We start from the raw sequence: 72089 nt of genomic DNA, 5'->3' as shown, positions 1-72089 counted from the left end.
CTTTGTGTCTTTGACTGCAGCTAGAGGGACATTCGGCTGCTCCAGAGTCGTTATATAAAAAGAATGAAGGGTTTTTCACAAGGTTGATGTTTACAGTTTCAGAATGTTGCTAATGGAAATGGCAGGCAAGAGGCAAAACTTAAATGCCTTTATGGATCACTATAGCCAAGTTTACTTCCCTTCATGGTATTAGGATTTATGATTCAAAATGTATTTTTATATAATTGATATGTGATGTTTTTTTGAATTTTGTTATATACATTTGGGTTTCATCTTATTTTCATTTAGATAACATTTTAATGTATATATGATCTGCTGATTATTTTGTGGGCTAAATAGCCATTGGGCTGAGATATGTTTCATGAGCCAAGCCCATATTCGTGTGGCCCACGCGAGTTTGCCTCTGCCCAGCTTGGTTGCTTGCTGCTATATAAGGGCAGCTTCATGCCCTAATTGCCACAAATATGCTATTCCTCTCATTCTCTGAAACCCTATGTTCGGTGCATGAAGTGAGACTCTCTCTCGCTCGTAAATCCTTCTCTTGTTCGATTGACTTTGGTTTTGTGGTAATATCACTTGGTAAGGCTGTATTGTTTTAATCTTTGTTGTTGAATCGCCTGAGGCGTGAGAGATTTGATGTAATTGATAGATCAGATTCTTGACATGATCTTGAGATCAATAGAACATATCCTATACTTGTTCTTGTATTTTCTTTCTTGTTTTTAGTTTATGTATTTGCAATACATTTTGGTCTTGTTGTGATCTTGTAATCCAGTTGTAATAAAAAACTATTAGTGGATTAAATAAGAGGCAGAGCCTCTGACGTGAATATAATCTTTTGATCCGAACACGTAACTCACTGTGTTGTCATTTCTGTTTCTATTTTACTGCACTTGCTCTCAGTCGGTTTGGCTTATTGAACAGGGTTGCAATATATCAACACATAGGCATATAACTAGTTAAATAAAGGGAATGGGATAGAAATGGGGATGCCAGTGAGGAGGATGAATTGCTAGTGAAAAAGATGATGTTGGTGGCTCTGTGGTGCATTCAAATGAAACCCGATGATCGCCCATCAATGAGCAAGGTCTTGGAGATGCTCCAGGGGAGTGTTACACTCTTGCCTATGCCTCCTAAGCCCTCTGTTTGTCTATAAGAAATGTGAGATAAATAGATTGGAATCAATACAAATCTTACAAGGGCAAGCATTGATATATATTTTCATTTACTATGAACATAAGTGGAAGTAAATTTGATATTTCATGTCAAAAATAATGTGCATATATAGCTAGAGAGAGCGTGCAACCATGCATATCATTGAAAAAGTCAAGCCACATGTGTTTGATTGTTTGGCAGTGGGTTTTGTCTTGTTAGGCAAAGAAGGCTGCTTTGACATGTTAGGGAGTTAGGGAGTTAGGTATCCTTGTTTTGTTAGGCAAGGTGGGCTAACCATTGTTGACTTGCTTGCCTTCCATTCTCCTATAAATAGCCATGCTCTATTCTTGTATTTATCATCCCTAGTCAAGAGGATCCATTCCCAGTTTAAGAGGAATCCCTAGTTGAGAGGATATATCCCATGTAAGAGGATCATCATTGTATTCCCAAGTAAAGATGATAGATCTCAGTTTGAGAGGATCTGAGAGGATCCAGAGAATGTGAGGGATCTGTTTGAGAGTTTTTGTTACAAAGAGATTCTAGTTGTAATTTCTTCTATAAAATTTATTCAGTGAGTAATAGATTTATTTTCTCTCATTTTTCTCTTCTATCATTGTTATTGATTCTCTAAATTTCTCATCAATCATCTCAATCTTATTCCAACATATAATAAGGCACATTTGCTTCAACTTTGTATACCATATTTACTTATAAGATGTTATTAAATTAATGTATCTTTATTTATGTTCTAATATAATTGCTTTGTACAATGGGCATTTTGATTTCTTTTCTATTTGCTTCGTTGACTTGCTTAACTCATTTGCAAGAAAGATGACAATTTGAGTGGGGCTCAAGGTGAATTTTAATGATTGTTGACATTGTTCAAGACAAATATTAAGAATTCTCCAATTTAATTTTGTTAGAATTGGGGTAAATATAATATTTATATGCCTTGGGTAAAGATGTAAAATAGGCTGACATATCTGGTTAGATAGTAACACCACACGCTTTGTAAGAAAGTGATGTGTTGTACCTCTAGCCCTAAGGTGGGGTTGGCACAATACAATCAATACTAGCTATATTGGGTTGCATTGTGAGTTAGGTGACTAGTCAAATTGGATTAATTTATTAGTTTTTTAATTCATAATTTTAAAAAGTAATACATTTTAATAATATACAAAATTATAAATAAAAAGGTAACATAAATGTATATACAAACACGTTGATGCCTAAAGGAGTTGTTGGCGTGATTGAAAGATTGACTAGGTTACACGGAAATAGAAATGAAAAACGTTTTTGATATAAAATAAAAATAAATAAATAATATTTTTTTAAAACAAATGAAAAATGAAAATGTAAAATAAAGTATGAATTAATAAAAATATATATATAAAAAAAAATTTGGAGGGGGGAACTAGAATTGAGTGCGACAGAACTAGAGGCGGCAATTGGAGATCTGGTGACCCATCGTCTTCCCCACTACAGGCAATCGCTAGAAACAACCACCACGGTGATCGCGACTTGAAGATCCGAAACCCTTTGTCTTCCCTGTTCCTAGCACCCAATGGCGACGAGAAGTAGAGTCGGCGAAGTGGTCGGGGACGGCAGAGGATGCAATTTGCAGATCTAGGAAAACCCTTCGTCTTCTCTAAAGCTGGATACATTCTTGGAAAACCCATAGTAGGATGTGTGCAACATCAGCATGAACCAAGTGGGGAAGATATCAGGCACCGTCGACGGACCTAAAACCCTCACAAGAACCTACTCCTGCCAATGATTGATCTGGCGATTCCACACGCAGAGTCCTTCGCCTCCACCATCGATTTGGAGCATTATCGCTTCGATCTGTGACTATGAGTAACGGCAGCTCCCCTTCATCTTTTCTGGAGCTTGACAGCGACAAGAAGCACAGGAGATAGAGTCAACAGCAAGATCCGCCGACGCCTTGAGCGTTCGAGGCTTAGTTTGGCTAGGCTTTTTTTTTAAGAGCTAAAAAGTTGGATAGTGTTAAAGTTGTGTAATAGCATCTAAACTGATAACGTATTTAGATAAATTTGCTTTTGAGCTATTAGTGTTAAGTTATGTGTTTAGTTTGTAAAAGCTGATAAGTTGTTAGAACCTGATAAAAAGATTAAAATAGACATGACACTAAATAATGCAAATAAAATTAAAAAAATAGAATTTTTTTAAAAAAAATTAAAATTGATGTCCAATTGCTAAAATACTTACAATATATTAATAAATTATAAAATAATTTTAAAAATATATATATTTTTTACTTTAGGAGTAAATTTAAATTCAATTCATGAAAATCTTCAATATATATGTTGAAATATTATATAAAATTATTTATTTTTAAATTTTATCAATACATATCAAGTATTTTTCATTTAAATAAATATTAATATTTAAATTTATATTTATATTTGTTTTTTTATATATATTGCAAAATTACAAGATTATACATGACACAATAGTTGATAATCAAATAAAAGCAGATCTAAAAGCAATGAAGGCAACAGCAATGCGATTAAAGAGGAGACCCAGGCGACGGCAACGATGACGGTAGATCTGGAAGAAGGAGGTGGCAATGGCAGCACTAGGCAGCGATGGGTAGTGATGGGCGACGACGACGACAACGGTTGTGGGAGGAGATCTGGCGATGGCACTAATGGAGAAGGCACAGATGCTGCGGGAGAAAGGGACTTCGTTGAAGGAGAAAATGAGGGTCGAGAATATATAAGGATAAGAAGTGTAAATATTGAAATTGATAAAGAACAAAATCATCATTTCATTGGTCAACTCCAAAAGCTCCCAGAAGCTTTTTTGCAAAAGCTACTACCCCATAGGTTCCCTTAGCGTTTAAGCTATGCAGCTTTGAAGCTGTAGGTAAATCCAAATAAGTAAGAACGCTAATGTATTAGCGGTCAAACTGCATTGCCAAATGAACCCGAAATTGATTCTGGCTATGGCTGCCTGCTCTATTGTAGATGGAAGCCAAGGAACAATCATTAAAAACGCGTTTCTCACATTTTTTTGTAATATGTAAAACGCCCTTGAAATGTTTTACAAATTACAAAAATGTTCCAAAAAAGTTTCGGGTTGTCTTTACTATTTTCATATATCAGAAGAGATTGGAAAGAAGATTCCATTCTCCTGTTGGTTTGGGGTCTTTTTTACAAAAAGATAAATTTCTTTTTTGTAAACAAGTTGGGGGTTTGGGGTCTAAAAATGGATCCTTGAGGATTGCTATCTACAAAAAATATAAAATTAGTCCAGGTGCTTGGTTTAGAAATGTTCAGTTTCCCAAAAGGTGAGAAACACACGCGCACACACACACACAAAAGACCATTTTCATAATTTTAAAAATATGTTTTCGATCATGACAACCATGTTAGAGACATAAAATATTTTCTCTAGTTAAGATTCAAGCTTAAAACCAAATCCTCTTCTTCTTTTTTTATTTTGGAAATATTTTATCGTTAGCTTCCTTTCTCTATCACCACATTCATCCTTTTGTCTTCTTATCTTTCTGTCACCATCGCCATCATTATGTCTTCTTATTAGCGACCCACAATCGTAACAACCACTATCAGAAGTAGAGGTGGGGGGCTTCAGCCATCCAATTTTTTTAAAAGGTAGATCTTAAACATTAAAAAATATTTTTTTTATTAGAAGCCCCCCAGCCCAACTCCCCCACCATTCTTCTTTTCTTTCCCAGATTCTGTTAAAATTCTAGTTTTGCCCTTGACTGCTGCTGTTGGAAAAAAAAAAAAACATTCTATTAGTGAAGCTCACGATTGAATTTTTTTTTTTAAAGCCCTCCAGATAGAAAATCCTAGCTCCACCCTTAACCACTATCTCCAAGTTTTTCGACGGGCGACTGCAATTCCATCCATCTTTTCTCATTTGATTGATAATCAATGACTATAAGAATAGCCATCTACAAATATATGTGTTACTGTGGATGTATATATATATAGTTGTGAATGTATATGTATAGCTATGAGTTTGTGAATGTATGTATATATACAACTATGAATATATGTATATAATTGTGAGTTTGTGATTGTGAATGTATGTATATACTAAGCTATAAATTTATGTATATAGTTGTGAGTCTATGATCGTGAATGTATGTATATATATAGCTATAAATGTATGTAGGCCAAATATATATTTTAGTTTCTTTATTTGTATTTTTTTATTTAAATACTCAAACTTTTTGTTCTTTTAAAAACACTCTTAAATTTATAATTTGGAGTCAATTACACTCGCTAAACTTTTTATTGTTTCAATTACACTCTCTAAACTTTTTATTGTTTCAATTATATCTCTGAACTATGCAATTTCGAGTCAATTGTACATCTCGAGTGTAATTGAAATAACAAAGAGATCAGGGGTGCAATTGACTTGAAATTACAAATTCGGAGATGTCTTGAAACAACAAAAAGTTTGAGTATTTAAATGAAAACAACATGTAAGTACAGGAATTAAAATATATATTTTACCAATGTATGTATATATATAATTGTAAATGTATGTTTATATATTGTTGTGTGTGAATATATTTGTGAATGTATGTATGTATTGTTGCGAAAAATACTACAAAATAGAAAAGGGTTAGTGCAAAACAAATCGAACTAGATATAACTGAACGTAAAGAACAGAATGTAAAGGAGATGAACACGAAGTAAAACTCCCTGTTTCGGCAACAATGGTAGTCACGAAGATTGCTTTAAGGCTCAGATCTGAAAGAACCGTTCACCACTTTGGTAATGCTAACGAATAGGAACCACAAGCCATAACGAAGCCCCAAACCATAAGCCCAGAAAACCCCAACAACTCTCATAACTCAACGAAACCTTCTCTCACCCAAACGATCTATAATACCCCATATTTTTTGTGAAGATGCCACGTATTTTAAGTGAGTTTAAAATATCAAAAATATGTTTGAATTGGCAATGAGTGACCGAATCAGTCGTAGGGAGTACCCTAGAGCTTAGATACCTAAGGTTAAAGGTATATTTTTGATGAGCATCTCGAGGCGAGATTTATGACGCTGAAAGAAATTAAATCAGAAATGGTTTTCGGTTAAGCTAAGTTGTAGCCTAAAAAGACCGAATGATGGTAAGAGGCTTCCGAAAAATCGTATATATTGAGTAATTTTGAGTTATTAATTTGGAAATTTTAAGTATCTCGATAAATTTGATGTTTGAGGGTGTAATTGTAATTAGAAAATTATCCAAACGAAATAAGGATAAAATTAAGAGCTTATGTGGTAAAATATTGAAGTTGAGGACTTGAAATAAGGGCCAAAGTGTTATTTGAAAGAAGTTTGGGGTTTTAGCATGGATTTCAAAAGTTGAATTCATTTTAGCTTTGGATTTCAAAAGCTATTCAATTATAAGTTTGAGTCTTTGGAGTCCATGGCTAAGATTTTGACAAGTGGCATAATGTGATTGGTTGGAGAAATCTATAAAAAGGCACCATGAGTTGTTCTCAAATCATTCCAAGGAAGCTTGAGAGTTGAAGCACTCTAAGAGGAGGAGCTTGCTCTAGAGAGATAGTAGGAAGTTCGGCAAGAAGGAAGGAAGGAATCGAAGGAGAAGCCGAGGAGAACAAGCCTCGTCGGAGTTGCGGGTCTTCGCCAGAGTTTGCCGAAATTAGTCAGCAAAAAAGTGAGGTAAGTTCAATTTTTTTTGATAATATTGTAGAGGGGGAAGAGAAGGTCACGTAGGTTCAAATGGGGGTCAAATCGGAGTTAAAACGAGGGAGATGTGGCCGAAATACAAAAATGAGGCGTTGCTGTTCGGAATCTGGTGCTTGCGCGTGAGTTACACGCGCCGGAAAATGGCTGCGCGTGAAGGCGCATGGCCGACCATCTTGGGGCGCGTGAGGGCGCGTGAGGGGTCTATTTTCTTTCAAAATTTTCAGTTATACCCTTAATTTAATACCTTTCAACCCTATATAAAAATATTTAAGGTTAGGTTTACCAAAACACATGTTTTCTGTAGAAACCTAGGCCGTTTGCTGTGAAATTATACTGTCGAAGAGATAAACCAACAAGGTGAGACTCCTATACTCCAAATCCTATTTTTTATTCTCTTATGAGAGACTTCTATTGCATGAGACGTATTTTGTGAAATTCTTGTACGTAGACTCTTGATATTCTCTTACGTGAAATCATGTTGCATATATGAATTGTATTTTTCTGAAAAATATATGCTGTTGGCTTTTTAACTGTTGCATTTATAAAATTCGTGTGACCATACTGTTGTACCTATTTGTTGTTGGCCGAGGGCAAAAGTCAGATATCCCCCGAGAGGCGCTATGCGTGCGCCATCGAGAAAGCTCTCGTGGGAAAGACCGTGAGTCTAAGGAACAACGGATGTGGTGCTTGCATGAGTTCTATGAGGTCGGGCTGAAGTGACATGGTTAGGGACCTCCAGAGAGGCGCTATGCATGCACCATTGAGAATGCTCTCGTTAGAGGAGGCTAATGTGTTCGCGAGGCACTTCGGAGTAGTTCTCCTTGTCTTCTCATACATTTTATACCTGATCATGTATCGATATAAACTGTTTTTTGGAGTTTCTCACTAGAAGATTCATCTTCTAATTGGACTATGTTCCTGGAATATTCAAACGTTCCAGGTTCGACGAGCGGCTCTAAGGGAAAGGAGGTAACTGAAGAATAAGTTTAATTAATTGCTGTTGTATGCTTATGTGCGAACCTATGTAAATTTGGATATGTTTAAGATGTTTAGTTATCATTTGCGAGAGATGATGTAATACATTTTATAGACGTCTTGAATAATTTTATGATAAATAAAGCATTATGGTTGTAAACCATATCAGGTTCAATCTAGCTTCCGCATTTGAAATTTTAACACCTATCTTAGCTATTTAATATTGGGTTTGTTAAGCTGAGAAGGTGAAAATTAGGGTTTTGGGGGGCATTTGTGTGATGTATGGTAGCAATTGTGGTATGAAAAATTTTTATATTCCCGAAATCCTAAATTATAACACGCTCAAGAAAATTGGGGTGTTACAGTTGGTATCAGAGCGAACCTAAGGAAAAGTTTGCACGTGGCTAGGTGAGTAAAGCCACCGTAAGTTTTGGGAATTAGGTTAGGATTTTTGAAATATTTAGTAGTATACTCTTGTTGTTTATTCAAATTGAATTGTGCCATGCCATGATGATTTAATAGATCGTCCTGTCTTCTTACTAGATGGTGAATACAAGAAGGAATAGGCGCGAGAGAGGCAATGGAGAAGAAAGCAACACCAACCCGCACCCAGGAGGTGGTGTAGAAGGTCAAAGAGATACACGAGCCGACCTCGGTAAAAGCCGGATTGATCGGATCAAGAGAATCCTATAAGCCATGGCTGGGCGAATTTTGGAGTTGCAGCCCGAGCAAAGAAGAGTAGATGCCTTGGAAAGGTATCTATGAGAAAATCCGCCAGTGTTTCGAGGAAAACCGAAAGATGACCCCGCAATCAGTGAATATTGGTTGGAGCAGACCGAGAAAATCCTACAAAAATTGAGAATCCTAAATGAGGATAAGGTCGAGTGTGCGACCTATATGCTGGAAGAGGAAGCTGTCCAATGGTGGAGGTCTATGCAGCGAGCAATACCTAACCGGACAGGATCTCAAGGGTAGGCGACAGACGTAGAATTGGGGGAGGCACTCTAGATGTCGTGGGAACGGTTTAAGGAACTATTCAACGGGAAATTCTTTCCCATTTGCTGGAAGTTGGCTAGAGCTCGAGAGTTTATGAGCTTACACTAAGGGCCAAATATGTCAGTGGCGCAATATGAGGCTGAATTTTTGCGGTTAATCAAGTATATGCCGCTATACGGGATGGACGATGTGGAGAAGGGACGAAAATTCTTGCAAGGCTTGCGAATCAAATTTCAACAACTAATGAGCCTGGTCCATGTGGAGTCTTATGCAGACATAGTTTTCAAAGCTATGACAGTCGAGGAGAATATGACACGAGTGGCAGAACTAAAGCATTTAAAGCATGCCTTACCCTATTCAAGCTGGAGGACAATAAGAGAAATCCCACTCGACTATGGGACCTCAGGATGGGAAGATCATAAAAAAGGGTAAGGCATGCTTTAAATGCAAGAAGAGGTACCCGGGCAAGAGGTGCGATGGCCAAAGCATTGTCTGTTATACCTGTGGACAGCCCGGGCATACTTCCAGAAATTGCTCGAAGGGAATGGTCCAAGAAGGTAAGGCCATAGCAGTAGCACCAGTGAATGTGATTTGTTACAATTGCAACCAGCACGGGCACATCTCGAGGAACTGCCCGAAGAAGAAAGAGTAGCCGCTATGGATTGAAGAGGGAAAAGGGACCAGACAAGGGCGAGTCTATAACTTGACAAAGGAAGACGTAGAGGCAAATCCTGCAGTTATCCAAGGTACTCTCTTCATTTTGGATACTCCTGTGCATGCATTGATAGATCCAGGATCTACTCATTCTTTTATATCACATGCTTTGGCTGGGAGTTTGAGAGTAGAAACCGAGTCTATGGGGTCTCTTATGATGATTTCAACACCTATGGGAAAAAGTATGAAGTCCTCAGAAATGGTGAGGGGATGCGAAATTAGCCTGAGTAATGTTCGTTTCCAGGCTGATCTGATTCTGTTAGAAGTATATGACTTCAATGTAATCTTAGGGATGGACTTCTTGTCCAAGTACGACACCAATATAGACTGTCGTAGGAAGATAATGACCATAAGAAAACTCGAGGGAGGGTGGATCAAATTTCGGGGATAAGGCAACCCCGAGGTCGTAAAGATGATTTCAACAATGAAGGCTGCAAAGTTGTTGAGCCAAGGAGCTCATGGATTCATAGCTTATGCTCAGTTAGAAGAAAGAGAGGTACCAAAATTCAATGAGGTGCGAGTAGTATGAGAATATGATGATGTGTTTCCAGAAGAATTACTGGGACTACCTCCACCTCGGGAAATCGAGTTCTCAATTGAGTTAGTGCTAGGAACCCAGCCTATATCAATTCCGCCATACCGAATGGCTCCGGCGGAGATGAAAGAATTGAAGAGTCAGCTACAGGAGTTGACTGATAAAGGGTTCATTAGACCAAGCACGTCGCCATGGGGCGCACCAGTACTATTGTAAAGAAGAAATACGGGAGTCTAAGGATGTACATTGACTACCATCAGTTAAATAAAGCCACTGTAAATAACAAGTATCCGCTTCCAAGGATAAACGAGTTGTTTGATCAACTACAAGGAGCGAAGGTGTTCTCGAAGATTGATTTGAGATCCGAATATTATCAATTGAGAATTAAACCTGATGATGTTCCAAAGACTGCTTCAGTCAAGGTATGGCCATTTTGAGTATTTTGTAATGCCATTCGGATTAACTAATGCTCCAGCAGCGTTTATGGATCTTATGAACAAAGTGTTCAAGCCCTACCTAGATCAGTTTGTGATTGTTTTCATAGATGATATATTGGTGTATTCTTCGAATGAGAGTGAGCACCAGAAGCACTTGAGGATAGTGCTAGGAACCCTCAGGAAACACCAATTGTATGCCAAGTTCTCGAAGTGCGAGTTTTGGCTATCCCAAGTTGCATTTCTTGGTCATGTAATCTCAGCCGAAGGAATCTCAGTGGATCCGGCTAAGATTGAGGCTATTCAAAGATGGAAGCAGCAAACATGTGTGACCGAAATGCAAAACTTTTTGGGATTAGCAGGCTATTATCGAAGATTCGTGGAAGGGTTTTCGAAAATAGCTGCACCTATGACGAAGCTCATACAGAAGGAGGTAAAGTTCGAATGGACTGCAAAGTGTGAGGAAAGCTTTCAAGAGCTTAAGGATAGACTGACCTTATCACCTGTGCTGGCAATGCCTAGTGGGCCCGGTGGATATGTTGTGTACACCGATGCCTCGAAGGTTGGTTTGGGCTGTGTATTGATGCAGCATGGTCGGGTGATCGCATATGGATCACGCTAATTGAAGAGACACAAAGTGAACTACCCAACGCATGACTTGGAGCTGACAGCGGTGGTATATGCTCTGAAGCTATGGAGACACTACCTATATGGAGAGACGTTCGATGTATTCACAGACCACAAAAGTCTAAGGTATGTGTTCTCGCAGAAAGAGTTGAACATGAGGCAACGACGATGGATGGAGTTCCTAAAGGACTACGACTGCACCATCTTATATCACCCGGGGCGTGCCAATGTGGTAGCTGATGCTTTCAGTAGGACTGTGCCTACTGTTATGGCTGGGTTGATGGCCCAGGAGTGGCTATTGATTGAGGCTTTTAGCCTGATGACGGTGAGTGTAGTGCCGAATGGATCTTCTGTCCTAGTAGCTAGCTTGGCGGTTCAGCTGGATCTAGAGACCGAGATACGTGAGGCTAGTGGAAGTGACCAACGTATACGTCTATGGGTAGACGAGCAAGGCCAGCCCAACAGTTCAGATTTTGAGATGCGAAATGGAATTCTCAGGTTTCGGGGTAGAGTGTACGTGCCAAACCTTCGGGAGTTGAGGCAGAAAATTTTGGATGAAGCCCACAAAGCTAAATACACCGTACACCCAGGAGCCACGAAGATGTATCAAGATCTTCGGGAAATCTATTGGTGGCCTGGGATGAAGGCCAACGTGGCTAGGAGGGTGGCACAATGTGATATATACCAAAGGGTAAAGATTGAGCACTAGAAACCCGCAGGGTTGATGAGACCTTTGGAAGTTCCCGAGTGAAAATGGGAACATATCACGATGGATTTCGTGACAGGATTTCCAAAGAGTCAAAGGGGCTATGATGCCATTTCGGTGGTGGTAGACAGGTTGACAAAGTCAGCGCATTTCCTACCTATGAGGATGGATCAACCGGTACGAAAATTCGCAGAGCAGTACGTGAAGGAAATCGTACGACTCCATGGTGCGCTGGTAAGTATAGTTTCAAATCGGGACTTGAGGTTCACCTCGAGATTTCGGGAGAGTTTACAAGAATGCATGGGGACTCAGCTGAAATTGAGTATGGCTTATCACCCCCAGACTGATGGGCAGTCGGAAAGGACTATTCAAACGCTTGAAGATATGTTGAGATCTTGTGCCCTCGATTTTGGAGGAAATTGGGAAGAGCATCTTTCATTGGTAGAATTCGCTTACAACAATAGTTACTACGGCAGCATCGGGATGGCTCCTTATGAGGCTTTGTATGGAAGAAAGTGTCGATCGCCCATCTGTTGGATCGAAGTAGGGGAACGACAGATGTTAGGGCCTGAACTTGTGCAGCAAACTACCGATAAGATTCGAATAATCCAAGAGAGAATTCGAGCTGCGCAAAGCCGATAAAAATCTTACGCAGATCAAAGAAGAAGGGATCTAGAGTTCGAGGTAGGGGATCTAGTGTATCTCAAGGTGTCACCCCAGCATTTGGTGACGCGTGGGAGCGGTAAAGGAAAGGTGAAGCCAAGGTATATAGGACCATATCCGATCGTGGAAAGAGTCGGACCTTTGGCTTATCGATTAGAGCTTCCGCCTAGCATGTCTGGGATTCATAATGTGTTCCACGTCTCCCAACTTCGAAGGCATGTGCCAGATCCAACTCTCGGAGTTCGGGTGGAGACAATTGAGTTAAGGAATGACTTGACCTACCTAGAGTCACCTGGAGCAATTTTAGATCGCTGAACTCAAGTGTTGCGAAATAAAGAGATACCATTAGTGAAGGTTCAGTGGGGAAAGCACTCGGATGACGAGGCAACGTGGGAACTTGAGGAAACAATTAGAAAGAAATATCCTCATTTATTCGAGGAAATGGAAATAGAGTAGGAAATTTTTATATTTTCTTCCAGAAATTGTATTTCTGAATGCAATAATTATTTAACATTCAATAATGTTGAGTATATTTCAAATTTCGAGGACGAAATTCTTTTAAGGAGGGGAGAATATAATACCCCATATTTTTTGTGAAGATGCCACATATTTTAAGTGAGTTTAAAATACCGAAAATATGTTTGAATTGGCAACGAGTGACCAAATCAATCGTAGGGAGTATCCTAGAGCTTAGATACCTAAGGTTAAAGGTATATTTTTGATGAGCGTCTCGAGGCAAGATTTATGACGTTGAAAGAAATCAAATCAGAAATGGTTTTCGGTTAAACTAAGTTGTAGCCTAAAAAGATCGAATGATGGTAAGGGGCTTCCGAAAAATCGTATATATTGAGTAATTTTGAGTTATTAATTTTGGAATCTTAAGTATCTCGATAAATTTGATGTTTGAGAGTGTAATTGTAATTAGAAAATTATCCAAATGAAATAAGGATAAAATTAAGAGCTTATGTGGTAAAATATTGAAGTTAAGGACTTGAAATAAGGGCCAAAGTGTTATTTGAAATAAGTTTGGGGTTTTAGCTTGGATTTCAAAAGTTGAATTCATTCTAGCTTTGGATTTCAAAAGCCATTCAATTATAGGTTTGAGTCTTTGGAGTCCATGGCTAAGATTTTGACAAGTGGCATAATGTAATTGGTTGGAGAAATCTATAAAAAGGCACCATGGGTTGTTCTCAAATCATTCCAAACAAGCTTGAGAGTTGAAGCACTCTAAGAGGAGGAGCTTGCTCTAGAGAGAGAGTAGGAAGTTTGGCAAGAAGGCGGGAAGGAATCGAAGGAGAAGCCGGGGAGAACGAGCCTCGTCGGAGTTGCAGGTTTTCGCCGGAGTTTGCCGAAATCAGTCAGCAAAAAAGTAAGGTAAGTCCAATTTTTTTTTTTTTGATAATCCCGTAGAGGGGGAAGAGAGGGTCACGTAGGTTCAAACGGGGGTCGAATCGAAGTTAAAACGAGGGACATATGGCCGAAATACGAAAACGAGGCGTTGCTGTTTGGAATCTGGTGTCTGCGCGTGAGTTACACGCGCCGGAAAATGGCTGAGCGTGAAGGCGCGTGGCCGACCTTCTTGGGGTGCGTGAGGGCACGTGAGGGGTCTATTTTCTTTCAAATTTTCCATTTATACCCCTAATTTAATACCCTTCAATCCTATATAAAAATGTTTAAGGTTAGGTTTATAAAAACACATGTTTTCTATAGAAACCTAGGCCATTTGCTGTGAAATTATACCGTCGAAGAGATAAACCAACAAGGTGAGACTCCTATACTCTAAATCCTATTTTTTATTCTCTTATGAGAGATTTCTATTGTATGAGACGTATTTTGTGAAATTCTTGTACGTAGACTCTTGATATTCTCTTACGTGAAATCATGTTGCATATATGAACTGTATTTTTCTGAAAAATATATGTTGTTGGCCAAGAAAGGGAAAACACCAAGAGAATGAGCCGCACAAAGGGCCTTTTATATGTGGGCTTATGGGCCTTTTGGGCTCAAAACAGTGGGCTTCTCCCACTTGAGCAAATAGGTTGAGGCCCATTTCTCCTCCAAAGTAGGAATAAGGCTTGTGGCACAACTTCTAAAATAGGCTTCCTAAAAGTGGTGACGGACTTGGTTTCTTCAATTCCAGGCCAAAGCCTATGAAGATAAAATCCACCCGAAAAATCGTCATCGCCTTGGACCTCATTAGGTAACACAAAACCCACATGTATGTATGTATATTAGTAATTTGTTGGGTGCTTCTCTCTTGTTGTATTATTGGGATTTAAATAAACTTTTTTTTGGCTTTTGGCATGATAAGTTTGATTGATTTTTGTGTATGTGCTATGGTTTGATTGCTATTATTAAAATACTTTTATTAAAAAAAATAGAGTCCATAGATCCTCAAGTTGATAAACTTTACTCTGATGTTAAATTGAAGTGTGTGCTTAGTTAAAGTGTTGATTAAATGATATTGACAATTGACTCTTAATTAAATGAGTTTGGACTTGGTTGATGTGTAGTCGAAATAATTTTGTTTTTTTTTTTTTTTTTTGGGATTAAAAGCTAAGGGTGGGTCTTTTTTTTTTTTTTTTACCTTACATAGGTCATATGTTGTCATGGCTCATTCAACTTCAAGTTTAGGCTCTAGCAACATTATCTAGTCAAAAATTAGGGATGGAGAAAATAGTTATTTGTGAAAATAGTTAACTAGAATTAAAAAAATGAGAAAAGGAAGGAGTAGTTGGGAGTGGTCATGCAACTTTTATGGCTTAAAAAAATATAGGCCATACACAATAATTAGGGCTCATTTATTAAAAATCAGTGAGAAAAAGATTGTTATTTGTAAAAAAATAAGAGTTGAAATTATGTCTAAAATTAAAATAAAAAAAAACTAAAGAAGTTCCCTAAAACGTTTAAAATTTACGAGCTAAGCAAGTTCCTTTGCCAACAAAAAGTACTTATTTGGGAGTTTCTTTTCCTTTCCATGAATCAAATGCTTTAGAAAATTTAAAGAAGAGAAATGCCAATAATTGACCTATTGTTAGAGTTTTTGACATTCAAACTAAAGCATATTAAGATGTTGAGATTACTAGATTGTTCTATACTATAAGTTTGACTTTTAATCTTGCAAGAAACTTGTATTATTTGATTCCTTATTCATTTGATGCTACTCATCTATCGGGTGGTTTACATTGTGAGGACCTCGCTCTTGAAATTCCCAAAACCAAGGAATCCAAGAAGGGGTGCCTAAAAGAATGGTACAAAGGAATACTCAAATACAAACAATCACAAGCATTCCTTGAATGACAGCGAAAGTCATAATTCTTTACTTGCAACACCATTCATCGAACATATACATTAAATTTTGATTCTTTCCATAAACTCTCAAATCCACAAATATTCAATAAATTGTAAATAAACGGGTTATTACAATTTTTTCCCTCCCTTCTAAAGAATTTGGTCCTCCAAATTCGTACTTGGTAAGTCTCATTTCTCACTTGGCAGGTACATCAATATGTCACTAATGAAAATAATAATGCATTTGTCTCATACGCCAATTTGCATTTCTTACTGCTCATATTATTTGTAGGTCCCACATGCTCCTTCAATCACCATAATTCACTGCTAAGAAATCCTACTTCAGGTTCATCACATGGCCACTACTATAATCGCTTACATCCCCTTCTCCCTTATTCGCAGTTAGTCAGTCGACACACCATCAAGTAACCCATAGCCTCAAGCAGTAAATCAATGACAAACTCACTAGATCCTTTGGAAACATATCTAAGTATTCCCTTACTATCTCCATATTTTCTACCATTTTCTATCCTCAAGGCTCAACATTCTTATATGTACAAAGACCCATCATAATTTATATCTTACTCTGATACCAAACTGTGAGGATCTTGTTCCCGCAATCCCCAAAACTAAGGAATCCAAAAGGGATTGCCTAAAACTGTAACATCCCACATCAATGTGATATGAAAGACCGAATCAACTTACCGTGATGGGCCTACGTGAACTTTCTAAAGGCCACTCATTCTTGAGCTACTCTACCTCAAGCACGCTTAACATGTGAGTTTTTTATCCACATTCAGCGCAAAAGGTATCCATTTTGTATTATTTCTTTCCTTACTAGTCTCGATATATATACTAGCTTCTCTAGAGTCCCTTCTTAGATTTGACCTTGGGCTCTCGAGGTATTACATTCCCCCCCTTGAGCACATGACGTCCTCATCATGTGACCTTACAACTGGTCCTAGATCTCCTCTTCTTTATGGGTTTCCATCCTAGAAGCTTCCAAGAGCCGCTCCTTGTTCAGGCTCTCGCGCCCCGGCGCCATTCCTTGCCCTCATCAACCGTCTTCTCCAAGAATCAGCTCTTATACCATCTGTAACATTCCGCATCGAGCGATAGGAATGACCAGATCAACTTACCTTGATGAGCCTACGCAAATTTCTCATGGGTCACCCATCCTTAATTAAGCTACCCTAGCTGAAGCACACTTAACCCGGGAGTTCTTTATCTACATTCAGTCCAAAAGGTATCCAGTTGATGTTATTTCCTTCTTTACTATCCTCGATATATATACTAACTTTTCTAGAGTCCCTTCTTAGACCTGACCTTGGGTACTCAGGGTATTACAAAAAGAATGGTACAAAGAAAAACTCAAACACAAACAATCACAAGCATTCCTCATGTGATAGAGGAAGCCATAATTCTTTACTTACAACACCATTCATCTAACATATACATTAAATTCTAATTCCTTCCATAAACTCTCAAATGCACAAATATTTAATAAATCGTAAATAAACGAGTCGTTACATGCATGCCTCTTAGGTTTCAATAAATTTAGCAAGAAAAGATAGATGTTGAAAGGTTGTTGAAATCTATTAAAGACACTTGGTTGGAAAATGGTGATAGTATTGCTTGATTAATTTTATAGTCGTTTCTTAAAATGGTCATATGTTTGTTAAAATTTTGAATTGTTAGTGAAGTAGAAAGATAAATAATTTATTGCTAATTTGATGAAAGTGGGAATAGATAAAATTGACCATCAAAAAGTTATACAAATGATTATTGATAATGCTGCTAGTTGTAAGGGAACTGGGGAAATCATTGAAATATGTTTGCACATATTTATTTGACTCATTTGTGTTATCCATACACTCAATTTTGCTTTGAAAAATATACATGCAAATAAAAATGTGAAAAGTAATTAAGAGACATGATGAGTGTCATTGGATCTTTGTAGGGCAAAGATACTTTGCCTATCAAGCATTTAATGATAAATAATTCAATAAGATTGGTCATGTTCAATCGATTTAGTTATTTGAAGTTGCTTACAGTTGTTGATACTCAATTTACTTCAATCCATTATTGTTATACTTAAAACGTTTAAGCTTATTAGACACTCACTTGAAGCAATGTTTATTAGTGACCAATGGACACAAAACTATGATAATGACGAAAGGAAAGCTAGATTTGTTCATGAATTGATGGAAAAAAGTTGATTACATTCTTTCTTTCACTGCACTCATTTATGACATTATTAGAGTTTGTGATACAAACAAATTATATCTTCATTTAGTTTATGAAATGTAGGATTTTATGATTGTCAAGGTGAAGAAAGTTATTTACAAACATGAAAAAAATCTATCAAGTGATTTTTCTTCGTTTTATCATGTGATCCATTGCATTCTTATTACTAGTCCACTACATTGTTTAGCTCATTCATTGAAACCAAGGTAATTTTTAAATTCAATCTCTTCTCTTTTCTAATTCAATATTTTATTTATTACTTATTTTTGTTCTTGAAATTTTGTTATCTTGTCTTTTGAAGGTTTTACAGTAAAAAATGGCTTCAAGAGAGATAAAGGTAGAGCTTCTCTATTGCCATCACAAAACAGGGGAGGGAAATTATTTACAACACTTAAATGCTACTACATATCACATAATTATTCTTCAATCCAATTCGGTAGTAATTTATTACATAAATAACTGATAGACAGCCTTATTGGGCACAAGGCTATGATACAATACGTGTTTATTTTCACTCCGATTCGGAAATGATTTCTAAATAACTAGTAGATGTCACCGTTGCACTAATTTTTTCTTTGGTGATGAAGGGATTAGTAGCAACATGTGGACCCGGGGGCACCCTCAATGTGCCTTCATCATCACCTTCTAGCATCCGCACCACATCTTTCATTGATGGCCTGTGCATTGGGTACCATTGCGTGCACCAAAGCCCCACAATAATTAGCTTCCTAGCAATCCTCGCATCTTCTTCTTGTTCCACTTGGATGCCTGGCACTGCCTCTACCCCCTGTTCCAAATGTCCATAAATCCATTCAGGGAAGTAAGCTTCGCTTTCTGAGCTGTCTTGTTTTGCAGCATTGTTTTGCCTCACTCCAACCATTTCTAGTAGGAGCATTCCAAAACTATATACGTCTGATTTGAACGACACATTCCCAAAGTTTCTAGAGAATACTTCTGGTGCAATATAGCCTATTGTGCCTCTAGCAACAGTCATTGAAACCACACTTTGTTCTTTGGAACACAGTTTCGCCAGACCGAAATGAGATATCTTTGGGTTGAATCTATGATCTAACAGGACATTGTTAGGTTTAATATCGAAATGAAGTATTTGTTGATCACAACCTTGGTGGAGATATTCAACTCCTCTGGCTACACCTAGAGCAATGTCTTGTAGCTTTTCCCACCCTAACGAGAGTCTCCTCTTATCGGATGAAATGAATTTTTCCAGTGAATAATTGGGCAAGAACTCATAAATAAGAGCCCTTCGAAAGCCATCAACGCAGAAGCCAACTAAACGGACAATGTTTATGTGGTGAATTCTTCCTATGGTTCCCACTTCATTGATGAACTCTTCTCCATTTCCCTTGACATCGTCGAGGATCTTGACTGCAACATGGACGTCATTAGAGAGCTTTCCTTTGTACACTGTTCCATAGCCTCCTTGGCCTATTTTGTGCTTGAATTTGTTGGTAATTTTCTTGACGTCGGCATAGGAATATCTTGCAGGCTTGCGACTTATATAGTGTTCCAAAAATTGCTTGATCTTTGCTTGATCATCTTTTTTTATTTTAATCCAGCTAAAGACACAGTACAATGCTAGAATTGTTATGGGGAGAAGAAATAAGCCTCGGAGCATATCTGCAATTTGAATCAATCAAATAAAATTAATGAGAAAAAATAAATCAGTCAGACCAAAAGTAAAAATGCATCGCATTTGAATACTATATATAGAATAATAATTTAAGCAATTGGTAAATTAATTAATCATTGTAATTACAAATTAAACCGTAATGGTTCGCAATAGACTAATTTAATTGTGAATATGGAAATTAATTACCTGCAGTTTTGCGTTGGCTATGGCTGATTTCTGGGTTACATAATAGAGTTTGGCAAGCGACTTGGGACCATTTGAATCTAAGCTCACGATGAGATGAATGGGAAATATCTGGAAATGAATAAATCTCGCATATCTTTTTGCAGGAAAACATGGGAAACTGCACGAAGGAAACGTAAGAAGCTATAGCATAAACTTTGCCACTGGGGTCAATAGGGTAAGCATACGAGTAGCTGTCCGGCTTTGTGGATGAACACTGGAAGAGGCTGAAGTTAGTTAAACTGTAATCTTCTGCGAATCGGAAGGGACAAGAAGACAGATTGATGATGTCTGGAAAGTGTTTGGTAAAGCAGTCGAGATCAGGATAAGAAGTGTGGATAACGTGTGATGCATAGTCGATATACTTGACAGGCAGTTTCAGAGAGGGGGAGAGATCTACCCAAGTTCGTTTCTGGGCGCAGGAAAGATAGTAACGGGGCAAGACACAGCTATGGCCTCCTGCTGCAGCAGCCTGATGATCGTCACTACGGGGTTTAAGACGGAACGGCGGCCGGATCACCAGACCGTCGACGCAGCAGCCACTGCACTTGCCTGGAGCTTGTGCTGCTGCTGCTGCAATTGCCTGGAGTTGTGGTAGAAAGAGGAATATTATAAGATTTAGTAGGAAGACGGCCATTTCCTCTCTAGATAGTCCTATTTGTCTTGTCTCGGCGATGGCATGAGGGAGCCAAAGGCGAGTTTGGGTTTCTGCAATTGCTTGGAGTTGTGGAGTTTGGGTTTGAGCAAAATTAATAAATAGTCACTTAACTTTAAAGTTGTAAGTATTTGCTCACTCAATTTTAAATTGTAACCACTTATTTATTGAAATTTACTCATCGTTAATCATCCATCACTCGTTATAACTCCGTTAAATATTATAAACGGAAAATACTAACAAAATCTGACGTGACAAAAGTAAATTTAACAAACACTCACTGAATTTTAAAAATGTAACTAATTACTCACTGAATTTTGCTCAACGTTAACCATCCATCACCCTATTACATCACCGTTTGATTTTGAAAAACAACCGTTACATCACCCTTTGATCTTGAAACATATTAAAAACTTTTTATATGCATTTAAAATCACTTATTTTTCAAATCAAAAGTCAAAAACTAAACTAATAATTTAAATTAAAAAAATTACTGATGCAAATCAAAAGTAAAAAAATGTATATATTTAAATTTTTTTACCTCCGGGTAAAATTAATAAATAGTCACTGAACTTTAAAGTTGTAATTATTTGCTCACTCAACTTTAAATTGTAACCACTTACTAATTGAATTTTACTAATCGTTAACCATCCATCACTCGTTATAACTCCGTTAATTATTATAAACAGAAAATACTAACGAAATCTAACGTGGCAAAAGTAAATTTAACAAACACTCACTGAATTTTAAAAATATAACTAATTACTCACTGAATTTTGTTCAACGTTAACCATCCATCACCCCATTACATCATCATTTGATCTTGAAAAACAACCGTTACATCACCATTTGATGTAACTGAAAATTATATTTTAAAATTATATTTTAAAAATTGTACGAAAAACAACCGTTAATTTTCGTAACTAATTACAAAAATTATATTTGTAAGAAAAGGATATCATATGTATTTTTTGTATAGAAGAAATACGATTTTTGTAATTAATTTTTGGCTCTTAGTCTCATTATTGAATACTTTTTTTTGTGAATTTCGTTGTTCGGCTCATTCCATGTTTGAGCTTAAATTGGGATTATTATTTTTTTTTAATAAAAATTTTATTTAAAAAGAAATCCTAATCTTAATAAAATTAAAAAACTCACCTGACAAGACCTTAAAAATGAGGGGTTCAAAAGCTTTTGGAAGTATTGATAGACTTTGAAATAAATAAAGACCAAAGGAAGTATTCAATTTAGGAATAAAAACAAAAAAAAGAGAAGGCGAAATGACATTTTTTTTTATTTAATAAAAATCTCATTTAAAATACCTAATCTTAATAAAAATAAAAAAATCACCTTCAAAAGCTTGTGGAAGTATTGGTAGACTTAGAAATAAATAAAGACCAAAAGAAGCATTCAATTTAGGAATAAAGACTAAAAGAGAAGATGAAATGGCAATCCAAACATAATTTCACCATTCAAGTGGCAAAAAAAAAGTCATGAGTGAGAAAGAGAGAAATCACTTTTTGACAAATGAGCCTTAACAAAGTGCTTTTAATTAAATTAATAAATTTGTTACTTATAGTCTAAGCAATAATTGCATGAATAATTTTATTTTTATTTCAACAGTATATTTTTTCTTTATTTTTATTTCTTTTAACATTTGCAAAATAATATTATTTTGAATATTAAATGTATATCTACAAGTTGACGTTGTTATAACAAAACTTATATATATATATATATTAATATAAAAAATAATAAATTTTATTAATAATTCAGTCAAAAAAAATTCCAACCCACCCCAAAATTTGTGATGTGTAATTTTATATCTCAAAAAAAATTTTAACCTCCCCCTACATATATATGAGATTGAAAGTTTTAAATTTCTCTTAAGACATGATTATTTAGTATGATATATTGTTTACTGTTAATAAGGTTAGTAAATATTTATAATATTACAATAGATGATTTTATTTTTTAAAAAAAAAACTAAAAAGAAAATAATTTTAAATTTTCTATGATTTTTGCAAAAAAAAATTACAAAACAAATGAATATAAAACCAAAGTTTCTTGAAAAATGTACAATAAGGAGAAAGAAACAATTTGATAAGAATGAAAATGAGGAGATTAAAATATCTATTGAAGAATCTTTTAAAATTAATTATTTTACATATTTAGTTACTCATACTATTTCCTTTCTACAAAATAGATTTGAACAATTTAAAGTTTACAAAAATAATTTTGGTTTCCTTTATAATGTAGACAGAAATCACCATTCAATTGGTAAATATAGATGCGATCATTTTAATTTTTTTTGTTAAGTTAATATATTAAAAAAAATCAACCTAAGTAGAGGAGTCAGAAGAATAAAAATGGAGACAACCCCCCTAAATTGGTGATGTAAGCATCCCCGCCCGGATATCCCCAATCACCCGGACTATCCAAACGGGAGCACTTACGGAAGAGGAAAAATAATGAAACATGAGACAAAGACCACCCCAGCATGCATACACAAAAAAATAAGAACAGCGGAAGCAAAGCTCAAGACATGCATGCACTACGGGTACCCCGCTAACACAGCAGTCACAAGATAAATAAATAAACTCAAACTCCTGTGCCGGCATATACGAGACTCGAGGAAAGACCTGACACAGTACGAAATGACAGAGTAAACCTTACTCAGACATCAGAGTTAACAGGGATTGACGGGACTGCCTGTACACTGCACCGACTCTGCCACTAAAGCTGACTCCCTCGCCATGGCCCACGCCGCCACTATCTGGAATGATGGAAAGCATGGTGAGTCGAGAGACTCAGCAAGCATAAGGAAGAAAAGACTGAAGGCTACACAAAACCAAAAATCTCAACCCAGAATAAATCCCCAGGTACACACAAGTCATGAGACGCTACAACACAACAACACAATAGCATAACATAATAAAAGCACATACTGGTCCTTGGGGCCCACATAAGACACCTGGCACCCAAGTCTCATACCAACCTGTCGCTGCCCTGGACGGTAACAAATACCTCCAGTATCCTGTGCGCGTCATCCCGGGTCGGTACTCCCACCACCCGTATCCCTGTCGGTACTCCCGACAGCCGAGCCATAGGCTCCCTCGGATCGGTACTCCCGTCCGAGAACTAAATACTACCAGTAGCCATGCAATGCGCATAAAATGCAATGGCTTAGTGAGCATCAACGTGATACAAGGCGCCCATACATCCAGGCATCAGGCCATGCTCCGCCCACATAATAAACCACACGCCATGCATATGCCCGCACTGGATGCAACCTAACCAAGCTAGAATGTCCGTGTCCAAGCATACTCAATAAATGAATATCCCAATATGCAACCCGTACTCATGTGCATATCAAATCATGGACAACAATATAATAAATCTAAACGTACAGTAAATCACATACTAGCAGAGCTAGTCAGCAGTGCCCAGCACCGATCAACGGCTAGTGACAAGGAGTGTCCACCCGACGGTCCACATCAGGGCCGTACAATAGTCTACTCCAGCGTCACCAACAACCGACCCCTGCCCTACTGCTCGATAGCTCTAACCGAACCATAAGTAAATTCGAGAAAAACTATAAATAAGCCCAATAAAATCATAAATAAACTCGTCCGTCTAGGAACCTAGTTCCCAAGTTGGGTTCAACATCATTCCCAAGAGGAGTGGGGGCGGTACAAACCCCCATAGGCTCACAACAAATAAAACTCTAAAAGTCCTGAATTTAATTTAAATTAAACCCGATGTATAATAATTCAACAAATAAGGCTAGGCGCCGAATTAAAGTAAGGGAGGTGATAAAATACGAGAAACTACGAAGTCTCTCACGGGAATTAAAGAACACGAGGAGAGGGTTAGGAACTTGCCTTCACACGGCCGTTTCCTCTTTTTCTTGCACTCCCACTACGAAGTAAAACGTTTAATAACTATTAATAAAATCCTGACTCGCATTAATTAAATCTAACAGTGTAATATAAATAATTTAACCATCTAAAATCCCATGTAGGCACTCTGTAAATAAAACCCCAACGAATCTTAAATTTAACTTAAATTATATCACACCAATAACATTCTCAATGTATATAATTAATTAATTAATTTATAATAATAACAACTTACCTATATGCACTTACGGCTAGCATTCCTTAACTGTTTTTTCATTTCAATTTCATTGCACTCACCACTGATTCACACTCACACTCACTGCCACACAAATCCTCACGATCAAAATAATATACGCACAGCAAAATAATGGTTTAATCAACTAAAATTAATAAAATTACATCATAATTTAAATTTCAAATCGTATAAATTTACTTGCATAATTTACACAACTTACCTAATTATTCAAACCTTAATTTGCTTGAACTTTCCTCCAATTTTCCTCAGATTTCTCCCCCAATTTAGCTTCCGCGCGGGCTATTTTTTTCACTGGAATCTCTCCCCTCTCACTGCTGTTAATTCCCTCGGCCAAATGCTCCCAAAATCGGGAGTTAAAATAGCAAAAGAAAGAAGCTGCCAGAGACTGCCGCGTGGCAGCCAGCGCATGACCGCCTCTGGGCCGCAAAACGACGCCGTTTTGGGCGCCATGGTTTGGAAAAATCAATGAATTTCTCGCCAGCGCACGCGCATGACCCGTGATTCGATCCCTAGCCCAGCACACGAACACCCTCGCGGGCGACCGCCCGCGCCAACCGGTTTCCTCAACCTATATGCACACTATAATATACTTAAAGTCATTTTTGTCCGCTTCTGGAAATCGCATTTCAGCTCCCAATATTCCCATTAATTACACATGCCCCCTCACTTTCATTTCTTTCTTATTTCATTCATACCCTGACATTTCCATAATTTCACCAATTTAATTTATTTTCCTATTTCAAAAATACTCCCAAATTTCCTATTTCCTCAAATTACATAATTAAACATTTCCAAATAATTTAATTATTTACCTTTAATTCCTTACTTTCCTCAAAACCATATGAATAAATACTTTCTCTTAAAATCTCAAATATTCAATAATGTCCTCAAACACCGATTTGAATAATTATTTTTGACTTTTTGGGATATTACAATTCTCCCCTCCTTAATAGAATTTCGTCCTCGAAATTCGCATTGAGTCCTTATCCTCAAGATACGTCCATATCTCTCATGATAATATCCAACATCTCTTCCAAGACATTCCATATCATTATTTTCCAGTTCCCACAAATCTGAATCTATTACGCATCCAACTTGACTTACTACACCAGCACAACTCCCCAATTTATCACCTCTATTGGATCACGATATGACCACTAATACCATAATCGACTTAAGGAACGTCATCAATGTTCCTCCATTACAATATCATAATCCAACTGTTCCCCAAAGCTATCTCGACCACATATCAACCTAAAGATAAGCTCAAAATTCAGAGATATTTAATCTCAATGATAAACAGATCCGCATCACAAAGCTCAATGGAAAGGTAGCTAATTCCAAATATAATCGGTAATGACAGAAATATAGCCACCCTCTTGCATGTCGAGAAGCTAGTACTCAGTAACGCGACGGGAACCTATCACATACTTACGATCCATAGGAGCGTGGAAACGACACGACATGCTCAATCAAGGATTCAACATCAATATCCTTTAGTCTGACTTTTCAACTGATTCTTAACCAGATGCACAACATTTTCTCGGCAGTACTAACTCCCACAATTTGTAGCGTATGCTTGGGATCTAAAATGTCACTCAATCTCCCCTCCTAGGAATCGACTTACCCAATTGTGGATCCCTTCTATGGCTCATTCGATAACTACCAACCCTTCACCTTGTCCTCCAAACCTCTGCTCATCAAGCTATGGCGGTTGTTTATAGTTACTCGTTTTGTAACCTCTTTCTGGTCAGACCGAAAGCAAACGATCATCGAACCAACAACCGTCCCCACTGTCTGCAAACAATGCATCTCGTATGGCCCGACTAGCCACACAAATAGCAGACAGATTGATGAAACTGAGACGACCCACTGTGATCCATTCCCTCACGGTCTGCCCCTTAGGAGTCCAGTCACAACCCCGCCGATAGCTAACTCACACAGCACCAACGAGATCAAAGGTAATTTCTAACCAAAGATGCTCAGGATGCTCAACCCATACGGTCCATAAGTTCCTCCAATTTGTTAGCTACCTCAAACATTAACAAATAGACTATTTTACCCCAAACTAAGTAACAGGGTAATGATGGTCTTTCCATTTTATGCACGACTATCCTTGTTCACGCTCAAATCCTTTACTATTTTATTTTAAACACAAATGCACCCTAGGGAACATCCTAAGGAACACCTTTGGTCTAGCTTGATCATTAACGAACCCAAACAGCAATCCATTGCTAGTCTCGGTCTCCAGCTTAGAAGGTAATCCTTCCCAGACATGCACTTGGGTATACTCTCATGTTCCAACATGAGCTCTACACTCGTCGAAGCCTAATACCTCTAAATTTCCATTATCAACACAATCATTAATAACTGTCTCAAGTAAACTGCCTACTTCATCTAGTAGGTCTCGATCACTTAATCTACTCATTTTCTTAAAACCTATCCACGCGGGTCACCGAGGCGATAACTTCCCACTTAGAGTTACACCAGGAATCCAAATCTTCAATGCTTAAAATCTATCACGACCCCAGTTCGATTTCCTTGCCTACACAGTGCATGTTCCACATCCGAATAAATATCCAGATATCACAGAGCAGTCATCAACAAATCACGATTAGGCCTTACAGGCACGAGACTTCCAATTCTAATACCATTATTAACTCGATATCACATTTTATTTACTCAAATCCTCATGCACGTACCAACACATATCTAACATGCAATTCTTCATTACCACCCACAACAGATACCGAGCTCCCAGCAAAGAAACTGACAAATAGGAAGAGAACAGGTGACCGTTCGCGACCGGTCAACAACTCTCTCACCCACAGTCAACTACCTGCTGTGACTCGCTACTGCCTCCCTCATTTCCTTCACGGTTACCCATAAGCTTACATGCATACGCACCTATCAATAAAAGTGACTTGACAAGTCACAGTAACATCATGCATTACGTCGACTCACACGTGGTCGTACACCTTATCCTCTCACGCTTTACACTTACAGTCATAAAGACTAACGCTCGACTACACCCGGAACCGCACTTGACGAGCGTCATGAACCGTAGTTCCACATACACTTTTCTTTCAAGCAATGATCCCATGCCCTAAGTCGTTCGGGTCCCAAAGCTCTTCCTGCTGCTCTATAGCACGAGCAAACTGAATGTACTGGACCCGAAGTGTCGCATCATCCATAAAAATCTAAGTTAGTTGCCTCCATCTCTCACTCATGTACTTCCTCACGAAAAACACTTGCTTTTCGGAGTACCCTAGTAGGTGCTCATGCGTGGTCAATGGGAACACTTGGTCTATGCGCCATAAGAAAGCCATCACATGCTCCCCATCACGTTGCTTACCGCCTAGGGTGGGGAGTAGCTCGCGCTCCCAACGATTCCAAACTAAGTCAAGTGCCACCTGATCCGGGTCTGGCACACTAGAACTTGACCCCCTTGGATCCATACCAAATAGTAAGGGTCCCTGTGACCTGCACACAAAATTAGGTATCAAGCCAAGTACCAAATTCCTTACCCCTTAACCTAAAACCAACCTATAAACATAGGGTTCCTTATTTAGACTCATATCCAGCCACTAAAAACGCTAGACATCTCTCTAACTCTATCCGACAACCTTGGTGTACAGGAATTCGTCAATCAAAACTGACTCAAACTACGCTCTGATACCAATACTGTAAGCACCCCCGCCCGGATATCCCCAATCACCCGGACTATCCAAACGGGAGCACTTACGGAAGAGGAAAAATAATGAAACACGAGACAAAGACCACCCCAGCATGCATACACAAAAAAATAAGAACAGCGGAAGCAAAGCTCAAGACATGCATGCACTAAGGGTACCCCGCTAACACAGCGGTCACAAGATAAATAAATAAACTCAAACTCCTGTGCCGGCATATACGAGACTCGAGGAAAGACCTGACACAGTACGAAATGACAGAGTAAACCTTACTCAGACATCAGAGTTAACAGGGATTGACGGGACTGCCTGTACACTGCACCGACTCTGCCACTAAAGCTGACTCCCTTGCCATGGCCCACGCCGCCACTACCTGGAATGATGGAAAGATGGTGAGTCGAGAGACTCAGCAAGCATAAGGAAGAAAAGGCTGAAGGCTACACAAAACCAGAAATCTCAACCCAAAATAAATCCCCAGGTACACACAAGTCATGAGACGCTACAACACAACAACACAATAGCATAACATAATAAAAGCACATACTGGTCCTTGGGGCCCACATAAGACACCTGGCACCCAAGTCCCATACCAACCTGTCGCTGCCCTGGACGGTAACAAATACCTCCAGTATCCTGTGCGCGCCATCCCGGGTCGGTACTCCCACCACCCGTATCCCTGTCGATACTCCCGACAGCCGAGCCATAGGCTCCCTCGGATCGGTACTCCCGTCCGAGAACTAAATACTACCAGTAGCCATGCAATGCACATAAAATGCAATGGCGTAGTGAGCATCAACGTGATACAAGGCGCCCATACATCCAGGCATCAGGCCATGCTCCGCCCACATAGTAAACCACACGCCATGCATATGCCCGCGCTGGATGCAACCTAACCAAGCTAGAATGTCCGTGTCCAAGCATACTCAATAAATGAATATCCCAATATGCAACCCGTACCCATGTGCATATCAAATCATGGACGACAATATAATAAATCTAAACGTACAGTAAATCACATACTAGCAGAGCTAGTCAGTAGTGCCCAGCACCGATCAACGGCTAGTGACAAGGAGTGTCCACCCGACGGTCCACATCAGGGCCGTACAATAGTCTACTCCAGCGTCACCAACAACCGACCCCTGCCCTACTGCTCGATAGCTCTAACCGAACCATAAATAAATTCGAGAAAAACTATAAATAAGCCCGATAAAATCATAAATAAACTCGCCCGTCTAGGAACCTAGTTCCCAAGTTGGGTTCAACATCATTCCCAAGAGGAGTGGGGGCGGTACAAACCCCCATAGGCTCACAACAAATAAAACTCTAAAAGTCCTGGATTTAATTTAAATTAAACCCGATGTATAATAATTCAACAAATAAGGCTAGGCGCCGAATTAAAGTAAGGGAGGTGATAAAATACGAGAAACTACGAAGTCTCTCACGGGAATTAAAGAACACGAGGAGAGGGTTAGGAACTTGCCTTCACACGGCCGTTTCCTCTTTTCTTGCACTCCCACTGCGAAGTAAAACGTTTAATAACTATTAATAAAACCCTGACTCGCATTAATTAAATCTAACAGTGTAATATAAATAATTTAACCATCTAAAATCCCATGTAGGCACTCTGTAAATAATACCCCAACGAATCTTAAATTTAATTTAAATTATATCACACCAATAACATTCTCAATGTATATAATTAATTAATTAATTTATAATAATAACAACTTACCTATATGCACTTACGGCTAGCATTCCTTAACTGTTTTTTCATTTCAATTTCATTGCACTCACCACTGATTCACACTCACACTTTGACTACACATATATACATATGGATATATAAATTGGCACACGGCACACTCACTGCCACACAAATCCTCACGATCAAAATAATATACGCACAGCAAAATAATGGTTTAATCAACTAAAATTAATAAAATTACATCATAATTTAAATTTCAAACCGTATAAATTTACTTGCATAATTTACACAACTTACCTAATTATTCAAACCTTAATTTGCTTGAACTTTCCTCCAATTTTCCTCATATTTCTCCTCCAATTTAGCTTCCGCGCGGCAGCCAGCGCGTGATCGCCTCTGAGCCGCAAAACGACGCCGTTTTGGGCGCCATGGTTTGGAAAAATCAATGAATTTCTCCGCCAGCGCACTCGCATGACCCGTGATTCGATCCCTCGCCCAGCACACGAACACCCTCGCGCGCGACCGCCCGCGCCAACCGGTTTCGTCAACCTATATGCACACTATACTATACTTAAGGTCATTTTTTTCGGCTTCTGGAAATCGCATTTCAGCTCCCAATATTCCAATTAATTACACATGCCCCCTCACTTTCATTTCTTTCTTATTTCATTCATACCCTGACATTTCCATAATTTCACCAATTTAATTTATTTTCCTATTTCAAAAATACTCCCAAATTTCCTATTTCCTCAAATTACATAATTAAACATTTCCAAATAATTTAATTATTTACCTTTAATTCCTTACTTTCCTCAAAACCACATGAATAAATACTTTCTCTTAAAATCTCAAATATTCAATAATGTCCTCAAACACCGATTTGAATAATTATTTTTGACTTTTTGGGATATTACAGGTGAAAAGAAGCAGTGTGCTTCTTGTAAATCCTTCCTTTTTTTTAAAGAAATTTCATGTATGTATATGGTACCTTTATTTTTGTAGCTATATTAATTATTTTATTAATAATAAGAAATCACTGAACATTTAATACTATTACCTATTTAAATAAGTTCAAAGTACCATAAACAGTTTATTCAATTGGTGGTACCAAATCAACTTCAATAATATCGATAAAATATTAATGCATGAAATTTTCTTTAACCATGAATAAAAGCATTCTACTCTTTTTTTTTTTTTTTTTACTTTAATTATGAGTCTTATCCCATAATTTCAATTACAAATAATTTTATTTTTCTAAGAGAGTATCATACAATTTAAATAAAATAAATTTAATATTTTAAATAATTAATTATATTTTTTAGTTATTTTGTTGTCCAATTTTTTTTTTGTGCTTTTATTTTTTTTTTTTTATTTTCACTTATTCTGTCTCCTATTTATATAGCAGTCATGATTGTGAACAATTAACTTTCAGACACAGTTTAATTAATAAAGGAAGAATAAGTGATGCTGGTATTATTTTAATGGCTTATGATTTTGAATCCTAATCTCTTCGAGAATATCTCAAGATTTACCTTATTTAACGAAATAAAAAACATGTACGCCAACAAGGAAATGGATCCACCATGAGAAATGAAAGCGATCATTTCATTAAAAATTAGTCCGTTGATTTTGTCAAGTCAACAATACATTAGTAAATGGACTCACCGTGAGAAATGGGCACATAATTTTGTCCGTTGATTTTGTCAAGTCAAAGTACCGTTGGAGCTTATTTTTGGAGTTAGCTGATGGAGATGGCATTATTATGATAACAAAATTAAAATAATTTTTTTATTTCAATAACTTTCATCATTTTGAGTCTCCTATTTTAAGGGCCATATGTCTCACCAGCCTACTCCTTCAGCCTGCCCTGACTCTTACTCTTTTCTCTCTCTCCCTTTCTTTCTCTCTCTGAAAATGTCTGCTGGAGACCGCGTCATTGCAACAAGGAATCCAACCCTTCTTTTCCTTCTCCTCCTATATTGGTCTGGTTATGCATATAGTGATGCTAAGTCCTCATCTTCATCATCATCCAAATGTGATCCAAAGTTCTATTCTTCCTGCGGAAGCCTTCCCAATATTAGCTACCCTTTTCGCCTCAAAAACAACCCTGAACGCTGCGGCCTAAAGCAATTTGAATTGGCCTGCGAAAATAATCGCACGATGTTGTACTTGTCAGTCGGGAAATTCTACGTCCTAGACATCAACTACACGACTGAAATCATTCAGGTAGTGGATGTGCGCATCGACCAGCGCAATTGCTCCTCTCTTCTTCCTTCATTGAGGCTGGCTAACCTGCTTTCATATACATCTTCTAGATATGTCTTCCATCCTTTAAGTGTAGTACTGTTGGTGTTGGTGAACTGTGAGAGGCCGATAAAGTACGCAGAACAAAATACGATGATTCAGAATTACTACATAGATCTTGCTGCTGGGTCTAATTCTAATTGTTTCAACAATTACTCTCCTTTAAGACGAAATCATTGGTATATGCTGGTAGGTAATGACGTGGCAATGTCCAATGTAGCGGAGTTGTGCACGGTGGAAGGGGTGGTTCCCGTTGCGGATGCGCCGTTCCTCGATGACCGGAACGTTTCCCTCTTGGACATTATTCACAGTGCCATGGCTAATGCATTTAATCTTTCTTACGGCAGCTGGCGGTGCCCGCCACATAGGTCCTACTTCCATTGTGCGTAAGACTTATCTTCTGATTTTGAAATTTCCTTCGTGTATTATTGCCAGATTACTTTTGAGAAAAACAATATTTTATAATTTTCATTAAAACATCAGTAAATCATATGGGGATATTGTTTTCAGGCGTATATTTTTTGTCGGGCATGTAGTGAAATTATTTAAATATCCCTCATTACATATATATAAATAAACATATAAAATACACAAAACAGATATGCATTTAAATAATTTTTCTAGATGTCCTGACAAAATACTTGTCAAGACGTCCTCAGAAATATATTTCTGAAATCAAATTATTATTGTTTGTTTCTAATATATATTATTAATAGATTATTTATACTATTTAAAAATGCATGTTAATTTGCTATATATAAAAATGCACGGATGGGATCGTGGACTCTTAAGTCATTTATGGCACTAAAGGAAAATAATATTTAACTAAAGTTTTTATATAAAAAAAAAAGTGATAGTGATAGTAATATTTTATAATTATTAACTTTAATTTGTCTTAAAAATAAATTCTTGTCTGGATATATTATTTATTAAAAAATTATAATTGTTTGTTATACTAATATATAATTAAAAAATAAATATTAATAAAATATATATTATTACATTAATAGATTTAGAAATCTATTTATATTGTTATGTATAAATATTAATTATAATAGCCATTTTATACAATGTAAACCATTGAACAACGTTTCTTTCTAACTGGATTCTTTTATCTATTTCAACATATATATATATATATATATAGGACAGGTTCAACTCTAAAAGGGAGCAAGTAGAGATTGTTTTTTTTACAAAGATATGTTTTGTACACATTTCTTTTATCTATTTCAACATATATATGTTTTGTACGTTTTGGTTGGCTTATTTATTTATTTTTATTTTGCTATGAATTGCAGGCCTCAGGGAGAAAAAGCAAATTTGTAAGTGTTATTTTCCATTGCATATATAAGTTGGAAAAAATATATAAAAAAAAAAAAACTTAAAGTATATTAAATAAGTCAAAAATAATATTTTTAAACCTCATTTTTGTAGTTAGATGATGATATCTCTCTTTATATACATATAATAGGTCTTGTAATGAGGTATTTATCCCAATAAAAAAAATATTATTTTTTGTGACAAAAATAATAAAAATACAAATAGCTTCATTATAAACTGATGAAACTTAAAATCAGAACTTACATCATTAAAAAAATATTAGCAAAATAGATGATTCTCTTGTTTATGCCGTTAAAAAAATATTAACAACTTTATATTGTTAAAAAAATAATATTACCAACTTTACAAATATATAAACTGTCTTTTATTAATGAGTTGCCAATAAAAACTACAAGTCTTGCTTTACTTGTCTCAAGTAAGATATTATAACCAGTCCCGATTTAAGGGATAGGCTGGTAAGGCATGTGTCTAAGGCCCGCAAAATAATTATTTTAATTTTATTATTAAAATAAATTAATAAATTTTTTTTTTAATTAATGGATTGGATGCCTCTAAATTAATAATGGGTAGGGCCCCAACCCCTTAGTCGATGGTCCTAACTTTAACTTATTATTTTCTTGTTTTGGGTGACAGATGTCGACTTTAGCACATATCGCTTCAAATATGGTGAGTGGTTTGTTTTCATTAAGTTCCAATAATCATTGTTGGAGTTCTAGTGATGGTTGGTTGGGGCCCACCTCTTTTGGCGCTAGAACCAAATCAGTACCAACCAAGCTTTTGTTTTTTTAATTTTTTAATGATTTTTAGTTTTTTCTTTTTTTTTAATTAGTTTGAGATTAAGGATAAATGTGGTTTAATTAGTTCTTAATCGGTAGGGTCTTTAACACAATGGATATTTCAACAATTTAAGTAAATTACAAGAACTTATTTGACTAAAAAGAAGCCGCAAATTAAGGGGGGGAAATTTTTACTGATTTATTTTAAAAAAGCACTAAAAAAATTGAAAGTAAAAAACAAGAAAAAAAAAAACTTGCATGGTGCTCCTAATCACCTTATATATGTGTGTGTGTGTGTTGTCTACCTGAGATCAAATATCTTTGAAATATATATTTTTTAAATTTTAGTTTATTTTTTTAAATAATAATTTCATTAAATTAAAGATTGCAATAGCACTACAATTATCGGTTAGGGTATACCCCTAGCATCACAAAGAAAAAAAAAAAAAAACAAACAAACAAACAAAACTCCATAAAAAGAAAACTAGCCCAAAAACAAAAAAAAATCCTCTAAACAAAATAAAAAAAATAAATTATATACAATAATATACAAAAGTCAAGGGAAGTCTTCTATATAATAGCTCTATAAAACACAAATTGTCAAAAGTATCACCATCAAATCTCTCTAAGCCCATGAACAAAAATCAAGGCAAACTTTAGTCATATAATAGTCTATAAATTATTATAAATACTTGGTTAATAATTACGAAAAAAATCCATATAAAATGAAAAAGATTATTATTGTTATAAATTTTGTAGTTCTGTTTGAAAAAGCTTATTTGATTTATTATCTATTTTCTTGTAAGACGATATGGTAACACAGCCATAAAATTATGTGGTATTTTTGTTAGAATTAATTTAAACATTCATAAATTATTTTCAAAGAATTAACAGCACTTTTTTTTATAATTTTTTAAAATATTACTTATAATTTTATGAATATCAAAATTAAATATAAAAAATTAGGGTGTAAATAAATAGCATTAAAGTATATTAATTATATGTGCATTAGTTTCGCCCCCTTATTTACTTATTTATTTTGTTTTAACTTGCAGGCATCTACAAGTACAAGAAGGGTAAGTATTTGCTGTGTTTTTCTTTTATTATAATTTTTTTGCTACTCTGTAAATTTACCAATTACATTTAATGCCCTGCTAATCAACATATCATGGTATGTCAATCTCGATTATAAGTTGGCTTCAAAGATAAGTATTTGTTTTTATTTAATATACAAGCTAAGTTAATTTTCTTAAGGATGCTTAAGTAATAGCTCACTTTTCATGATAAATATAAGATTATAAGTTCAAACTTTCTTACATCAACTAACATGAATATTTTTTATAATTTTTTTTTAAAAAATTAAATTGAACAAAATATTAAAATAATGCAGCAATATCACTATGGTCTTCTAAATTAATGAATTTTTTAATGTTATAACTCACATCTCATGATAAATATATATAAGATTATAAATTCAAACTTTCTTACACTTACTAAAACAATAATTTTTGTAATTTTTTATTTATAAAAAATAAATTGAACAAAATATTAAAATAATGCAACAGCATCAGGTACGATTGTCTTCTAAATTAATTAAGTTGCAGAAACAAACTTTTGATGTTATACGAAATTAATTAAGTTACATTTTAGTAATAGAAACTTATTATTGTACAATTTTTTAGTACAATTTTCAAATATGTGAATAATAATTTATTATACGAAAAAGATAATGTCTTCGTTTCCTCACTGATATATTGATTTTATTAAATTGCAGGCTATTTTTCTACAGGCTTCAATGCTCGTGAGTATTTGTTTTCGATCTCATATATTTAAAAAATTATGGGTAAATTGATTTAGACCTGGTGTGTTAGGGGTGATTTACACATACTTTATTTGATTTTAAAAAAAGTAAGTTTATTTATTCAACAACTTCACTTTTTTGTTCTAACGTTTTATATAATTTATTTTTAATTAAAATAGTCTTTGTATTTTGTTTGGACTCGAAAATACCCTCTCTCTTTTTTTATCAAATTTGTGATATAAGATTGCAAAGAATTATGTTTTCCATCTTGTATCACCTCATTAGATAGTGGTGACCATCTCTTTATTTTAGTCACTTTTTGATGTTCAACACCACAGTCATTACAAATACAATCATATAGATAGATAGATAGATAGATATATGTATAGATTAGGATTTACAATTTTGGAAGAGGATTAAGAATTAGATTTGAGGTAGAGTATTTTGAAAGTTCAGAAGCATGTCAAGCTGTGTCCCCTTATCTCCAAAGCTAGCATTATTTTTTAAACTTAGTTGCCATTGCCCATAAACCCGATCAGCTATGAATCCAACCACCGAAGCCCATCTTCTATGGGTTCACCAACAAGTGACAGGACCATCATTGATGGGTTCAAAGACGACTCCTAATTAGAAGTCTTTGAAGTACCAATATATGTATAGAAGTTTGAAAATTGCAGCCATGTGTACTGACAATTAATCTAATAAAATGTAATCAGGCAACTTAACTTGATATAGAGTATCGTAATTACTAGAGGTATCTAACATAATCGTTCTTATAATATAAAGCATTGTAATTATAGGTGATACCATGACTATTCATATTATAGAGTGTCGTAATTAGAGGTGGTGTCACAATTACCCATGTTATAAAGACCCTAACATAAGCTGAGACACTATAGTCATTCTGATAATAAAATACAAAGTACACCAAAATTCAAAGAATATTTACTATTTTAACGGATTAATCTCAATGTACAAAACAGGTAAAATGTGATGTCCAACAAAAATAAATGATGTGATGTAATACAAATAACTCTCACAAATTCACATCACACATACATAAAATTTATAATAATTTCATTCAAAATTAAAAATAAATCTACTCTCCATTATGAATTATTGTTAATTTCAAATAAAACTATCATGAATGTTGTGTGTATTAGTCAATGTATGAGAACTGTTTGTGTGCATAATATTTTCATACTAGAAATCAAAACCAATTATACTTTGGCATGTATCATAATTACTAGTGGTAGGAGTGAGCAAAATTTCTAATGAATCGAAATAATTGAACTAAAGTCAGTTCCTTTCGATTCAATTAGTTATTTTTTATTATGGTTTAGTTCGATTATTTTCTTTGAAATTTTTGATTAGTTTGGTTCAATTTTGTTAACTTTAATAAAATAACTAAGTTAATTGAACCGATGAAAATAATATAACTTAATTAAATATTTTCTTAATACTGAGTTTTGTGATGAATGTTGTAATATAACTTGGTTGGGTATCTTTTTTTTTGCTTAAAATTGTTGATGTTTGAATTGTTATTGACTAAACATCACAGTTTTTATTTAACTCTATCAAGTTAAAAAATAAAAATATGCATCATCTTTAAATTTCAATTTTTTTGGTTAACCGCCAAACCAAAGTTTTCTTCCATCAGTTTAATTGGTTCGTTCGATAGACACAAAACTTTATTTTTTTTTATCCAATTAATAAATCATGTTTGATTTGTCCAATTTAAAATTTTAATCGAATTCAAATAAAACCTAACCGATGAAATACTCACCCCTAGATAAAAGGAAATCATTCAATTTTATGAAAACATAATAGCATGCGAAAATAACAGTTCATGTGACAACACAGTTAATAATTAAAAATAAATAAATATATAAAATTATTGGATTATTCATGCGCCACGTGACCTTTTGAGTTTTGGAAGTGAGCTTGTGAACTTGAAGTAGTGTGAAATAAAGGAAATATCTTATTATATTGGTATGATGACTAAAATAGTGTCTTCATTGTCCTAACTAATCATCTTTCTATTTTCAATTGCAGTTGTTTATTTCTCTGGCTTCGAAGTCAGTAAGTATTATTTTCATTCACTTATTTATCTTCATAAGTTTTAATTCTATTTGTACTATTTATTGGAAATATTTGAAATACTCTTTCATTTCATTATCGCATTAATTGTGAGATAAAATAATACATAATGCCTTTCATTCACTTTCTTATTTGTTTATTTTAAATTGCAGATGTCGATCTCCCAGCCCCAGCCAACGGTAACAGTGAGTATTTATTTTCATTCAATATATAAAATATTCAAATGATAAGATAACAATTTTTTATCATCTTTTATATATTTGGTTTGTTAATTTATGTTTTTTGTTTTAAATTGCAGGACTCTATCCCAAAATCATTGGCTTCGGTAAGTATTTTATTTTTTTTCTCAGTCTGTAAATATCTGTTTTCATTTACATATCTGTTATGAATTTTAAGCCAATAAAAGATAAAAAAATAATAATAAAATAAATTATTAAATATTCTTAAAAGGTGTTGATTATATTAATTTTTCATCAAATCTTAAAAATTATCAATTCTATGAATAAATTTTAAATTTTATATTAATTATAAAGTACCGTGGTAAATAATAAAAGAAAATAGAGTCTCATTAAAATTGAACTTAAAACTCTGCACGAAAGAAAATAGAGTCTCGTAATTTTTTGAAGAATTGAATTACAATTGCATGACAATTCATCTAACAATCCATGGAAAAACTCATTCTTTAAAAAAAATCATTATTGTTGTTTCAAATTATAAAAATGTAATTTTTTTATTATATACTTGTAATATTTTTTTGGTAGGTATCTAACCTTGCAATATATTAATCGTGAGATTGGATAATTAACGACCTCGGTTGTATGATTGATAATTCATTTATTATGTTACAGGTATTCTTGGATGTATCTTACTCCTAGTATTAATAGGTATGAAGAACATAACACTCTTGCCTCTATATTCTATAATTATTAGCGAGTTTTTTTAGAGGGCCAGACATGTTGACAGACAGACTTACAGAAAGGAGGTTCAAAAATTAAAATGCCCTTACTCATATTATATTGGAAAAAGTGCAATGCAATGTGGGTGATGGCATTTTAATCCTTTAGCCCCCATTTTATAAGCATGTTTGTCAACCTATCTGACTCTCAAGAAATTTTCATTATTAACAATCAAACTAATATTTAAAAAAAAGTTTTCTATTGCCTTGATCGATATTGTACTTGGATGATAAAAATTTAAATTATACAAAATGTTTGCGAACCTTTATTCTATGCAGATATCCTTATTTTTTATTATTCGTAAAATTAATGGCGACTTAAAAGGATAATGTCATATCTATTATTGATTAGGATATGCATTTATATTGATTTTAGAGTCTTATTTTAAATGGTATCGACTAATTAAGATACATTAAATTTAGAGTCTACCATTCTAAAATTAATTAAAGCTAAATATGATGAAAATAATCAAAAGTCAAAGGACACCAAAGTGAAACAAAATACCTTAAACCTTAAACGAAAACAAGAAACAAAAATACCAACACCTTAAGCCTTAAACAAAGACAAAAAAAAAAAAAAAAAACTAATACCAAGAGTAATAAAGGAAGCCAGTTGCATTTCTTATATATCTCCCTCCAACATTCACCCAGCAACATTAAACCCAACCTCTTGGAATTGCGACAAAGGAAACTCAAAGCATGTTAAATAGAATAAAAATTGGGATATGTGTGTCAATCGCTTAAATTAAATAGAACTCCGAACAGAAAAGAAAAAAATAATGGAAGTAAATTACTAAGATATTAAAAATATAAATTTAAACATATTAGGTAGGGGTTGAATGGATAGCATTCCTTAGCAAGCTAGTTGTGTTTCTTTATGAGAATTGTCATTTTATATATTGTTTATATCTATATCATATTTTAATGAGTAAAATTCCCATATCATCCTTGAGTTTTGACTAAGTATAATATTTATGTTTGTATTTTTGGAATTAAACGTTTCTTGAGGTTAACATATTAAGTAAATTGGTCATTTTACCCTTATATATAAATTATTATATCTTTCTCTTGTCCAAACCTAACCCCATATTGATATAGGCTTGTCTTTTTGAACCCATCAATTTGGGTTCAACCAATTCAACCTAAATTCTCTCTCCCGGGTGGTCAATGTATCTTGTCGGTGATGGATGATTATCGATATTGTGCATTTTTTTTATTTTCCTATGATTTTAGAAGAGAGTAAAGAAATAGGAACATATTTGAGAGATTTTGTAAAATTGATCCTTGTTAATAAATGGTACAGTGGTATTTGTTGCATAGTAATTAATCTAAAAAATGGTTGGTGCAATTTTTGAAAACACAAAAGTTGCGAGTACAATTTACCTTTTCACAATATGAAGTTTAAGAATAATAATGAGTCACATATTTAACCATTTACATATTTTAATTTTCATATTTAGATTAAGTTTAGATAAATAATTGAAACCCATTAAAAGACACATTGTCATCTCCATTTATGTTTCGCACACCATGTTCCTATCATGCTTTTAGACATAAACAAATTAAAAAGGTGTTTTATCTCTTGCAATTAAAGCATGTTTGTTTCCCTCTTGAAATGTAAACATTTTTTTCATTAAATCTATTAAAAATTCAAAGAAACTTTAAAACAGTCATTATTTCTTGCAAATACAACCAAATAACATGAGCTTTTTCTCGTTAGTTTGGTTTTTAATTTTGAAATTTGTTAACAGGATATCTCCTACTTGCAAGAGCTTTAATTGGGCTATCACTTTATTTGGTATTTTTGGCGTACAAATTCAGGAGAAGGCATGTATGGATGAACGAAGACATTGAAAATTTCCTTCTAAGTCAAGACAATCTGATGCCCATTAGCTACTCTTACTCTAAGATTAGTAAAATGACTAGTGGCTTCAACCACAAGGTGGGTGAAGGCGGCTTTGGCCTTGTGTATAAAGGAAAGCTTGAAAGTGGTGGAATTGTGGCTGTAAAAGTATTAAAGATGTCCAAAGCTACTGCTCGAGAATTTATCAATGAAGTTGCCACCATTGGTAGGATTTATCATCTCAATGTGGTTCGCCTTGTTGGATTTCATGCTGGGAGATCTAAACGCGCTCTTATATATGATTTCATGCCTAATGGTTCACTTGAAAAGTATATATTTTTTGAGCAAGGAGAATTTTCTTTGACTTACAAGCAAATGTTTGACATTTCACTTGGCGTGGCTCGTGGGATTGAGTACTTGCATGATGGTTGTGACATGAAGATCTTGCATTTTGACATCAAACCTCACAACATTCTTCTTGACGAGAACTTCGTTCCTAAAATTTCAGATTTTGGATTGGCAAAATTGTACCCAACTGATGATAGCATTGTCTCTTTGACTGCAGCTAGAGGGACATTTGGCTACATGGCTCCAGAGTTGTTGTACAACAACATTGGAGGAGTTTCACACAAAGCCGATGTTTATAGTTTTGGCATATTGTTAATGGAAATGGCAGGTAGGAGAAGAAACCTAAATGCCTATGCAGATCACACAAGCCAAATTTACTTCCCTTCGTGGGTTTATGTTCAGTTCAACGAAGGGAAAGGGATAGAAATGGGGGATGCTAGCGAAGAGGAAAAGGTGCTAGTGAACAAGATGATGTTAGTGGCTTTATGGTGCATTCAAATGAAGCCCATTGATCGTCCGTCGATGGGTAAGGTTGTGGAAATGCTCGAAGGGAGTGTTGAACTCATACCTATGCCTCCCAAGCCCTCTCTTTGCCCACAAGAAATGTCAAATTAATATCACAGAATCAACACAACACTTAAAGGTAAGCACTTGTTATTGAATAAATGGTCAATGGTCATGATCACTATAAACATTTGAACTCATCCTCGTCTCAGTCCTGTCATTCCAATGCCTGCCATCTTCCAAGGCATGGGTGAGCTTAGAGACTTGGTTTCTTGGAGCACGCCATCTTCCAACTAGAAACATTTGTAAGTTGTAATTTTTTTTTTATTAAAATTAGAGCAAATTATAGTACCATCTGTGTACTAAATAAACTAATCATAATAAAACTATATTTTTCTACCACCTAAATCCTTATTGTCGAAAGTGTACTCATAAAAAAGTTACTTGATGATATATACACAATTAATTTCATGCATTGTAGAACAAGATTGTTAAAATCGTAAAATCGTAAGAGGGTCTTCGACATGTAAAATCGTAAAATCGAGTGTGATTCAACTTTAAAATCGTAAAATCGTAAGAGTTTTCGATGAAAAAAATCATAAAATCGTACCCATAAAATCGGGAGTTTAACAATCATGTTGTAGAATAATTTTTTAGATTAAGCGATTTATTTATTTCTTTTTTTTTGCAAAAAAATGCAACTAGATTAGTTTCAAAACCAAAGAGCATTATTGTTTATTTGATGAACTTATTATACACTCTCTAAATTTTGGCATTTTAGCTTGAATACCCATTGAACTTTATTTTTTTACCAAATTGATTCTTAATTTTTTTTTTTTTCAAAATTTCCAAGACATCCTTTCACAAAAAATGATGTTAATCAAACTAATTAAATTACGTTAAAATTATTCTTTAGTTTCATTTAATTTAATTTAATTTAATTAAGGTCATTTCTTTTGATTGAAGTATTTTGGTTATTTTGAAAAAGTTCAAAGACCAATTTGACAAAAAAAAATAATAATAACTAGACTTCTGATCAAAGTTTCAAAAGTTTAGAAAATATATAGGGCAAAATTCAAAAATTAAGAATATTCGATCAATTTATTTAGTGTCGTTAATAAAAGAGATGTATCAGAAGTAATTTGAGAAAATTTAGAAATCTACTTGATAAAAATGTTTAGGTCAAATACTCAAAAATTAAGAGTTTATTATTAGTCTATCCTTTTTTTTTTTTTTTGAAAAGATTAAACCTACTTATTGCTAAATTTATGGCATAAATTGATTATATTTTTTATTTTTTATTATGTATATATTTTTAAATATTAAAAATATAATAATAATGTATTATATATATCATCTATATATCATTTTGATAATATTTGTTCTGTCTAATTTTTTGATTCATAATTTAAATATTTGATCATGAATTTTATTTTACTTTTATCATAATTTTTTGTTAATATTATTGTAAAAGTTTTTTAATAATAGGATAATTAAATGTTATATGATAAATATAAATTTTAAAATTTTTTATATCATAATTTTAATTAATATATATTTATTTTATTTTATAAAAGTACATACCAGTTAAACCTAATTTAATCTCAAATTCCCAATCCAACCACTTTTTTAATCATGAATCATTAATCATTAATTGGAGTTTTAGTATACAGCATAACAGTACATCACTGTCATTGTTTTTCAAAAGTATTATTTAGATATTCACTCGTAACACTTTTTTATAATTTATGAATTGATATATTAATATAATATAAAATATTACGCATTAATGCATAAATATTATAAAAAATATCATAACATAGCTTGGAATGCTTTGCAATTTTGCACAGAGGACCGTCCGACAGTGAGGGAGAGATTTGCAATGATCAATCTCTCTCTTCCATCACCCGCCAAAGTGGTTCCACCTTCCTTCCAATCTCCCCGTCGAAGCACCTCTTCGTCCTCCAACCAAAGCTTGAAAATTGCCGACTTCGAACCCTTCAAGGACCGTCTGATCCGTTTGGCCAATGTGGGCCGCCTCCACCAGGCTCTCGACCATTGATTTCATGGCCCAGCGAGGCCTCGCCCCTGACCTCCTCGCCTACTCCGTCCTCTTCAAATCCTGCATCAGAACTCGTCAATTTTATCTGGGTAAGAAGCTCCACGCCAAGCTTTCCGCCTCGGGGCTCGTCCTCGACTCGGTCGTGCTCAACTCGCTCGTCACCTTGTATTCCAAATGCGGTGACTGGGTCATGGCCAGCGCTATCTTCCATGGCATGGGTGAGCGTAGAGACTTGGTTTCCTGGAGCGCGATGATTTCGTGCTTTGCGCATAATGGTATGGAAATGCGAGCAGTAGCTGCATTCTGGGATATGGTTGAATGTAGGGAGTACCCAAATCAATTTTGCTTCTCTACCGTGATTCAGGCGTGTTCGAACCCCGAAAATGCCTGGATTGGGAAGGTGATGTTTGGGTTTGTGATAAAGAGCGGTTACTTTGAGTCTGATGTGTGCGTTGGTTGTGCTTTGATAGATTTGTTTGCGAAGGGTAGCGGTGAACTAAACTGTGCAAGGGAAGTGTTTGATAGAATGCCTGAGAAAAACTCAGTTGCTTGGACTTTGATGATAACTAGATATTCTCAGCTGGGTCGACCGAGAGATGCAATTGAGTTGTTTGTGGACATGGTAGCGAGTGGCTATGTGCCTGACCGGTTTACTTTTAGCAGTGTCGTTTCTACTTGTGCGGAGTTTGAACTGCTCTCGCTTGGGCAGCAATTGCATTCTCAAGTTGTCAAGTACGGGCTGGCTTTGGATATTTGTGTTGGCTGTAGTTTGGTGGACATGTATGCAAAGTGTGCTGCAGACGGGTTCATGGTTCACTCGAGGAAGGTTTTTGATTTGTTGCCAAAACGTAATGTTATGTCTTGGACTGAAATCATTATAGGGTACGTGCAGAGTGGATGGAATGATAAGGAAGCCATTGAGCTTTATTGTGGCATGGTTGAGGATCAAGTTTTACCCAATCATTTCACATTTTCCAGCCTTCTCAAGGCATGTGCTAATGTCTCTGACCCAGCTGCAGGTGAACAGATTTATGCCCATGCGGTGAAACTTGGTCTTGCATCAGTTAATTGTGTGGGAAATTCTCTTATTAGCCCGTATTCTCGTACTGGTAGGATGGAGGATGCCCGGAAAGCTTTTGATATTCTAGTAGATAAGAATTTGGTTTCTTACAACACAATTGTCAATGGGCATGCCAAGGGTCTGGATTCTAATGAAGCCTTGGAACTCTTTAATCGTGTTGAGGATATTAGTGTTGGAGCTGATGCTTTCACGTTTGCTAGTCTCTTGAGTGGAGTTGCAAGTATAGGTGCAGCATGTCATGACCCGAAATCTGATATGTCATGACTGGCACTAATCCTTAGGCCCAACGGCCCCACAATGGACTAATAAGCCTCTTCTCTAGTTCGATTCTAAATAAAATAATATTACTGACAAGGTATAGAACATGAATAAAATACTAATTCACCTTCTAACATAATATCTCAATATTCTATATACAGCAGCTGTACAAATAAGAATGTCTATCACACTGCTGTCAAAAATACATACCCGATCCCGTATCTCGGGCCCTTGGCACAATTATGTGCCAACAAAATAAAAGACAAAACATCACTCTACAATACGTATATGTCTCCACAGAGCATCCTATATCACATCAGGGTTCAAAAGAGGGTCTGATATCATACCAGAGGATCTGTTGGACCAAAAATCAAAAAGAGAATTCCCTAAAAATATTTTTAATAAAAAGGGGTAAGTCTTGTGGACTCGTGAGTATAGAGTATGTCATGCCCACTAGGAGAGTATACAATAAAATGCTAGGATGATCATCATGAGAACAATAACATAATAACAGTATAAACAGCGGAAATATGAACCATAAGTTTAAATGATTTGATATTTCAAAGGAAAACATAGTGTAGGAAAAATAGGTGCCTAAAGACAACCCCCATAAGTTGTTCCCTAACCACCTAAGTCCCCTATACTTTTGTATGAGATGCATGCACTTATTCTGAGGACACACTAGTAGAAACTGGTCTAACGCCTATATACACATGCACACAAGTATATATATCGGCACATACATCATCATCACTCAATATCATCATAAAGGCCCACGTGATAGCAGTGCTGAAACATACTATCCGTGTCTCTCATGGCCTTGGCATGCCAAGCCTCACAGTACCATGATCTTTTCCTGCTGTGAGTCCAGGGAATCTACTAGATAGTCCTCTAATAGTGATGCAAATGATACCCTAATTTATGCACAAGTCATAACCATTTATCAATTTAAGTGGTGCCTAAAATACACCATATCATCATATATTTCACATGCTCAAGATAAGAATTCAGTTATGGTATCTTTCTGTTTATGTCTCTCCTAGTAGGATGAAAATATTTCATGCAATTTAGGAACATTTAAAAGAGAATATTTTCTATGATTCGCATATAGAAATCATTTACAAGTTATGCATAGAACAATTTATATACGTGCATAAAAATATGGTAAACATAACATATCCTGTCTACTCGCCTGGAAATGACGACTCAAGTCCGAGTCTGAGGAGAAGATCGAACAAAATCCTGGGAATCTGAGCCTACAATAAGTAGAATGGGGTGGTTACATTTAGGTAACATGAGTAACGATGAAACAAAATTACCGAAAACCTTAACCATTACCTAACACTCTGAATTGATTATTTTATACCTTGGCCCGCGCAATATTCGAATTTGGCGTCATGGAATTCGTCGAACTAAGCCATCGACTACGTCATCATGCCTCGCCTTACTTGCTACACGTAAGTGTATAGTGAAACTACACACCCACTTATAGGCTGCAATAACATAATGCATATATATATATATATATATTTCTATATTTACTCATAAACTAGTTTTCTTTTAATATAGATAATATAATCCTTATCGAAATTCCTTTTTTATCAAAATACATATATATTTATATTAATAACTAGATTGATAAATTTTCTTAAAAACTTAATAATTAATTAATAATTTAATAAATGGTTTAAAAGGATTAAATTGCAATATTCTACCCTCAGAATAAAAGGAATCCATCAGAAATCAGGATTCGAAATAAACCCACGTCATCATCATAGGCTAGCCTAGAACACACTCGGGGTCAGTCTTACTCGACCTCGAGTCATCTAATAGGGCTTCGTCCTTAGGACTCCGATCAACAAAATGACTCACCAATCATATCGCCAATTCTAGGAGACCTAAAGAGAACCCAAATTAGACCAACCTCGATATCCCGAGTAGGACCAACCTAACCAAGTCGTCCTAGGTCCACGGACAAGCGACAAGGGAGAACAAGCCGAGTGGGCCAGCCCAAGGGCTGCCACAACTGGGTCAGTCATGCCCAACACATTGGGCCATCCTAAAACCCAATCGGGCCTCGCCATCCTAGGCTAAAACCTAACCCGACATGCCCAACCCCAAAAGCCCTCATTTCCCTTTTCCTTATATTTTATTTATTTTTATTTTTATTTTCTTTTATTTTCTTTCTTTTCTTTCTTTTTCTTTTCTTTTCTTTCTTTTTTCTTTTCTTTTCTTTCCAACACACTGCCACCACTGGAGACCGCCGCCGGCCGGCCAAAAATAGGCGACCAATATACCGATACGAAGCCCTCGCCACGAATAACAACATATATTAAAATGAAACCCATCGGATGGTCAGATCTTTATAGATCTGAGAATTAATTTTCGGCAGAAAATAGAGACAAATCTGGCCGTTGCCATTCGGCGGCCGCCAGCCATATTTTCGACGATCGGAGACTACCCCGAGGTGTGCAACACCAAGGAGAGTAACATACCCAAAAATGAGAAAGATCGGACGGGTAGATCTTTGTAGATCTAGAGTCAAAGTCTCGGCTAAAATAAGACAAAATACTGCCAACGTCGCCGGCCACCGTGGCCGGCGATTTCCGGAGATCCAAGACCGCCACCCAACCCTCTTAAGCAAACTGACCATCATATCCAAGAATCATAAAAATCCAACGGTTGGATCTTCGTAGATCTAACCTCAAACATTCGGCCAACAAGCCCCATCGCGCCTCAACTCATATTCCACGAAAACAAGCAGCAAAACAGAAAAGATGAAGCCAAAGCACTTACTTCCTTGTAGATCGGGAGCACTTTAACAGTGAAAACGAAGTCGGATCGACGATCGAACGGTTCGATTGTTTGAAATCGAAGGAAATCCGAGAGGGAGCAAGAGAGAATAAAAGAGACAGAGAGAGAGATTCTGATTTTGGGGGGGGGGGGGCTGCCGAGCGCCTCCCCCTTTTCTTTTTTATATTTTTCATTTTTTTATTATATATATATTATTTAATTAAATTAATTAATTTAGTTTTTTTTTTTTTTTTTTGAATCTTCACACAACAGAAAAGGGTGAACAAATCCATGCTCTGTTACTAAAAATGGGGTTGGGGTCAAACCAATGCATATCTAATGCTTTGATATCTATGTATTCTAGATGTGGAAACATTGAAGCTGCATCTCAAGTTTTTGCCAAAATGAAAGATCAGAATGTGATATCATGGACATCTATCATTACAGATTTAGCAAAATATGGTTTTGCGGCATTGGCATTGGAAATTTTCCAAGAAATGCTTGAAGCGGGTATAAAACCAAACGAGGTCACCTATATTGCTGTTCTATCAGCTTGTAGCCATGTGGGTATGATCAATGAGGGGTGGATGCACTTCCACTCAATGTACAAAAAACACAGGATAAGCCCAAGAATGGGACACTATGCATGTATGGCTGATTTGTTTGGAAGATCAGGCTACCTAGAAGCCGTTAAGTTCATTAACTCAATGCCATTCACAGCCGATGCTTTAGTTTGGCGAACGTTGCTTTCTGCTTGTCATGTTCATGGAGCTACTGAGCTTGGAAAACATGCTGCTGAGATGATTATTCGGCAAGAACCAAATGATCCAGCTGCACATATTTTACTATCAAATTTATATGCTTCAGCAGGTCAATGGGATGATGTAGTAAAAATTAAAAAAAACATGAAAGAAAGAAATCTGGTTAAGGAAGCAGGCTGCAGCTAGATAGAGGCAGAAAATATGGTGCGTACATTTCATGTCGGGGATACTTCTCATCCTCGAGCATGGGAAATCTACGAAGAACTCGATCAATTGGCCTCCAAAATAAAGAAGATGGGTTATGTCCCTAATTCAAACTTTGTTCTTCATGACATTGAGGAGGAACAAAAGGAGAAATATTTGTTTCAACACAGTGAGAAAATTGCTGTGGTGTTTGGTCTTATAAGCACATCAAAACCAAAAGGAAAGTCTTTTCCAATTTATATGGAAAATAAAAATCGTCTCCTCTTAAATGGAATTTTTTATGAAAAAAAATAAAAAATAAGTTTTAATGGTTGTACCATGGAATTTAATTTCAAAAAAAATATAATGTGTCAAACATCCAAGATGAAATTTAATTCCTTAGATAAGATGGGGCCTGCTCTTGCAATGATTATTGGTGATGATTTATTTATTAGTTTGAAGTAATGAAAATGGCAGGTTTTGCAGTCCTACATGTTTTATTGGTAACCGTGCGTTTCCTTCTGCTGCTCGCATGAAGACCTGTAAGCTAAACTCAAAAATAAAATCAGATCCAACGACAGCTACGACGTTGGTGGTCGGAGAGGAGGTGGTGGTGGCGGTTGCCAATTGCAGCCCGAAAAGGTGTCGCCATGTCCATGTCTAATAATCACAAGGTAAATTTTTTTATTTATTTTTTATTGACTTTTTGCTGTAATTATCTTACACTACGGATGACGCTTTGGGTTTTTTCTTATCCTAGCTTGGCAGGAGCCACATAGGTTTGTTATTAAGTATGTGAGCCATACAAGAGATAAGGCAATGGATAGAATTGAAATTTAAATCTCTTAAAATAAGTGAAATCTTTGTGGCACTCTCATCATATTTAGAAATCTCGTTATTTATCATCACTTGAAAATAATAAATAAAAAGGAGAAAGAAAAAAGGAAATTAGATCCTAGTTTCCATAAGTTTCCCACAAAGGCAATAAGTTTAAAAAATACATAATTGGTTGTGCACAATATGTTCCACCTTTTGACTATGATTTTAGGCTATGTTTGAAATTTGTGGGACAGACCAAGAAAAATACAAAGTAAAATAGCGAAGCATTGAAGAGAAAGTGATTTCATTTTGCATCAATTAGAGAGACGTGATTTGGATTGAGAGATCAGATACATTGAGCAATTAGTAAATTCGGTAAATAGCATGCTTGATGCCCGCAAAAAAGAATGCTATTTTCAAGTTTTCCAATTCCTTTTGGCTTTCAAACAAACATAAACAACAACAATTTCAAATTTTGCCTTTTTACTTTGGTAGCGTTGGTTAAAATGAGCAAGATAAAAGAGTATCAAGATAAAATTAAAATATATTTTGAAGAAAAATTATTATGATAAAATTGAGAAACATTTCAAAATTTATATCACACTATTTGTTAAATTTTTTAAAATTCATTAAGAATTATACTTTTTTTTATATATTTGTTAAATACGTATAATAAGCACCGAGATAAGATTTTGGGGCTGATATTTTGTAACTTTTTCTTGGATTTTCAAGTTAGGGTTCATGCTTGTCCCTTTGATTTATGGGAGATTTTGGCCTATGCTTGATTTCCATTAGATCTATGGTATAGACTAATAAGTCATTTGAGTACATAGCAACTGAATAGCATATTTGGCGGATTATGTGATTTATTTTGGCATCTTGTGAGGTTTGGTTTTATTTTGCAAATGAAAGTATAATTTCAAATGTATTCGAAACACAAATTTATAAATTTAATTGAATTTCATATTATAAATTAAAGAGGTAGTCGGTGTAATAAGAAATAAAAAATTTAAATAATATTCATTAATGAGTTATCATTGTTAATTGTAGTTTAGTTTTTATTTATTTATTTTTAAATAAAATAAATTTTTTCCTTACATATACATTTCTTAAAGTTGTTTGGCGGAGGAAAAACGGATGTTATTTTTGGAATTAGTAAAACGAGGAGTTGAATTTTCATTTAATAAGCACAAACTGAGAAAAATAATATGTTAGGAAGCAACTACTCAATCCAACCCACTTACCTATTTTCACGTGAGTGGTGATATTTACCAAGCAATGCAATACGTTACATTGCAGCTTTTGCGACTGCAAGGGCTGCTTGAGAGAGGTTGTCTAGTGCTACAAAGACAACCTCCATCTCCATGGTCTTATTTTAAACTGGCATAGGATGTATTTGATTGTATATATTTTTTTATCTAAATTTTAGCTTTTGAAGTGTTTAATTGATCAAATTTTTTAGATAAATTCTTTTTCTATTTTTGATCACGTGATGCTTATTTCTCATTTTTGCTGGAAAAGATTTTCTTACGAGACATGTTAGAATAAATTTTTCAAGCAATTGAAAATTGAGAAGCAACCCACCGTGGACGAAGAAGAAGATTGCTCCAACCACCACGCACTGCAAGATTTTCGATCGACCTCTGAGATCCCCTTCTAGACTATCGCAATCTTCTTCTTTGTTCACGGCAAGTGTAAGCACCCCTGCCCGGATATCTCAAATACTCGGTCTATCCGAACGAAAGCGCTTACATAAGGGAAGAGAATTAAACACAAGACAAAAATGCCTTAGCATGCATACATAAGAAAAATACAACAGCAGAAGCAAAACGATACACATGCACGCCCACAAGTACCCCGCTGGAACAGCGGTCAAGGAGTATATAAAAATATACAAACACCTGTGCCGACAAATAAAAGATACAAGGAACAACCCGGCACAGTAAAAAATGAGAGACAGAACTCCTAACAAAATATCAGAGACAACGGGGGCAAGCTAAATGTACACCCTACCGACACGGCTGGCTGCTAGGTGGAACGATCCTCGCCCTCGGCCTTCGCTTTACCCTTACCTGGAATGATGGAAAGCAAGGTAAGTCGCAAGACTCAGGAAGTTATAAGAAAATGAAGGCTGTAACATGAATAGAAGAGGAGATCACCACAAATATAGTCCCACACGTACACACAAGCCATGTGACGTAACAATACAATAATGCAGCATAATAAAAACACATACCGGTCCTTGGGGCCCACATAAGACACCTGGCACCCAAGTCCCATACCAACCTGCCGCTGCCCTGAAAGGCAACATAAATCTCTACAAACCTGCGCGCGCTGTCCCGGGTCGGTACTCCCGACACCCGAGCCATAGGCTCCCTCGGAACGGTACTCCCGTCCGAGAACTAAATACTACCAGTAGCCATGCAATGCACATAAAAATGCAATGGCATAGTGAGCATCAACGTGAAACATGGCGCCCATACATCCAGGAATCAGGCCATGCTCCGCCCACATAGTAAACCACACGCGATGCATATGCCCGTGCTGGATGCATCATAACCAAGTTAGGATGTCCGTGACCAAGCATAACCAAAACATGAAAACCCCAACATGCAGCCCATACCCATGTGCATACCAAACCATGCAACAAGAATAAAATGTAACCAGGCATGCTATAATCACATAACGACAGAGTTAGTCAGCAGTGCCTGGCACCGGTCAACGGTCAGTGACTAGGAGAGACCAGCCGACAGCCTAAGATAGACAGTACAACAGTCACTCCGTCACCGAACAACCGATCCTTACCCCCACTGCTCAACCGCTCTAGCCTATAAACAACCAAAATCCATAATAATACCCAATCAGCTAAGAACCTAGCCCCAAGTGAGTACGGCATCATTCTCATAGGCTTGGGGGTGGCACAAACCCCCGTAGACAACCAATGAATAAAATCCTCGATACCAGTTTAATAAATTAAATTTTAAAACACATCGTTTAAAATTCCATAATTTATTAACAGCCGAAACAACGAAGGGAGGTCAAATAAATTGACAACGAAAGAATCGATGAGAAGGGTATAAAGAACTTGCCTTTACGAAGATATCCTTAGGCTCGTTTTGGCCAAACGCGGTAGAAATTATACAAACTATAATATCCTAATAATTTGCCAAAATTAACAAAATTGGACTCTAAATGAAATTTCGACCGTATAGAATATTAATTACTAGCTTCTCTACATACCTGGCAAATTAAATCTTGAATTAAACTTGATTTAATCCGAATTTTTCCACCTAAATCTTCTAATTTTTCGTTCACGCCCCCACTGCTTATTTCTGGAATTTGTTTGCTGTTCGTGCTGTAAAAATCGGGCAAAAAAGCGGCCTTAAATTGGCCAAAATAAGTGGCCAGAACACGGCCACGTGGCTGCTGCTGGGAGGCCATCGCCTCAAGCCCAAAACGGCGTCGTTTTGGGATGCCTAGGCTGATTAAAAATCAGCCAAATTCCAGCCCCGCGTCTCGAACCCGTGACCTCGCCCGCGTACTGCCCGCTCTAGTCGCTGCCTTCAAACATATAGCGCACGCATTTATATATAAGTGGACCCTTGGTCCCTCTTTCCGGAAACGCACCAGCCCCCCAACTTCCATTATTTACACACACACACCCTTAATTATTTACACTAATGCCCGAAACTTTTAAAAATCCCACAGTTTAATTTATTTTAATTTTTTCTTATTCCAGAAATATTCTAAAATAATAATTAATTACTCTATTTCCTTATTTCTTTAAAATCACATAATTTATTTTTATTTATAACAACAAGTTATATTAATATTTTTTTTAGATTAAATTACTTAACGAATAATCAAATTAAATTACCATTCACGGGCGTTACAGCAAGGTTTTCGGTCACGTTTTTTATCTGGTTCATCGCCATCTCTGTTGATTGCCGTTCATCTTCGTTTCCAGCCGCAATCTTCTTTTTCATCCACGCTCCGCTTCCAGTTCGTTGCCATCTCTATTGACTGTCGTTTCAAACAGCCGTTCCTGACTTTTAGCCCCCTTCCAAGCTCCCCTGCGTTGATGGTGGATGCTTGTTTTGGAATTTTTATTTTTTTTTTATTCTATATTTTTATTTTTCAGTCACATTATTTATTTATGTGAGTTTTGGTTTAGTTTTTTTCTGTTAAATTTATTTTGGGTTTTCTTGTTTATTTTCCCATCATGTTATTTATTTTGAAACGAATGACTAATTTTATGAAAAATAGTTACAATTAAACGTCAAAAGTTAAAAAAATACAACATATTTTAGATAAAAAATTAAGCCAAACAAATACCCTTAATTAACAATTTTTATACAAATTATTTTTAAATAATTCAATTATCTAAAATTTATTTTTTTTCAAACGCATCCTTATATCAGATGGTGCACTTCAATCCAGCGGGTGGTACATGATTAAATATTTAAATAAAATAATTTTTTGTATAATGATAAAATTGTTTATAAACTCATTATAATTTAAAGAGATCATAACTTCAATTTTTGATAATAGAGTTGTATTTTATTTTTCAATTAAGATATTGAAGGTATTTTGAGAATTAAAAATTTTGATGATATTTCACACACTGAATTAATCTAGTGCTTACCTATTTAATAAAATAGATTATATAATACCAAATATAAGAATTCATTTAAAAGAATTCTATATAAAATTATTTTATAAATAAATGTCACAATTCAAATCTATTCTCATTTATTCCAAGCACAGTGTAAAGATATTAAAAACAAACCAAGCAAATTAAAGTTCAATAATATTCAATAGCATTTTGAGAATCGAATCAAATTGGTAGGTCAGACCAGTTGAATTGAGAACCAGCCAAGAAATTGGTTTAATTTATGGCAAAAAATCATTTATTAGAAAATTGACTAATTTTTTACAAGAATCATGTTTAAACTAGCTAATGAATGGATCCGAATTTCTTTGAGTAGATAAAAAAATTTTAATTTTCAATTTATCTTTTATTCTATGTATTAAAAATATAATAATAATTTGAAACATTTAAAATGAGTTAATTTATATTATTAACTTTTTGTTTTTTTTATTCTTAATTTAAATATTTAATCATGTATTTTACTCTACTCTCTTCATAAGTTTATATTAATATTATTATAAAATTATTTTAAGTGTAAAATAATTAATATTACTTATGCACTTTTAAATCTATTAATTATTATGTAATAAATTTATATTAAATATTTTTATTCTACTTTATTAAAAAAAATTCAATTGAACCTCAATGCTCTATTAATTATTAAATAGTGAATTTCTCTCCGCTGACTTGTACCTGGATCCAATTCTCCCAACACCCATGTTCAGTATATTAGTATATTTTTTCCCTAGCGCATGGTAAGAGGTCTAAATTCAGAGTGCGATTTTGTTCACCATCTTTTAACGGAATTGACCATCACCCTCATTGTTTTGAGGGTGAAAAATAATAGAACGACTGCATGAAAAATACTATTTAATTCAAAACGCTGAGGGTGATGGCCACCCCGTTAAAGGGGTGAACAAAACCGCACTCCTAAATCTGGCGTTCGAGACTGTTAAACCCGATAAGTGTCTTCCGGGTCCCCCACGCCTCACTGGACGGGTCAAACATTTTGGTACGCCAAAAGCAAAAGATCCCCTCTCTCAATGTCAAGCAGCCACGTAACCGCTTCTAGGTGCACCAGGGCCTACTTTACCGCCAACCAAATCACTTAACCCAAGATCCGAGCGCCAACGTTTCCGCCCCACCAATTCCAGCCACACACGTCTCCCGGAGAAGATCCATCTCACGATGCGGTTTCCCGTGCGCCCCTCCCACGTGGCATCCATCCATTGGATCCGGCCCACCTCAAAGGCCTTTTCCATTTTCATGCTGTCCCTCCCTTTTTCTGCAATTTTATTTGAATCAGCATCACTCATCACATTCCCAGATCATCATATGTATTTGTATTGCCCTCAAGTTGACTCGGCTGTGTTTTGACAGTACTGTACATGCTATATTATTTTGATCATAATTTTTGATGTAGAAGTCAAAATTGATATCCGTTTAAAGTGTTATAAATTAGACTTCGAAGGCTTCGATTTGATATATAATATCATATATTTTGAATTTTATTTGAGTTGGTTAAGGATTTCCTAATCCAAGTTAAGTATGATTATTAAGACAAGTTGTTATTCAATGGATGGACATTTGCTTTTCATGATGGAACCTATTTAAATGATTGAATTTTTTGTCATAACCATGTTGAATCCACTTAACTATTTGGATATGCAAGTTAAGTCGAGAGGACTTTAAAAGTGATAATGTGATTATATGTATCCTTGAGTCAAATTACGAAGTGACCTAGTAATGCCCTAAAAGATCTTTCACGATAGAAAAGAATCTTCGAAGAAGGAAATACATCCATAAAACACTAAGAATATTATTCACAATATGTCTTATGATTTTGAATTGGATGCATGATGGTGGGGTCGTGTCATACATGAAATACGTTAAGCATGGCATGATAATTACCATTGGGCACTCACAGTATACAGAAGGGCATGCATGTATTATATATATAGCCATGGGTACACACTATGTGTAAAGGGCTTGCATGTATTATGGTGTTTACTCATGATATGGAATGTACTTGAAGTTGCATATGCATGCTTGATATTATAATTTGTGTCACTATTATTATTTTAGAGGGGTAGCTAAGTCTACATGTGTCGAAAAATGGTACCCTATGAGCGCCTGACGCAGATGAGGTGGCCATTAATCCGGTAGGCGTGCTCAAGCCAAGATTAGCTAGTGGAATTTTGATATATATGCATATATATGTATGTATCTGCATGGATGTGATGATTTATTGAGCTATTGTGATGCATGTGTATTGCACCCCTTGTGAATTGTGACATGAGTATGAACCGATTCTATAAAGGCATGGCATTCAATTGAAAGATGAGTATCTTTCATGATATATGCATACATGCATGGTAGTGGCGGCCTTGGGAGCCACGTGGGTTTCACTATTATGGATGCACGTGCATGGTGATGGAATGAGTGCATAGCACATTGATGACCATGGCTTGAAAAAAGAAAATTGGTGTCTATGTGTGGGATACATGATGTGGAACATGTGATTAGAGGGGCCTTGTGTGCCAATTTGTTATGTATGGACATGGTTACATTATGGAAATTTAAAATATGTCTTGATAAATCATAAAGTAATTGTTTTCTTTGAGGATGTGTTGATAAAATGTAATGAATTATAATTTCTTGGGAGATGATGTTGTTAAGTGGGGAAGGTATGAACTCAATTGAGGTTTAGTGGTTGGGTAGTGAGTTTTCATTGGCTCTTTGTTATTCATGCATTCGTATATTGATCTTGTCGTAATTTCTCTTTACTATATATTTGCTGAGCCTTGTGGCTCACCCTTACTTCTTTTGTCATTCCAGGGAAAAAGGAAAATAATTATTTGGGGCAAGTTTTGGATAGATGTGTATAGAGATGTCCCAGCCTCAAAGATCCATGAGTGTAGTTTTGAGGGTATGAGTAAAAGGCTTCATGATGTATCTAAATTTAGTGCCCTTGTATATTTTAAAATGTATAGGTTGTAAACTCGAGCTTATAATGTAAAGAATGATGTATAATATTTATTTTGACCCCTATTGATAGTGAGTGAATATGGGAATGAAAAGAATTTTTGGCAAATTTTGAGTGATATTTGTATCTGTATCCATTTTGAATGGATCTTCTCTCGGGCTTCCTATGCTAGCGGGTAATTCGGGAGCGGGCCCTGACAGAGTAATGGAGTAAAATGACAAAGTATGGGTAGGCTAGAAAGAGAACATACCTTGGCTCTATAGAGAGTTAGGTTATATATAGGAGAAGAAGTCCTCCTGCATGCATGCATCGTGTGTTTGTAGGGTGATGAGATTGGGTATTCGTTGTCGATGGAGATTCCTAGACGATAGCATGGTGCCAACGAGACCCTCATTAATGTGGATGAGATTTTCCATTAATGAGAATGGGATCTCGAGTGAGCGCGAGAACACCCAAGATGCGACTGTAATGATATGCTGCTGCAAGCTGGCGCAAAGCCAGGATCTAGTTTTGCTCAAGATTGAGCCATGGGCTGACGATAAGGACGCAAGCCGAGATTGGGCCGTGGGCTAAGACAGGGCTGAAGGCCGAGATTGGGAAAAGGTCAAGATTGAGCTAGTACAGTCCATTTGTGTCGCATTGTAAAAGTCATAGGTAGAGGACTTCAGTAGCTTGCTTATGCCACTAAAACAATACATTATTTGGAGTTTTAATAGCAGCAATAGGTTTATGAAGTATCAAACACCATAGTGCATTTTAGCAAGTTATATTTACAAGGCTGTGTATTTCTCACCACAAATGCTTAACTCTCATTCCAAGTTACTGCATCTCACTGCGAAATCCAGTGATTCTTCAGGACATTTACAGTGGTCTAACGAAGCATTATGTAATATGAATTTTAGGATCTGAACTAATATTCTGAGCCTTCTCTTCTCAGCTCAAGTTTTAAGGTAGTGAATTCCTCTTATGTTTTGCTCATTTCTTTACTATGTTCAACAGTCTTTTTTTGCACCTTTTTACCAATTTCTTTTTTAATTTTTTAATTGTTTGAAGAATTCATTCATGGACATTGGACATAACTAGTCAAGCTGTGGTTTCAACTCTGAATCTTGCTGAAAGAAATTCTCTTTAAGGAGTTCAAGTTCCAAACCTAGATTATTTATTCACTCAATAAGGGAATGTTCTTAAGAAATCCTAAGAGATTGAAAATTAGGACACAACATTCATATAATTTTAGTAAATACATAAACAAATATGCAACTTGGTTTTTATGTTATTTCATCATATAATGATGAAGGTTGAAGTGTTCATTGTGATGATAATGCTGTGAATAGTGACATTACTGACTGCTACGCTACCCACCCTGCACATTTATTTATCAAAACAATAATCAAATTCATCAAACATTAATCCTCTTATTAAAGCAGGTATAGGGCGATTATACTCGCCAGTGTGAGAGTGTGCGTGTAGTACAATTTTAAATTTATATTTTGGTGAGTCCGACTCTGTTCACAGAAAGATTATTTATGGATGAAAACAAAAATCACTAAAAATTTGATTTTAGGAGGTGATTAAGATGATCTAAAGGCAATAATTAAAACTAAACTAATACTGAATTTAAGCAGCTTGGTTCAAGACAATTTTAGTGTCAAAACTAATTAATTTTTGATTTAATAGAAAAGATCAGTAATATTTATCTAAATTAAGTTTTGCAGATCTGTCAGTAATTTTAGTTCAAGATAATGATAATTCTTGTTTAAGCAATCTCCATACATGGCATGAAAATTCTAAGTTAAGCAATTACCATAAATTGAATTATATTCCACAGACAAAATTTATAGATACAGATTAATCGTTTGAGCTTGGGTATGAAAACATTTCTACGTCTAGCAATCTCCATACGTGGCATGAAAATTCTAAGTTAGGTTTATGCTCTAATCAAAACTCAAAGATACTATATACGCACACTGCTAAAATTAAATCAAATTAATATTACACATTTGAAGCTCAGATTTCTTTGGGAATCATTGGCGTTGGACACTATCCTTACCTTAACCCAAGATTGAGTTTAGCTATTCATCTTCATTTGAAAATAAATTGGCAGGAATTTAAATGATGGGAATTAAAATTACAGAAATTAAAAGACAGTAATTAAAAGACAATATTTAACCGACCATATAGGCGGTATATACTTAAAAGATAGTAATTAAAAAATAATATTTAACCGACCATATAGACGGTGTAAAATTAAGAGACAGTAATTAAAAGACTATTTAATCGACCATATAGGAAGTGTATAATTAAGAGACAATATTTAAAAGACAATATTTAACCGACTATATAGGCGGTGTATAATTAAGAGACAATAATTAAAAGACAATATTTAACCGACCATATAGGTGGTGTATAATTAAGAGACAGTAAGAATAACATAACACAACTATATCAAAACTAAAGTTAAAGATTTGAGAGAGAAATTCTAAGAACACAACTATGTTTTCATTATAGAAAAATTGGATGGTTACAAATGCAACTAAGTGAGATATTTATAGCCCACAAGATGCAATGGAGACCATACAATTATCTAATTTAATAATAAAAAAGATAAACAAATATTTAATTTAATAATACAAAGATAAATAAAGTATCTAATTTAAAAAAAATAAAAATAAACAAAATATTTAAGAAGCTTTCACAACTTAGGCCTTTAGTTTTGGGCTTGGATCTTTCTTGTGTTGGGTTTCCAATCCATATATTATATATATTATATTTATTTTTTTATTTTATATATTTTATATATATTTTTATATTAATATTTTAAAACCTGCACGCAATCACAAAATACATAATAATATTCAATTTAAACCATTTTAAGATTAAAATAAAGGTAAAATTATAACAAAATTGACCACTAATCACACCCCCCAACTTAAACATTGCTAGTCCCATAGCAATTAGATTTTACACTCACCAGTATTTATTCACAATAATTGCATGAATATAAAAATTTCAAATTCAAAACCAAAATGCATAGAACAGAACAAGTTATCTGACATACAATCGAATATTCTAAATCAGATTTCGATTAAAGGTCATACAATCTTAGGAATGACAATTAGGATGACCATCATTCTACCTTACTCTTTCCAAGTTTCGACTTCAAACCTTACTACAGATTTTTCCTCCAATAAAAAAAAAAGATTCCTCAAGTGTACACACAAGGGGGTGCACCGTTATAAGAGTAAATACAAAACAAGTTCAAACTCGGTGTCATCCCAAATACAAGGAACGTATTTTCATAAAAGAACAAGGAAATTGACATAACTTCATGACTGGAATAATGCCCTACATGAATAACTTTTGAATTTAAATAGAATTCTCTACTCCGAACTCGAATCTTGAGATCACATGATTTATAGCATCAAGAAGAACCAGACCGGGTTGTAATGGGGTTATGAAGTTAATACGGGTTGTCAAAGGAAATGGTAAAGTGTGCAAATAGTGTGTTGGGATTTTTTTTTTTGACACTAATATCAAACTGGAGATATTGTTTTCTTTAGCATTTATTTTGAAACACTTGTGCTGAATAACTAAGAGAACTTTTTTTTTCTTTTTTCTTTTATTTTTGTTTTTTTTATATGAAAATACCGAGATAGACTGATTCCTAAAAACACACCAGATTTGGACAAACTTCATGTGGTTACAGTTTAGATGAAGGTAAGAAAAGAAATTATGTTAAGAATAACTCGAATGGACTAGCAAGGGAGGTTAATGTAAAGAAAAAAAAAAGGTTAATAGGCCCAAATTGAACGAAATTGATCCCCCTATCATTCTTTTACAAAACGATGTTACTCAATCAACTAATTCAGAGTTTGAAACCAGCCAAATTCATCCGCTATCATACTAGACATTCAAAGCGAATTGATGTTTTAAAACTATTGAAAAGATGAGATCAACAATAAAGCACATTTAGAGTAAGTGTTATTTCACTCAGAATTAACTATTATTAGGGTCAAACACTCACTTAGGTAATAGTCTTCACTTCTATTAAGGGATCATGTAGTGCGTTAATCAACTAATTACCATTGCCTTTGACTTTATGATCGATAAACTAATTTATAATTATTGAACACTTGATGCATGCAAATCACTTATTCTAATTCCATACATAAACGTTTTGAAATAAGAAATTAATACATTCATGTTTCGTATTGCAAACTTAACCGGCTATCAGTGTATAACTCCAAAGCTTTAGGGATAACGTTATTTAAAGCACACACAATTTTTTAATTTTTAATAGGAGTAGATAAAAATAAACAATTCACACAAAACTACAAGCATGCAATTGCAAATTCACAGTTAAATATAGACCAGATAATTCATAAATATACCTTATTTCCCCCTAACTTGAATTGTAGTAACAAAATAGGGTTGTTAGGAATACTTGTAACTCCACAAGTTTGTAAGTTTACTGTGAATTGCTAAATCTTCAACAAACAAGTGAGAATACCCTATATATATATTTTTCACACCGAAATAAGAAAAATTCATGCAAGTCATATAATAAAGAGATGCATCTCAAGAGTACAAAGTACTCATTACTCAACCATCTTATCATAGACTTGCCTTATAAGGATAAATCTAAATTAATCGGATTCTTTTGATACCTACTTCTGATTGCCTTAAACCAGTCTATCCGAAGCTCGTAAGGATCGTGCTGTGGAACATAAGCGTGTAATTTTTCTAGCAACTCCTCAATTGTGGATGCGGAAATGAAAATCTTTTTTGCTGAAAGAGAAATGAACTTTTGTTCCACAACCTAATCAAGAAAAGAGAGCAATCCATTAAAAAAATGCTTAACATTTAAAAGTCCAATGGGTTTGGTATGGAGATTCATCTTGACCCAAGAGATTATACAAAAGATTTCTTCAAGTGTATCAAAACCTCCTGATAAAGCAATGAAGGCGTCTGACTGACAAATCTTACAAGTCATGCGCTCAGACACAAAAGTCGTACTTATAAGTTGATCGTGTGTAATCCCAAAAATTTATGGATCAGCCAAAGGGATTGGCATTACACCTATCACATATGATTTTCCAAGATATGCAGCTTGTGAAACACATCCATTCAATCCACGACTTCCCCCTCCATATACCAAATTAATTTTTTTCTCTCCAAATTTTAGGCCAAGTTCGCTTGCTGCAAGTGTGTAATAAATATCGCTCCCAAGTTGAGAGCTACATAATACACATATGGTATTGATTCAATGAACTAGCCGGCCTTCCATTTATGTTAGTTTTTTATGTATGCGTTGAAAGTAGAACTGGTTAAAGAAGTTTGGCGATCAAAAGTAGCTACATAGAAATTCAACAATAAATAAACACAAACAAAAATCATGCGTATATACAAGTAGTTGTGATTGTGCCTCACATCTTCCTCTGATTTTACATCTAGAAATGACTTAAACACCTTCTATGAAGTGGAGATAGGCTTCCCATCCAATTTTCTTATAGATTGGCAAACAAGGTCATTTCTAATCAGATTCCCAAGATTATAGCATTGGTGGTCACTTCTAAACTGGGTCCATAAAGCAAGAAGTTCTCGATGCACTATTCTGATGTTTTGTCTTTGTTATAGTTTTGATGATGAAAAACCATTGTGTTTATTATATGAATGCTCCAAATCAAATGATGCTTTAAGCAATCTCAATGTTTGTGGTTAAAGTATTTTCCAATATATATGTGTTGTTTATGATTTAGGAGATTGAAAAATGAAGTTAAAAGTTTTTTTGTAGCATCTGTCGTCTTAGTGTTAAGTTTTCCTAAGAGTATAGTCTACTATGTGTTTGTGTTATGTTGACTATACCTATGAATAGTCGACTATGTGTATAAGTGCTGTCGACTATGTGCCTAAGTGCTGTCGACTATGCCTGAGGATAGTCGACTATGAGTTATGATCTGTTGACTATACCCAAGCTTCTACGACTATATTATGTTCTGTCGACTATTGTGTTGGCTCTGTCGACTATGATATTTTCTCTGTTGATTATGTATGTACATGATGTTTGATATTTTCTTCGTATTTTTTGATCTGTCGACTATGGGTATGGTTTTGTCGACTATGTCTTGTTTTGTTACTTGTTTTTGTTGACTATACATTATCTTCTGTCGACTATACATTATCTTCTGTCAACTATCTCTTTTCGCAGAAAGCTTCCAACGACTAGTTTTTCAAATCTTAACAGCTTAATAACAACTAGTTTCGGGCAAAGCTCTTGGGATGCATATAAATATAAGTCATGGAGATCAGGAAGAGGCTAATGGATGGGAATGAATTGAATTGAGCTTACATTTTATACTCGTTTCTACTTACATCGACTATGCTTCATTTTTCTCTCTTCAAGGCTTTAATCTTCACTTGTAATTATTTATTTCAAGCCTTGTTTGTATTTTTGAGAGATCTTATAACTAAGAGATTTATCTCTTAGATTCTCTCTTTATTACACTTCTTGTATTTCCTAGTTTGTGTAGCTAGAGGGCCTACTTGGTTTAAATAGGAGGTTGTATTTCCTAACTTGTGTAGCTAGAGGGCCTACTTGTGTAAGTAGGAGGTTTTAATGAATTGGTTCAATATCCTTAGCAAGAGCTAAGGTAGTTGATTAGGCTTGGTTTAAGCCAAAACACTATAAATCCTTTATGTCATTTGTCCTTCTTGCTTTACATTTATCATTTCATATATTCTATGTTTTTAAATCACTAAAACCTCAATTGGGTCAAAAAGATTTCAAGTTCTATCAAGTTTTTAAAATAACCAATTCCCCCCCTCTTGGTGTGTGCCATATCACCTTCTGGTCTAACATATTCCACTCGGATGCGTCTCAAAAGTCAATAGGATATCATCCAAAGACTCCTTACTCAGCCCATCCTTTATGAAATTAATTTTATCTTCTCGATTTGTGGAAGTAAACCCCATAGATTTGCATCGTGTGTTACAAGTCTATCGAGCACATTTGTAGCAACCATTTATTCTTTTTGCTCTTCATTTTTTCGAAAAACTACTCCTTCCCAAGCCTGAGAAGTGCTTAAAACTAGGTGAGGTTTCGCTAGCTAATCGAACTTTAGCTTCAATCAACCAACGAATATCTCCAGGGATGTTTTTACACATCAATAGCCTAAGTCTTTCACACCTAGCATCATAATTTTTTTTCAAATCATTTTGCGAGAGAGATGGATAGTACTTGTGAATTTTCAAGAGTTGAAAATCCATTTTTTAAAGCACAACTATAGTAAGAGAAAAGTAAAACAAAACTATGAACCTTACAAAAAGGAACGAGAGTACCTGATCGGAGAATAATACAAAGGAGAGAAGACTGAGCTCAAATAAGTGTGGTTTGTCTCATGTAGATACGGGTCTCTTATAGGGTAGTGGAAGTCACTATTCCAATAACCACACTTGGCTCGAGGCGTGCCATAAGTGCAAGGTCACGTTTGACGTCTCATTTTTCAACATTCGGCATTTCTTTTTCTTTATAGGGCAGTGTGTCATTTTCTTTATAGGATAGTGTGATTGCTCTGCCCAAAAAAAGTGGTTGCCATTAGTGTTAAGTCTGTCTCCCTCTTATATCTTTATATATATATATTTGTTAAAAAAGTAAAATTTTACTTTATTATATATTTTTTATTTTTTAGAGTTTTTTTTAAGGGGTCTAATAAAATCACATATACCACACAAAACAATTCCTTAAATACACATTACTCCCCAACTTAAATTGTGCATTGTCCTCAATCGGCAATAATAGAAAATATAGAGGATAGGCATACCTGGCGATTATCAATGCATGAATATGTGGTGTTTTCTTCACCCTCAATGGCGACAGGGGTTGTTATTAATGTCTTGGACCTAGAGATGTCTATTTAACCTAAATGAAAATGTGGTCTTTTAACGTCAGATGCCCAGACGATATGAAACCTCCTTTACTCATTTGATGGTGGATCCCCCAAATCCACACTTCCTTCGTCTTTCTCAAAACTATACTAATAAGGTTTCAACCTATGACTATTGACCTTAAGGCATTGCCTTGACTCCTGATTTTCAATTTTGAAAACCCCATATTCCGAGATGGACTTGATTATGAAAGGGCCAACCCATCTTGACATCCCAAACTGACAAGGTTTGTTTATACTCATGGAAAGGTGGGTTGTTATGAAGGGGCCAACCCATCTTGATATCCAATATGCTCTATGTTCAATTTCCACGGGTAGATGACAAGGTTTACCATACACTAATCTATATGGAGACATTCCTAGGATCGTTTTATATGCAGTCCTATACACCTAAAGAGCGTCCACTAATCTCAAAGACTAATCTTTATGATTGGTAGCAATGGTCTTTTCTAGGATATGTTTAATCTCCCTATTAACTAGCTCCTCTTAACCACTGGTTTGGGGATGGTACGGGGTGGCAATCTTGTGCAGCACACCGTATTTTTTCATGAGTCCTGCCACGACCTTGTTACAAAAATGGGAACCCCCATCACTAATGATCGCTCATGACATCCCAAACTGACTGAAAATATTCTCCCTTAAAAATTTCACCACAATCCTATGGTCATTGCTCCTTGTCGGGATTGCTTCGACCCATTTTGACTCGTAGTCGACAGTAAGTAAGATATACTCATGCCCAAATGAGCTGACAAATGGACCCATAAAGTCTATACCCCAACAGTCAAAGACTTCTAACACCTGGATTGGTTGTAACGGGATTATGTTTCTCTTGGATATACTGGCTAGTTTTTAACATCGATCACAACTTGCACAAAATTTGTACACATCATTAAATAGTGTCAGCCAATAAAATCCACTTTGTAGAATTTTTGCAACTATTTTCTTGATGGAAAAATGGCCTCCACAAGTAAGAGTGAGATAGAAATTAATGACACTTTGTTGTTCATGACTGGGGATGCATCTGCGGATGATTTGGTCAAGACAATACTTGAACAGATACGGGTCATCCCAGAAAAATGTCACCACTTTCCTGAAAATTTTTTGTTTATCTAGTTTGGACCAATAATATGGGATTTGTCTAGTGACTAGATAATTTTCTATGTCAGCGTACCATGGAAAGGTAGGTGGTTTAGTTTAAGTGTTTGTTTGAAATAATTATTCGTCAGGAAAGGAATCTTGGATTGGGTTTTCAAATTGATTAAGATTCTGGCATGGTAGACAAGACAAGTGATCGGCCACTGCATTTTCTACCATTTTTTTGTCTCTGATGTTGATATGGAATTCTTGTAACAATAAGATCCATCGAAGGAGATGGGGTTTTGCATCTTGCTTTGTGAACAAATATTTGAGAGTAACATGGTCAGTAAAAACAATCACCAGTGACCCCACGAGGTAAGACCGAAATTTGTCTAGGACGTAGACAACTGCTAACAACTATTTCTCTATTGTGGTGTAGTTCTTTTGAGCCTCATTAAGAGTTTTTCTAGCGTAATATATCACATGAGGTTTCTTGTCTTTCTTTTGCCTTAACACGACTCCTATCGCGTAATCACTGGCGTCACACATCAGCTCAAATGGTAGGGACAATCAGGGGAGTGAATGATAGGTGCGAAAACGAGTGAGTTTTTCAATTTCTAAAAAGCAATTTGACACTTACAAGTCCACTCAAAGGGCATGTCTAGGGCTAAAAGACAACACAAAGGTCTGGCTATGCCACTAAATGAAGTAACAAAGTGCATATAAAAACCAGCATAGTCAAGAAAAGACTTAACATCCCTCACATTCTTCGGGGCGAGTAATTTTTGAATTAATTCAACCTTAAACTGATCGACCTCAATACCTTTAGAAGAAACAATGTGTCCTAAGACACTTCCTTGAGTGACCATGAAATGGCACTTCTCCCAATTTAACACTAAATGTGTTTCCTTGCACTGCTCCAAGACTCTCTCTAAATTTTTCAGACAACTGTTAAAGTTGTCTCCATACACTGAGAAGTCATCCACGGAGACTTCTACCACATTCTCTACCAATTCACTGAAGATGCTCATCACACATCTTTGAAATGTTGCAGGGGCATTGCACAGACCGAATGACATTCTTCTGTAAGAAAATCTCCCGAATAGGCATGTGAATGTGGTCTTCTCTTGATCCTCTAATGCGATTTCAATTTGATTATACCCAGAGTACCCGTCCAAGAAGTAGTAGAAGGCATGTCTCGCAATTCTCTCTAAGACCAGATTTAGAAATGGAAGCGAAAAATGATCCTTGTCATGAGTTGAGCTTCCTATAATCAATACACATACGCCATCCAGTCTGGATGCACGTAGGGATATTGATATTTTACTCTTGTGTTTAGTTTTGATGATGAAAAATATTAAATGGTTTTATTCTCTAAATCAAAGCATATAATTTGGAAACAAAAATCAATTTCAAAGTGCTTTGTTAAAATGAAAACCAAATGATCTATGATCTTTTATATTAGTTGGAGATTAGCACAAACAAGTTTTAAGATCTAAAATAATCTCCTAAATGATTTTACCAAATTAGTTTTTGAATCATTGGATAAATGAAGCAAAATGATTCAAAGGCAAAAGACCATGTTGTTGAGCCCAAGAAATGCTATTTTCTCTAAGTCTGGGAGATTAGTACATTATAAGGAGACATATATGAAAATATTTTTATTTTGAAAAACTATCTCCCAGTATTTTGATAGCTAGTATTCATTGTTGTTAAAACGATTTTTAATGAATTTTTCAAGAAATAGAAGGTATGTATTTTGGGAGCGGAAAAATTGTTAAATTCCTAATTTGTAATAAAACCAAAATTCTATTTTCTTATGGTTATGGATTTTGATTTTTTGGATATTTTTATTGAATCCAAATATGGGGGTACTTTCTTATTTACATTTATGTATTAAAGTAAATGGAAGGTAAAATATAAATTAAAGAAAATGAGGAATTTAGCAATGTAAATATGTTGTAATGTTTTGTATCAATCAAGTGTTGTTTTACATATTATCAGTTTATTGTTAAGTTTTTCTAAAGTGAATAGTCGACTATGTGTCTATGCTCTGTCGACTATGCATGTGAATAGTCGACTATGTGTTTATGCCCTGTCAACTATGCCCAAGCTTCTGTCAACTATATCTTGTTTTATCGACTACCAAAATTGCTCTGTCGACTATCTATGTGTATGATGGTATATATTTTCTTCATATTTTTTTATCTATCGACTATGGGTATGGTTTTGTCGACTTTGTCTTGTTTTGTTACTTGATTCTATCGACTATCCATTATCTTCTATCGATTATCTCTTTTCGAAGAAAGCTTTCAACGACTAGTTTCAGGCAAAGCTTTTGGGATGCTTATATATGCAACTCAAGGATGATTAAGAGAAGGCTAATGGACGGAAACGAATTGACCTAAAGATCATGAATCTTTTTATTCGAGCTTATAGTGTTTGTGCTTCCATTGTTATATTTTTCTCTCCAAGGCTTCGTTTTATTATTGTTAATACATTCTTAAGCCTTGTTTTCATTGTGAGAGAACTTGTAATTAAGAGTGTTAACTCTTAGATTCTCTCTTTCATTTGTATCGTTTTTATTTTCCTTCCTTGTTGTGCTAGAGGACTTGCTGTTTGAAGCAAGGGTTTGTATTTCCTAGCTTGTGTAGCTAGAGGGCGTACTTGTATAAGTAGGAGGTTGTATTTCCTAGCTTGTGTAGCTGGAGGGCCTACTTGTGTAAGTAGGAGGTTTTAGTGTGTTGGTTTAAAATCTTTAGTAGGAGCTAAGGTAGCGGATTAGGCTTGGTTTAAGCCGAACCACTATAAATTCTGTGTCATTTATTCTTCTTGCTTTTCATTCATTGAGGTTTACATTTGTCATTTCATATGTTCTATGTTTTAAATCACTAAAACCTTAATTTGTATCAAAAAAGTTTTTCAAGTTCAAAATTGTTTTTAAAATAACCAATTCACCCCCCCTCTTGGTGTGTGCCATAGCACCTCTCGGTCTAACAGAGCTCATTATTCTCATTTGCTATCATAGTGACTCCTGACTTCTTAGGTACAACTTGAGTCCGACTGGCCCATTTGGAATCCAAGATGGGGTAGATGATACCTGCATCTAATAGTTTAAGAACCTCCCCCCCGGATAACTTCTTTCATGTTCTGGTTTAGACGCCTTTGCATTTGCCGCACAAGTTTGGCATTTTCCTCTAAAAAGATCCTATGGGTACAGGTGAGGGGGCTAATGCCATATAGGTCAGAGATGGACCATCCTATAGCCTTTTTGTGCATTCTGAGAAGATCAAGTAATGCTTCCTCTTGATGCAATGCTAGGCTTGATGAGATTACTACTGGCAAAGACTCCCTTTCACCTAAGAATGCATACTTAAGGTGATTCGACAATGGTTTTCTCTCAAGTTGGGTTGGGCGGACAAAAGATGGTGGGGTTTCATTCCCAGATAATTTCAATGGCTCTGGGCCAGACATCAATTGTGTGATCACCCTGTCTGACTCAACGTCAGGTTCTATCTCTTCCGAAGTTTGCTTCTCTAAATTATAAATAACCTGCTCATAAAGAGCCTTCTCAAAGTATTCTTCACTTAAAGTCTGGATTAAATCAACCTCCTCTAATTCCATTTCGTCATTTGGTTGCTTAGCTACCTTGAAAACATTCATCTCCACCGTCATATTCCCAAATGATAGTTTCATGATCTCATTCCTACAGTTGATGATAGCTTTCGAAGTAGCAATGAATGGTCTCCCTAGGATAACAGGAATAGGCGACTGAGGACCTTGGTGGGGCTGGGTATCTAAGACATTGAAGTCCATCGGGAAATAGAATTTATCAACTTGGATTAGGACATCCTCCACAATCCCGCAAGGAACTTTTACTGATCGGTCGGCCAATTGAAGAGTGACCCTAGTGGGCTTGAGTTCTCCCAACCCTAGCTGCTGATAGACACTGAAAGGCAACAGGTTGACACTAGCCCCTAGGTCGACTTTTTAACTTCCAATTATGCAACTAATGGTAGGACATCTTGGGTCCTTGTACTTTGGAGGGGTCTTGAATTGAAGGATAGCACTCACTTATTCCGTCAGGAATGCTTTTTCCCAAACATTGATTTTTCTTTTGACTGTACAGAGATCCTTCAAAAACTTAGCATACGAAGGTGTTTGCTTAATTGCATCCAATAAAGAAATGTTTATCCTTACCTGTTTGAACATCTCGTATATGTCCGCATTTGTTTTATCTCTTTTTGATTGGGCTAATTTTTGAGAGAAGGGTGGTCGAGGTTCAAATTTGGATCTCTCTTCAACACTCTTTCCTTTCTCCTTTTGCTTTCTCTCTTGCTCTCTTTCTTCCTCCTCGGCTTTCTTCTTTCCCTCCTTACTTCCTTCATTCACTTCCTCATCATGCCCTTGGTCTTTTTTACTAATGGTAGGCCATATTGTGAGGGAAACTTCCATGGTTCTCTAACACTCAAGGTCTGAGTCAACTTAGTCAGCTGACTTCTCATGTCTTCTAGAGCCCTATTTGTTTGTTCTTGAAACTTGGGTAGTTGGGTATTGGTTCCTATTTGACCTTACACGAATTGTTGTAAGGTATCCTCTAGAGATCTCCTATGAGAAGGTTGATATGCACCAGATGACCCTTGGTATGGTTGGTAAGACTGTGGCTATGAGGGGAATGGTGCATGGATTTGGGCGGTAGAATCGTTTGTCCATAAAAAATTTGGGTGATTACGGGAGTTGGGGTGGTATGTATTGGAATTAGGATTGTACCCAGAATAGTTTCCACCCTGATTCTGATTTTGAAAAGGCCTACCCTCAGTGTGATGTGGTTGTGATCCAGATGCTTGGCCATATAGGATCTCTTTAAAAGCAGGAATGGTAGGGCAATCTTCTGTCATATGGCCATTCGTCTCACATACCACGCAAAAGACTTCCACCTCATGGACTGCCTTGGTTTTTTTTTAACTCTAATTCTTTCATCTTCTTTGTTAATGCTGTTAACCGGGCATTGATGTTATCACTTTCACTTATTTGAAACTTTCCTTGAGGCTGCGGACTGACATGCTGATGTGTGATTTTATGCACAATTAATTCGGACAAGTGTACCCTAGTCAAATCTGCATACAGTGATGAAAAGATGTCGATCCCACGAGGACTAGATCACAATACTAAAACAATTTTAATTTAACCTAAGTTGAACTAATTAATTAATCGGATGAATAAAAATAAAAATAAATGAAAAATTGAATTCTTTGTGAGAAAAATTAATTAATAAATGCATTAGGGTTTTAGATTTCATTTAATCTGGGTTATGTAATTATTTATTCAACCGAATTCAAAACTAAAAATACCCTTACAGTATTT

General features: G+C 35.4%; 2 protein-coding genes, 1 long non-coding RNA gene and 2 pseudogenes across 6 annotated transcripts; 3 read left to right on the top strand and 2 right to left on the bottom strand.

Moving 5' to 3' along the window:
* LOC127791000 (rust resistance kinase Lr10-like) overlaps positions 1 to 1156 on the top strand; it is a 4053-nt pseudogene extending 2897 nt beyond the window's left edge.
* Positions 1157 to 18567: 17411 nt separating this feature from the next.
* Positions 18568 to 20566, bottom strand: LOC127790998 (rust resistance kinase Lr10-like). The gene is made up of 2 exons (XM_052320734.1): positions 19894 to 20566; positions 18568 to 19694 (listed from the first exon to the last, which is right to left on the bottom strand). Exons 1-2 carry the CDS (start codon positions 20564 to 20566, stop codon positions 18568 to 18570), a joined length of 1800 nt encoding a protein of 599 aa, XP_052176694.1.
* Positions 20567 to 32011: 11445 nt separating this feature from the next.
* LOC127790558 (rust resistance kinase Lr10-like) lies at positions 32012 to 42439 on the top strand. 4 transcript variants are annotated; one of them, XM_052320121.1, is made up of 11 exons: positions 32236 to 32365; positions 32637 to 32825; positions 33742 to 33765; positions 34418 to 34450; positions 35616 to 35636; positions 36335 to 36361; positions 38417 to 38443; positions 38614 to 38646; positions 38760 to 38786; positions 39310 to 39345; positions 41168 to 42439. In XM_052320121.1, the coding sequence occupies exons 2-11, from the start codon at positions 32651 to 32653 to the stop codon at positions 42220 to 42222; spliced, it is 1458 nt and encodes a 485-aa protein (XP_052176081.1). In that variant the 5' UTR covers positions 32236 to 32365; positions 32637 to 32650; the 3' UTR covers positions 42223 to 42439. The 4 variants fall into 4 exon arrangements, with proteins under 4 accessions (XP_052176078.1, XP_052176079.1, XP_052176080.1 ...); XM_052320118.1 differs by having other exon boundaries at positions 32012 to 32825; XM_052320119.1 differs by lacking the exon at positions 34418 to 34450 and having other exon boundaries at positions 32012 to 32825.
* A 1514-nt stretch (positions 42440 to 43953) lies between these two features.
* LOC127790997 (pentatricopeptide repeat-containing protein At3g49170, chloroplastic-like) lies at positions 43954 to 69835 on the top strand (annotated as a pseudogene).
* On the bottom strand, positions 46704 to 48448 carry LOC127790527 (uncharacterized). The gene is made up of 3 exons (XR_008020791.1): positions 48309 to 48448; positions 46879 to 47005; positions 46704 to 46768 (listed from the first exon to the last, which is right to left on the bottom strand). It is a non-coding gene; the product is annotated as an uncharacterized LOC127790527 (long non-coding RNA).
* Positions 69836 to 72089: the final 2254 nt, after the last annotated feature.

Source organism: Diospyros lotus, chromosome 14, assembly GCF_014633365.1.
Source record: "Diospyros lotus cultivar Yz01 chromosome 14, ASM1463336v1, whole genome shotgun sequence".
Classification (NCBI taxonomy): Eukaryota; Viridiplantae; Streptophyta; class Magnoliopsida; order Ericales; family Ebenaceae; genus Diospyros; species Diospyros lotus.
Note: the sequence above shows the minus strand (reverse complement) of the source record. Positions and strands in the feature narration are given on the sequence as shown.

What these genes read in the sequence shown, in the direction of transcription:
- LOC127790998 (XM_052320734.1), bottom strand. Translation starts at nt 20,566, where the DNA reads ATGGCCGTCTTCCTACTAAATCTTATAATATTCCTCTTTCTACCACAA. An exon ending in TAGCCAACGCAAAACTGCAG is followed by an intron (nt 19,695 to 19,893) that starts GTAATTAATTTC and finishes TTCAAATTGCAG; the next exon opens with ATATGCTCCGAGGCTTATTT.
- LOC127790558 (XM_052320118.1), top strand. Translation starts at nt 32,054, where the DNA reads ATGTCTGCTGGAGACCGCGTCATTGCAACAAGGAATCCAACCCTTCTT. An exon ending in TTCTACAGGCTTCAATGCTC is followed by an intron (nt 36,362 to 38,416) that starts GTGAGTATTTGT and finishes TTTCAATTGCAG; the next exon opens with TTGTTTATTTCTCTGGCTTC. An exon ending in TCCCAAAATCATTGGCTTCG is followed by an intron (nt 38,787 to 39,309) that starts GTAAGTATTTTA and finishes ATTATGTTACAG; the next exon opens with GTATTCTTGGATGTATCTTA.